The 72,089-nt window shown below is 36.2% G+C and overlaps 3 protein-coding genes, 2 long non-coding RNA genes and 1 pseudogene across 5 annotated transcripts; 1 reads left to right on the forward strand and 5 right to left on the reverse strand.

Annotated features, from left to right (window-relative positions):
* Positions 1-10,178: 10,178 nt before the first annotated feature.
* LOC143231580 (uncharacterized) lies at positions 10,179-16,353 on the forward strand. The gene is made up of 2 exons (XR_013016994.1): positions 10,179-10,491; positions 14,914-16,353. It is a non-coding gene; the product is annotated as an uncharacterized LOC143231580 (long non-coding RNA).
* An 82-nt stretch (positions 16,354-16,435) lies between these two features.
* On the reverse strand, positions 16,436-21,301 carry LOC143231579 (uncharacterized). The gene is made up of 4 exons (XM_076466096.1): positions 20,629-21,301; positions 19,816-19,882; positions 18,968-19,130; positions 16,436-18,133 (listed from the first exon to the last, which is right to left on the reverse strand). Exons 1-4 carry the CDS (start codon positions 20,977-20,979, stop codon positions 17,998-18,000), a joined length of 717 nt encoding a protein of 238 aa, XP_076322211.1. The 5' UTR covers positions 20,980-21,301; the 3' UTR covers positions 16,436-17,997.
* Positions 21,302-29,740: 8,439 nt separating this feature from the next.
* LOC143231582 (uncharacterized) lies at positions 29,741-34,067 on the reverse strand. The gene is made up of 2 exons (XM_076466097.1): positions 33,885-34,067; positions 29,741-31,496 (listed from the first exon to the last, which is right to left on the reverse strand). Exons 1-2 carry the CDS (start codon positions 34,053-34,055, stop codon positions 31,341-31,343), a joined length of 327 nt encoding a protein of 108 aa, XP_076322212.1. The 5' UTR covers positions 34,056-34,067; the 3' UTR covers positions 29,741-31,340.
* A 1,198-nt stretch (positions 34,068-35,265) lies between these two features.
* On the reverse strand, positions 35,266-38,781 carry LOC143231583 (uncharacterized). Its single transcript, XR_013016995.1, has 2 exons — positions 38,491-38,781; positions 35,266-37,149 (listed from the first exon to the last, which is right to left on the reverse strand). It is a non-coding gene; the product is annotated as an uncharacterized LOC143231583 (long non-coding RNA).
* A 1,124-nt stretch (positions 38,782-39,905) lies between these two features.
* LOC143231603 (uncharacterized) lies at positions 39,906-44,242 on the reverse strand. Its single transcript, XM_076466128.1, has 5 exons — positions 42,811-44,242; positions 42,229-42,349; positions 41,285-41,502; positions 41,069-41,116; positions 39,906-40,123 (listed from the first exon to the last, which is right to left on the reverse strand). The coding sequence occupies exons 1-5, from the start codon at positions 43,040-43,042 to the stop codon at positions 39,972-39,974; spliced, it is 771 nt and encodes a 256-aa protein (XP_076322243.1). The 5' UTR covers positions 43,043-44,242; the 3' UTR covers positions 39,906-39,971.
* Positions 44,216-45,760, reverse strand: LOC143232541 (uncharacterized; annotated as a pseudogene).
* Positions 45,761-72,089: the final 26,329 nt, after the last annotated feature.

Here is a 72,089-nt window from a genome sequence, read left to right on the forward strand (position 1 = left end):
CTAAGTATGCTTCTTTATGGACTTCTCTAAAATGATCCAAAATGGGCACATTCAACTGAATTGTATTTCAATGTGTTGGAAGCATTAAAGTTATAATTGTGGGTATTTTCTTCTTGGTTATTGTTCGTACCACTGCCCAGAAACATAAACTATACATCTTTTAGTTATTTGGTTTTTTGCCCTATATAAGGCTCAAGCCAAACAAATGAAAAAGATGTCAATGTATATTGGATATTTTTACACGTGGTGTTAAAAGTATAAAAGGCGTAGTGTAATTATTTGTCATAGGACATAAAAGTTTACTGTGCTATTTCTCAAGTTTTCTTTCGTTTACCTGTTATATAAATATTATTATTCAGTTTATGGTTATTATCCCATTATAAAGGTGTGTGCGTTTTCTTATAGCAAAGCCACATCAGGTTATCTACAGAGTCCATCGACTGGAATTGAACCGCTGAATTTAGAGTTGCAAATTCGTAGACTTACCGCTGTATCACCGAGGGACGTTCATTATAAAGATTTTGCATTGTTGAGTTAATGTACATGAATTTAGGAGCAAATTACATCTAAACAGACTAAACATTGAAAGATATTAATGAGAATTACGATTACGAATATATGTTTACAAGTACAGATATCCAACTGATGAAACAGTGATTTGTCACTTTATAACTAGAAACGTACTCTATGCCCGTTAGATTGCTTTAAATAAAGCCACACAATATTCAGTTAAATCCAAATAAAATTCCTACTCAAGTAGCACGATATAGGTTTGATAAATTTTCTGAAAACACAAATAATAATATTATTTTAAAACTTCTAAAGGTTTGTACATATTTGCTTCCTTTTACAACTAGATTTATGTCATTGTAGGAAGCTAATTCAGTGCAACTTCTACAGAAATTATAAAATCAAAACCAGGAACAACGTTTAAAATGTAGAATAAAATCTTATTGTTGAAAGACAACATCAAAACTATACGCATTTCGATAACTCTAGACTCATCAGAAATAAACCATGCCAGAGAAGCAGGTAGTTTTACAGAGAAAAGCTTTGATTCGTTACAAACTTTAAGGGTAAAATACTTGTTATTTTTAAGAAATTAATATTTCTTCCGAAAACTGTGAATGATAACAAATTACAATACAGTGATATACTGTAACTGGTTAAATTGACAGTGTTATTTTATGGTGAGTTAATAAGATTAAAACAATACTTTCTAGTATTGAAGTTTAGACATTTGGAATAAAAATATATACATAAAATTAGGCACAATTGTAATATATTATACTGTGATTAAGACATAAACTACCGTCTTAATGAAGCTAAGTTTCCACTTGCTAAGTCTGCCATCAGAACAGATCATATGATTCTATTTTTAATAGTTTTGAATAGGCGTGAAGCTTAAATAGGAATCTTGTGCTATAATATTAGTTTGTTATATACAACATTTACTACCTTTACATTTACAGTGTATTAAACCGTTATGCCTGGCTTTTTTCTTTACAGTAAAACCACAGTAGGTTGTGTCTATCTCGAAGTATCGAACCTTGGATTTTAGTGTTGTAAATCCTTAAACGTATTTCTGATCTATCAGGTCGTATATATTAGCATAAAGTTGCCGAAATATATAGTTTCTCATATTGGCTTGGTCATGTAAAACTTTATTATTTACTTTCAAGAGTGTTCCTGATCTTGAATATAAAATCATTGTATACTTTCTTCACATTCACCAGGGTTCAAATCGACACGTTCATTAGATTTGATCGGCTCATCTGTCTTGTAGCAGAAGGAGGAAGGCGTTATCTTTCGTCCTCTGTTGAATAAAACATAAAACTCTGTGAATCATGTTGTTTTTTTCTTTCAGCAAAGCATGAATATTAAATACAGCTTTTGAATAATAGTGATAATAAATTATTTCCTTATGCATACAAACATTATACAACAGTACCAAGGCTATAATTTCCAGATACAGAACAATTCTTATATTATCTTTTCGTGGATGTAAATGAGAAAAGAATATATATATCAGAGTCACGAAATAGAACCAAGAACATTACGATTTTCACAATGAATGGGGGCCTCCCCATGTTTAACAAAAGTGAAAGAATATCTTGTCTAACTATAAAACTTTGTCATGATTAAAATAATTTTGCATTAGAGGTTTAAATCGTGGATCATATGTTTTGGATAACACTTAAAACGAGTTTATTCGCATAAAATGCTATTTATAAATAAAACAATGCACAAGCTTGCAAGAGTGAATACTTTTATGATTTCTTAGTGATTTTGCCGCTATAGATCATTACACGATGATTTAATTTCTAGTCGTTACTAGTTCTAAAACCGCTACTTATTATCACTGAACTCACTCTATATCTCCGGTGTTAATAGGGTTGATAGACACTCTGCTCAGATACAATTCTTTTTCGCCTTTGTTAGATTCACCGCGTCAAAACTCGAGATCAAATAAGGTAGGACTTTGGCTGACCCATTTAAACTTGACTTTCTTAATTGAGCCAGGGTTCTTCCTTGTAAACACAAGGTAACTGTATTGTTCTCCAGGCTCTAACTTTTCAGATTTAAATAAAATTTGTTTTAATGAACCATATGAGAACTCAGGCTAATATAGTTACCAATTTAAACACCGAATTTATTCAAATAAATTGTAGTTCTCTAGAATATATGATGCCTTCTTTGAAAATAGGTAATGATGATAAAACTAATGTATAAACTCCAACTAATAAATACCACGTAACAGAGGATTCTATTAGTAAAATGTTTTAGAATTAGATACCCCTTGTTCTTGATGTTTCATTTAGTAACAGAGTTTAAGACGAGAAATTCAATATCCAGAATGTTGAAGTATTAGAAGAATCACAAGAAACCAAAAGCAAAATAAAATTTATCTAATACTGTTTCAGCTAAGCCTTACGTTATGTTTATCTATCAGATCCAATGCTTGAATTAGACCACAAATAGACCTACGATTATTATCTCCCCAGTGGCACAGCGGAATGTCTGCGGGACTTACAATGCTAAAAATCGGGTTTCGATGCTCGTGGTGAGTAGAGTACCGATAGCCTATTGTGTAGCTTTGTGCTCAATTCAAAACAACAACTACTATTACTAAGTTTACTGATCCTATATAGATGTCTGAAACAGGCCTATCTCTGTAAAAGTGACAACAATTAACTTCTGACAATGTGACTTCATTATTACAGACACATGATTTCTAATATAGGACTAGCACAGACCAGAAGTAACAACAAAGTGCCACCATAGATGCACAGTTTGTACTTTAATGCTATATACAGAAACAATATTAAAAACATTGAGAAAACTTTATCCTTTCCAAAATATTTTATTTTATATAATTTCAAATATTCTCTAACATTTCAGTTGAATTCACGGTTAAATTATCCTTCCAACATCGAGAATTACTAGATAGTTTGAAAATCTAGTTTTACTACGTGCTTTCATTTAAGTTTTCAAGCTTCTATCAGATATTTTCATATTTTAAAATACCGTTAGTGTAGGTATTACACATACTAGTACACCTATGTTATAGATATCTCTTGTGGTGAGACGTGGTTAAATATATTGGAAAGTAGAGAGGGATACTACATTGATTTTATTATGTATAACTGTATTAATTACAAATAACGAAATAGTAGTAATTATAAAATGCACTCCATATATTTTATAGGAGTCATCGCCATATAGTGTTTAAAAAATAAACTGTAAACATTCGTTGGTTTTTTGACCAAGTGACTGACATAATTCCTGGTTAGTAGCAAATCTAAGTCATAGTGACAAGATGTTTCTGACAATCATCGCAGTTTAATCTACCTCATGGTTCAGAAAAGAATCACCAGAAAAAATCACCATTAAGCATAAAACTTCGTTTCTCTGAATCTGTTTATTCCAGACTCTAACCTGTGTAAAATGTTAAAATATTAAAGTAGAGATACGTTTCATAATACATACAACAGTTACCTACGTTTTGCTATAAATCTCTCCTTAACTATCTCTCGATCATTCTTAATTTAACCATCAGATACGTGGTGGGGTTGCCTGTTTCCAAGACTCTTAAACTCGAATAAATGTTAAAACCCAACCACAAGGTCACTTAGTAACGAGCTCCTATTAGGTTGTCTAGAAATAAATGTTGGAATTCTCACGATGACAATTAGAAGCTGAATATTGAGTAACTTATCATTGGTTGTTTGGTTGGTTTAATTCAACGTTTGTCACTTACAAAGTGTCTTAATTGTTTGCTGTGTCAACTCTATTCAGAGTAAGTTTTGTAACCCCCAAGGCAATATGGATAAGAAGAACTTTTGTCCGATTTTCTTCTGCAACTTCAAACTGAGACGAAAAGCTACCGAAACTACACGGAACATCAGCCAGGCATTCGGCCATGGATCTGTTACTGAACATACAGTTCAACGCTGGTTTCAAAGGTTTCGATATGGAGATGAATGTCTTGAAGACCACGAAGGTCGTGGAAGAAAGCCATCCTTAGATGAAAACACATTAAGGGAAGCAGTTAAGACAGACCTTCGCATAACAATATGGAAGCTTGAAGAACAGCTAGGCACAAGCATTGCCAACCACCTCATTACCCTAGATATTTTTATTTTTTGAAGCACTTTGACAAATTTTGAACAATAAATGCTTTCAAAATAAGCAGCTTCAGAAGAAGCTTTCAGGAGTTCATTGACCATAGAAACTCTTGATTTCTACAGCAGGGGCATAAACAGCATTGTTAAACATTGGCAAAAGTGTGTTCAAGAAAATGATGTTTACTTTGATTAAAGCATGTTTTACATCACTGGTTTATACTTTTCCGAACTTCGCAGTTCAAAAAAGACATTTATTTCTGGACAACCTCATAGAATACTGTCAGTAGCTTACCTATCAGCACAACACAACTCCACTTCACTCCATGATCAGTAACTATCATGGAAATATAACTATAATCATGGAAAGCGTAATCATTGTCTTACAGATCACCGCCCTCACTATTTAGTACCTTATGTGCTGGGGAGCTAGCACGTGTTTATAATAAATCCTTTGAGTTATGTAAAATGCCACTTTACTCAAATGTTTGTTATACTGTTGGTTACAATAGTTGCATTCAGAACTTTAAATAATTGTGTGTTTTTCGTCGAGTCCACAAAAGCAAATGGTTTTATTTTTACATATAAGTATTTAGAGAGGCTTATTCCATAAGAAGATTGAACTTTACAACTGTGCAGTAGAAGGATGCAATTATATTTTCTCTTGACAAAAACTTTACTGAAACATAATCATCCATTGAATTTTCTAGGATATAATATTAAATCAATTCCTCGAGTAAACAATAATAGAAATATTATATGTAAAAACGTCTGGTTTGGGTTGAGAAAAATTTTTATGTAGAGGAGCGAACAACGTTTCGACCTTCGTCGGTCATCATCAGGTTCACAAAGAAAGAAAGAGGTAACTGACTGATAACTGAATACATGTTTCAAGGGAGTTGTGTAACTGAGTGTAAGAATATAGGGGGCGTGCTTAGATGTTTGATATATTTATCAGCAAAGGTGTTCCTTTGTATTGGTTTATTTTGGGCTTGAGTTGTTGTGTGAATAAGGCTTTTTTAGTTTTACATTTGTTTATTTGTTTCTTTATTTAGTATTTAGGTGTTTTCCATGGATATGTTGTGTCTATCAATTATCAATAGAAAAAATGACATCTATTTCGTTCAACAATATAGAAAGGAACAACTAACCAACAACTTCATAAAAATAAACCTATCAAAAAATTTTAATCAATGCACAAACATTATACAAAATTTACAGATAAAAACTACTTAAAGCCATGTTGAACATGAAATACAAAGGACTACATGACTTCCAAAAGCAAAAAAATGAACCTAGACCATCAACTGGTATGCTGAATTAAACCAGGAGATTTACGGGGTTACACAACGAAACATCAACCAAATCAACACCAGAGATGACAGGTACAAAAAGATCTGCCACACCAAAAAACTAGAAAACTAAGATGGAAACAACATTAGAAAATGGAATAGCCAAAATAAACCAGAGATTTACGAACTTATGCAACGAAACATAAACCAAATCAACACTAGGAATGACAGGGACAAAAATATCTGCCACAAAAAACTAAGATGAAAACAACAGAAAAGGCACCAACACGACAAACCGTTGACTAACCTCATAATTAACAGATTCGACCGACAATTACACACAGACGAGATACAACTACTTAATAAAGGACTCCACTTCGCGATAGCTCCTAGGTACATTCCAACCTTAGGAATTAAAACATGTTTCTAGCCAGAAGCAAGGAAACAACGAAAAAGAACCAACAGAAAGAAGACAACTTCGACAACTTTATTGAGATCCAACAGCCAAACTTTGCAGAACAAGTTAAACATTTATATTTTCCAGAAACACCTAAAAGCAACATCTTAAACTTTTTTCCAAAGAATTTTCTCACAAAACCGTCAACATAATTTCACAAAACAGAAAGCTAAAAAAACAATCTTTCAAAAAGGGACATTAATTCCACTAAAAACCTAAAACAAGACATAAAACATATTTAAACCAATACACACAAATCTAACAAAAACACACGAAAAGCAACTAAACAAAATACTACTAAAAATGAAAAAAAAAACTAACACAATTTCAAAAACATTTTATTCCTACCTATGCAAGACCGACTCAACACAGCACAAATATACGGCATCCCCAAACCTCATAAACCAGATTGTCCACTACGACCAATAATGTCCACAAATGAATCGTTTAATTAGTCTTGGTAAATACATAGCATGGGCATTCTCCAAATATGTAACATCAACCAGCTCGTTCAATGACTCTTTCAATTTCAAGTCTAATCTTAATCAACTTAATCATAAAGCCTTAAATGACCAGTTTCGATGTCATATCCCTCCTTACAGAAGTCTCAATCGCTGAAGCCAGCAAAATAGTCTTAGAACTATATCTGAGACCCTAACCCATCTATAGACATTCCCAGCAACCAATTAGCAACCCTCATAGAATTCACCACGATGAAGACAAACTTCATGTTCAACAACCACAACTATATACAAACAAATGGCCTAAACATGGGAAACCCAATATCACCAGTTCTAGCCAACATTTTTATAACATAAGTAGAAACACAAGCAATTAACAGAACATTACATCCACCACTATGCTGGTACAGATATGTTAGCGACACGATTGCGGGATTCATATCTACAGAACACACACTTAATTTTTCAATCACCTTTATATATCCCAACATTAACTTCACATGTGAACAGGAAGAAATCAATCAAATATCATTTCTTAACTTCAAAAGTGGAAGAACCGATACACAATTTAACACAGAAATCCACCGAAAAAAATCACCCATACTGGACTATACATTCCTTGGGATTCAGTACATGAAACTAAACAAAAACTCAACATACTAAGAAACCAAATAAACACAGCCATAAAACTATGCTCACCAGATAAAATTAACGATGAATTAGACAAAATAAAACAATATTTCATTAATATCAATAAGGTTCCTCCACAAACCGTAGGAAACATTATACGCACACACGTAGACAAAAAGCAAAATTAACTAACAGAAGTAAATATATCCCACGAGTTAAGAAATCACGAAACCATAAACTGCTGCATACCATATATTCCTGACATCAGGAGAAAAATAACCAACATTCAGCAAAAACTAGTGATAAAATATGGTATTCCAGTTAATACCAAATTTATTCGAAAACCAGGCACAAAACTGTGGTTTACACCACGTAAAAACTACACTGACAAACACCACACCAACATTATTTATAAAATACAATGTGATAACTGTCACGACTTCTATACTGGAGAAAGAAGTAGAAAAATGGAAACTAGATTCAAAGAACATAAAGTCACCTTCACACGTTTTCGAACACTGCAAATCAAATAAACACAACACAACCATAGAAAACACCCAAATACTAAATAAAGAAACAAACATAAACAAACCCAAAATTAAAGATATATATCAAACATTTAAGCTCGCCCTCTAAATTCTTACACTCAGTTACACAACCGCCTTCAAACATGTGGTCAGCTATCGGTCAGTTACCTCTTTCTTTCTTTGTGAACCTGACGAAGAAGGTCGAAACGTTGTTCGCTGCTCTACATAAAAAATTTCTTAACCCAAACTTAAATGAATAGTGATCAACCTACAAACGTGCATACTCACGGCTCAAATGACATTGTAGATTTGGTCCTAGCGACCCCACATATCTCGCACCACATCTCAAACATTAAAGTTAATGAACATATTGGTAATAATCTCCTCCCAGTTCACTTATTTAACAAAAACTACCAATATTCATCACAAACCTTAGATCTACTACTTTTCCAACATAAACTCAGAGACATTTAACAGTTTGTTAAAATCTCTCTCTTTAGACTTTCCTTTCCATATTAACAACACTGAATGCTGGAATGAGCTAACTATATTTCTAACTGAAGCCATAAAAAATGCTGTTGTTTCCACCAGGAAACAATTTACAGATATAAAACATTGAAAACTAACACATGAATTACATAAGCACATCTCAGAAAGACATTATTTCTAATCATCCGTTATAAACAATTTAAAACTTTAATGAATCAAGAAAATAATACCAACTACAATAGTAATTCCAAAGTCCTCTAAATATTTGCAGGATCCGTCGAACTATAGTCCCATTAACCTTTTAAAGAACTTAGATAAACTACTAGAAAAACATTCGCATTAATAGACTCATTTATTTTGTTGAAACAAACAATATTTTATTGAATATCCAAAATGCTTGCAGAACGAATACAGATAACTGACCACCTTGCGAGACTCGCTGAATCAACTTTCAAAACCTTTAACCGTAATCATCTATTAGTTGGTGTTCTCTTGGACTTTAAACGTGCCTTTTATTCCATATCGTACAATGCTCTTTTATATAAATAATCCGTATTTATAATACCAGAATTCCTCATCCGCTGGATAGCTAAATTCTGAACTAACAGAATAACAAAAGTCAGAACAAACGATATGTCCAATAGTTCCATATACAAGGTAGTGTCCCTCAGGAATTGGTCATTAATCCTTTCCTACACACTTTATTTGTTAATGGCATACCCATTCCCAATCTGAATGGCACACGCAAGTCTAAGTATGCAGATGATGTTGCCGTTTGAAGCACTTCAACTAACACTTCCGCTGACGCACGTAGATTTCAGACTTCTTTTAGTGCAATCATAGATTGGTGTAATAAATAGCGCGTTCCGCTTAACCCTAAAAAAAACAACCTAAAGATACTATTCTATAGATGTTTTAAACGTGAAAAAACTATATGACACTGAAATCACTCTTTCTGAGAACATCAAATTTTCGGAATCAACTTAAACTCAAATCTAACATGTCCAACACACATCAAAACAATTATTCCAGTGAACTCAACAGTTATATTATCTCAGAAAAATCGGGGAAATTCGCAAATGATATAAAACTGATACTTTTATATTTGTGTATAAGATATACATAAGCCTTGTTGCCGAATATGGTAGTATGGTCCCATGTAACATATCTAACTTTGTTTTAAAAATCTACAGATTTTAGAATACACATATGTAAGAAAATACTTACCTCATACCCATGTACACCCCTTTAACTATCTTAATTAACCCTTTCGCATCGGGTCATCGTGTTTATTGACTTGCATTTAAAATTTTATTAAAATATTATTTTACAAATTTGTCGATAAGTTTGGAATCAAATTGTAGATTATAACTCAAATTTTAATATATTAATTCATTTCTTAACTTAAAAGTAAATATTAAGAGAACACAAATACAGATTTTAGCGAGTGCAGTACTGTTTAAATTTGATGTTTGTTATGTCAAAATTCTAGGTCTATAGTTTCGTACAAGTTAGGAACTAAAATAACTAGTATTTTCTAGGTAGTGTATAAAATTACAGTCTCGTTAACTTTTTATTTTGTTGGGATGGGGCTAATGTACTGCACCATACATTCAACAATTAATTTTTGAAACGGTCCCTTATATGTACACTTACATCGAAAGGTGACGTGAGCGTAACCGTTCAACAGCTTGAATGTCCAACGAGTGGTTTTTCTCCGTCATTTTAGGTTGGCGAGTGTGAGGGTGATAAGATGTTCTCTCTTCACGCAAAAAAGGAAAAAGTTTGAATAGATAGGCTTTCCCAACCAGTACAGTTGAAGAATATATATGTTATTACAAGTGCGATAGACCACACAGACCAATACAACAGCGGAGACCACCTGAAGAAATCAACGACAACAGAGCGGGAAACCGCGGCCCAGATCTCACTTGGAAACCAGAATCGGACAAGGACAAGCCATGGCAGACGAAATACATAGTGATACTGATCAGGAAATGCAGAAGTCAAGTAAGTCAAGTCTTGTTGGTGGCAAATCAAAAAATAATTTAACTAACTCTCCATTGTTAGCGTTATGTACTATAGCAAAAAAGGAACTCAGTACAGCTGAAAAAACAAAAATAATGTAAGAAAAAGAAGAAAAGTAAAAAAAAAATTATTAAATTAACTAATTGAATGGAAAATACCGAGAATGAAAAAGTAGTTGTTGCTACTAAAACCGAGGTAGAGGTAGCTTCCCCCCTGCAACTAACGTTAATAATAAAATATCTAACAAAGCTAAAGAAACAGAAGTTGAAACAAACGCCGTGGATGTTGATAATTCTACTGAAAACAGTCAAAATAATATTCACAAAAATACCACAGACAGTGAACCAGACACAGAAGACCAAGAAGATTTTATCACAGTCACATCTAAAAGAAAAAAAAAACATTACAGAAACAACAGAAAATAAGTAACAATATGGCACAGAAAACAAAACCACCACAATTCGCAATTATTATAGAAGGTATTCCAGGCCAGTACAACCAACCCCTACTTGCGACAGAGGTTAAACGCTGCAAGCCGCACGTAACCATAATTAATATCAAGCGTCTGCTTAGAGGCGGTGTCCTAGTTCAAAGACAAGACGCTGCTGACTGACCTTAACAGATTAGTGAAGGAGTGGCCAGCAGATGCCTTCAAACCGGGAAAAATTAAAATACACCTTCCAGGAAGTAAGCCGCAGCCTAAAGCCATTGTTGTAAGAGAGGTTCACCAGACCATAAACCTAGAATTAATCACACAAGCTTTAAATGAACAAGGCATTCCACATAATAATATAGAACGTATAATCTCAAAGAAAACACAGGCACCCACGAATCTTATACGTATTGACATAGACGACAGTTACAACATACTAAAATTAATAAATAAACGGAATAACGCTTTGGTATCAAACATACCAAGTAGAACAACTAAAAACTTCGGAAATTGTAGTAACACAATGTTACAATTGCCAAAGATATGGACATGTTTCTGCAGCCTGCTTAGCAACACCGAGGTGCTGCGGCTGTGGCGGGGAACACCATATCAACCAGGGTAAAAAAGATAAGGAAACATCCAAATGTTGTTACTGTGGTCAAACCCACACAGCCAATTATAAAGAATGTGATAAATACAAACAAATAAAACAACGTATTTATCAGATAAGAACACCATCAGAACAGAATCAACCAAATACAAACAGCCTACCAAAAACAGACATATCAACAGAATTCAATAAAACAACAAAACCACATATGCAGAAATGTTAAAAGGAAAAGAACCCCAAGAACAAAACATTATTACTCAGGATAAGAACGCCTAAACACAAAAACCAGAAGAAAACAGCACCACCATACAAGAAACGAATATTAACACACCAGATAAAACAAGCCTTTTCACAACAATAATCAAAAACATAATTACAGAATTCGTAACAGAATACACCAAACCAAACCAGACAACTAACTGTTTAGAATTACTGATTAATATCTCCAAAAAACACATCACACCCCACATACCCTACATAATATCAACACTTACTGGTTACATGTTCACAGCACAATGTTCACAGTAGTATATATCAACATCCAAGGTGCAATAGTTTCCAAGAAACATGAGATCAAAGAACTAATACAAGAAACTAACCCCCATATTATAATAATAAGCGAAACTCTGATATACAATAACAATACCAAATTATTCAACCATAAGAAAAGACAGAATAAATAAGAATGATGAAAACAGAGGCATCATGCTGCTCTACAAAATGGAGCTTTCAGTAGTAGAAATTAAATTGAGCAGTAGCAATGAACATGTTACTGTAGATATCCTGCAAAGGAATAAAACTAAAGTAACCGTAGCAGGAATTTACTGATCACCTAATAAACAAATAGATATAGCATTACTTAGCAACATCTTTTCCGACAACCAAAACTCCATAGTTAAGGGGGACTTAAATAGTAAAAATGTTACCTCCAATGGTAGAAATCTAATAAAATTCATAGACAATAATAATATAGCTTTATTAAATGATACCACCCCTACACATACAGCGTATGCCACTAACTCCAGTGACATACCAGACATGTGTATGTGTACATATAATCTAAGCCAGAAAATAATAAAATTTCAAGTGGGAAAGGATGTTGACAGTGATCACCTCCCAATATATTGTGTCTTTGATCTCGCTCCCCATAAAAATATAACATATAGGAAAGAAAAATTTAATTACAGAAAAGCAGATTGGCAAAATTATAAACAGGAATTAGACAACCTGTTACCTAATAGTTATAAAAGTTAAAACTCATATTGAAATGGATAAGTACTGTCAAACAATTACGGATTGCCTTCAGAAAGCAGCCAAGTTAACAATACCAAAACAACACATGGAAACCCACCACAGAAATAATCAATCTAATCAAAAAACGAAGACAATTAAGAAGACATTACATGATAAGAAGAGAGAGAGAGAGAGAAACCAAAACTCAAATAAATATTAGAAATCACATCAGAACACAAATAAAACAACAAAAACAAAATAAATGGGACAATTACTGCACTAAACTAAATGATAAAACTGACCCGAAGAAATTCTGGTCACATCTTTAAAGACTCACAAATGAAAACACAAACACAAAGAAATATCCTGCACTTGAACATAATAACACTATAGCACACACAAATAAAGAAATAGCCGAAGCTTTCAAAGATCAACTTCAAAATACTTTTAAAACTCACACTGATCCAGATATGGATATATATTTCTACAATAAAGTCACTAATCACATATTAAACAATAAACATCAATTTGAACCACTTTTTCCAATAAACGTAACTGATACAAATACAAGTTTCGATACAGATTATGCAAGCACATTAATAACAAATGAAATATCCCCCTCAAGAATTACTCGAAGCAATAAAAAACACAAAAATAAAGCACCAGGTGAAGACGAAATACGAGCTATCCTTCTAAAAAAGGGTACTCCGAAATTGTTTGACCACCTAAATTCACTTTTTAACTTATCTCTATCCTCAGGATACATCCCAGTTTCTTGGAAGCTTTCAAATATATTAATGTTCCATAAGGAAGGAAAGCCAGCGAATAAACCTAATAGCAACAGACCAATCAGCCTGACCAGCTGTGTAGGCAAAATTCTTGAAAGAATAATGAGTAATAGACTCTCCACATTCTTGGACATCAAAATTACCAAAAGAACAAAAGGGATTCAGGAAATTTAGACAAACAACAGACAACCTAATCAGATTAACAGAAACCATAATAGATAGCTTCAATAAAAAAGAATGTACTGTCGCTTGCTTCCTTGATATCGAGAAAACATTCTACACTGTTTGGCACGATGGTCTAAGGTTCCGTATATATGAAATGGAACTACCGCGAGGAATTATTCGCTGGTTATCTAACTTTTTTGTAAAACAGAAAATGCAGAGTAAATGTTGAAGGAACATTTTCTGAATACTTTACTCCACAAGCTGGTGTCCCTCAGGGAGGGGTGGTTAGTCCTATACTCTTCATCATGTATGTAAACAACATGCCAGTGAAGGATCCGAATCATGGATTCTCTTCACAGTTCGCAGATGATGTGGCAGTCTGGAAAAGTGCCGCAACACCCACGATAGCAGCCACTAACATACAACCGCAACTAAATAGAGTAAGTGAATACTGTCAAAGATACAGAATAAGAATAAACACAGCAAAAACACTACTCGTAGTCTTTACGAAATTGACAATACACAAAAATAACAGCCAGAATTATATATGAATGGCACACTACTCCAGATTGCCCCATCGGCAAAATTTTTAGGTCTGACTTATGATTCAAAACTAACTTGGATCAATCATGGGAACGAAATTAAAAATAAAGTCTGGCGAAGAACTAACTATGCTAGGAGTTTAACTGGTAAAAACAGTGGAGCATCTACAGATAACATACTAAAAATCTATAAAGCATATATTAGACCTGTAATAGATTATGCAGCTCCAGCATGAATAACTGTAAGCAATAAAATAATTAAAATCAAACTACAAACAATCCAAAACACACTCCTCACAACTGCATACAGAGTTCCAAGAACTATATCACCTCAGTTCATTCACAAATACTCGAACATATAAACCATACCAGATAGACTCCTACATAATACAATTATGTACTTGAATAAGAATTGGATGAAAAACGAATTACTATGCGAACTAGACAGGTACCTCATACGTGATGAAGCTAGTCCTAAATATCTCTCCCCAGTTAACTTATATTTTAAATATATAAAAAATAAAAGAAAAAAATATATAAATTTAAATAATAAAATAAAATTAATAATAATAATAGCAAAAAAATAAAAATAATAATAATAAAAAAAATATCTTTCTACGATCATACCGTCAGCAACTGCCCGGAAGAAAGGAACGACACCACATGTAGTAACTGTGGAGGTCAACACGCGGCATGTTTTCGAGGCTGCCCCAAATTCCAGTTTGTTGCCGCTATCAAGGCGAAGTTCTCCAAGACTCCAAGTGTGCAAACCGCACCAGTACCTATCGGCTAGTTCCCAACTCTAACTCTACCTCTACCTCGACAAACCTCATTTGTTAATCAACCATCAACAAGCAAACGGCAGCAACTTCGCAGTTATGCTGACACAGTGAAACAACTACCACTATCAAGTTACAGTGAACAAGCGCCAGCTAAAGAACAACCTGCCATTTGGCACGTCATTAAGCCTTCACAAGTCATCGCGTTCATCGTTGCAGTTATGGCTGCTTCTGCTAACGAAATTGTAGACCGAGATCAGTTCCTCATAACGGTATGTAAAGCAGCTCAAGATCATTTAAAGATTTGATGTATAACACCCGATACCCTAGAACAATACATCACCAACGGAATCTATGAAGCCTCGGAATAGGTAAGCCCAAAAATTTCTTTACATTCTTACACGTTAATATTCAAGATGGACTTAACTCCAAAAAATACAAACTTTTAGATTTAGCTATTAACTTACACTGTTAGAAATTGTTCGTAATTTTACACTGCAATGTAGTGGCAGCAGAGTTGACGCTACACTGGAGTGTAATTTTTTACGGTGCATTGCAAAAACAAATCTTGTCATTTAACATGGCATTACACCGTAATTTTCATGCAAATACAGTGTAATTTTACATAGCAAGGTAGTGTAATTTTAATGCTGATAGGAGTAATTTTACATGGAAGGTAGGGTAATTTTTATGCTGATGTGGAGTAATTTTACAGTAGTATGGAGTGTATAATTTTTACGACCATGGTGGTGTTACTTTACAGAAAGAAATGCTCAATATGATAACATGCGCGGGGCCTGCATTTTTACCATAACATTAATAGAAAGAAAGAGACATATGACTTTTTCTTGAAATAAAAAAAACAGAGACTCCTGTTTATTTTCCATATTTATTGCAAACTGATGATATTTTGTTTTTCAAGAAAACATGAAATAATGGTACACAAGGAATGTCATGCCAATGTTCCTATTTATTAACTGGTTAAATTTCAATATTAGAAACCATAAAGTCTTGCAGTTGTTTAAACTTTTATTGTCCATCTTTTATTAAGCAGAAATAAAATCTCGGTAAATAACTGCCATAACAGTGTTAAAAATGTTATCAACATATTAACAAGAAATACTAAACCTAACAAAAATATAATAATAAAGACTACACATCAGCTTCTTAGCCAATACATGCCTCATTTACACAGAACAATACAGATCTAATATTACACTGCATCAGCGTAACTAAGGCAAACAAGATGACAAAGGTAATAACTATGATAAAAAATTCTTTAATGTACATAAAAAAGTTAATACATTTTACATGACACATGGTGAAAGATATAGATTGACAAAAGATATAGATTCTACTCATTCCAATCTTTCCATACATATCATATTTTGTGTTGTATGTTAAATACAAGACCCGTGGGTCTAAAGCAAACTTGTCTGAAGAAAAGAACAAGAAGTAACATGGACCAGGGTGAAATATATGCTTAAGCAAGTGCTTCATTATATATCACTTAAGGAAACATTTCAGTTTTTTGACATATTCATGCATTATTCACCTTCTATGACAGGTGGTGCCACCATATGAATAAATCTCAAATAAATTCATCCTAGGAACATATCTGAGGCAAAATGAATGAATTCTGTAAAATGGCTTCTTCAGTACAGAAGATTTTTGAGCAATACCCTTCAAATTAACATAAAGCCTACAATAATATCAGAAAGCTGCAAGTGGCACCATCTTGTGGGCAAATCTGAAGGTATAGGCCTAGGCCATCTTTTTTATGTCAACTTGGGAAAATCTGATGAATTTTTTAAAGTTTTTTTTTTTAGATCCTGAGATTAACATTGGTACTCCTCTTATTTGACAGGTGGCACCAACATTTGAACAAATTTGAGCAATGCTTATTCTAAGAGTTTATATGTGTCATATCAAAAATATCTGTTTATTGTTTTTTTACAAGAAGACCCGTTTTACGACAAAGTTTATAGCTTAAGATTTCAGCACGTTTGAGGGGATGAAAGACTGACAGATGCCAGATGCGACACTAAAATACACCACTGCAATATTTCACAAGTTCACTAACAAGTGAAAACTAACATTATCTACTGTCATGCAAATACAAAAGTAATATAGTCAACTGTATTCCTTTCCACATACCAGTAAGAATTTTGAAGTCATCATCTGTAAGCTGTATTTATGACTATTTCCATACAATGTAAACATTCCAGTAAATTTGCAAGATACATGAGATATGAAATGATATGTTTAACAACAACAAACTGTTCCGCATGATTAGCAGGATTATTTCATTTAAAACCAGTATGTGCACATTATACATACTTTTAACATGGCGTCTAATAAATATTTGAGAGAACACTTTGTAAATCCACAATTCAGATAAGCAAAACCAATCAACTACATGGTAGCAATACAAGGAATGCTTAGCAGTGTGCTCATCAATGTAATGTTCAGGGGGAGTTCTCCCTTATCTAATGGATCCAATAATAACCTTCTTTTAATTCCCATTACATTACATTTTGGCTCCTTCACTACATATTTTGCATTCAGTTTTTATATTTTACTTAACACTGGAAAATTTCTTGTTGAATTTGACTAAGACTTCCTTGTTCTCCCCCCCTTTCTCTTTTTAACATGTCCTATACAACATGAACAACTATCCATAACAACTTTTTATTTACCCCATCTTTATTTGCTTTTTTATTCTCGACTTCAGTTTGGATATTTCAAGGTCATCTATTAGGATGACAAAAGGTTTTACAAGTAAAACCAGTCGTAAAATAAAGAAAACTGCTAACAGCCCCATCTAGTGAACAAATCTAAAACTAGAAAGTTAGACAACCATTTTGCTGTGCCACTTGACACATTCAAATGAATGGTTTTTGGAGAAAAAGATTTGTTCTAAAAAAACATTAGTCAGTCAGTCAATGTTCCAGTCATTATCAAAATCCCTTAGATTGTCTATCAACTTTCTAACTTTGGTACTAAAGGCAGGCCTCCTCTTGTCGGTCTTCCTCACTTTGGAGCCCCTCTGAGGATTTATGCCAAGAAAGATCCTGTTAAAATTGATAAGCATGGTTAAATGAGTCATAATATCCTGGAATTCTGTTTTTTTTATATATTTTTTCATAACATTTTGACAATTCAAATTATCTGCATTATAACAAAATACAATAAGGCCACAAGGAACAAATCTTTTGTTACTCATCCTTTTATTCCTTCTAGAGTGGGTTACAGATGCACTTTTTTTTTTATTCCGACCAGTCCACTGTTCAATTTGCAACAAAATCGCTCAATTTTTCATACATGTCAATTCTCTTATAGAAAAAATTGTCATATTCTGCTGCAAATACCATGTACTTCTATTTCTGCCTACTGGTGACATAACTTTTTAAACTGAATATTCAACCAAATACTTCTAGCAAATATACATTTCATGCTGTTAACATATAATATCTTAAAAAATTTTATTCAGTAAAGCCATAAAAATGTTTATAGGGCAGCCAAGACTGGATGCACGTAGCGATGATTCACAAATCTGTATTTCTTGTGGCCTAAGCTTAAGTTTTGTATGGTGAAACAGGTCTGGGATATGTGAGAGAGGACCTGTGTAGTAAGACTAACTAACTACTTCAGCTGGCCTTGCATGTCGGCCAGTCTAAATACATGCAAATTGATTAGTACAAGTTTAAAACTTTTGAAAGACCAACTTTGAGTAGGGAACATTTAACCTTGGTCCTAAGAATGGCTCTATCAAACTGATGGGTAGCAACCAAAGTACCGTATTCTTTTGCATAGGAAAGAACTATTCATATTTATCATCTTCATTTACAGGTCAAAAGAAATTATGTAAGTAAATACAGGTAAATTAACAAAGTGCTATTCCAAACCTTTGAATAAATTCAAGAGTGTTGGCAATGGACTCTGGGTAGGTGATGTTCAAGTTATAATAAGCTGCTATGGTCAAACCAACTGCCATCCGTAGGGTGACATTTTCTGCCAGGATACATCCTTCTACAACTGCATAGCAGTTATTTTCAAATGGATGGTTTCCTACAAAAATATAAAACAACAAGAGTACATTTTGATGTTCTTGTGAGGCATATTGTCTTGTTAATACTGTTATCAAGTTTTCAGCCCTGATAATTCAGGTCAGACCAAAACCACATATGGAACCCTGCAGCCTGTAGTGTGTAGTTTTCTTTTATATATCTCTCCTGATGTTACAAATAAAACAAAGTACGTAGCAAACTGCCTAACAAGGAAATAATTACAGCTGTCCTCTTCTATCAGAGGCAGCTATCATATTTTCAGTGACGTCTGTGTGTCTCCCTGTGTCTGTGAGTTGCCCACATTTTTTGCCATGCAGGACTGTGTAATTTTGACCTTGAATGGTCAAAAATTGAGGTCTAGCAATTCACAGGTCTAAACCCTAAATTTACAGAAACATCAAGGAATTCTGAATATTGTATTATATAATCTGCAGTGGTGCCATATATTTTAAACATATCTCAAACTTTAGGCCTTAATTATCATTTTCTTGTTATTTTTAATATATTTAAAGAAAAACATGACTAATTGTTCTTAATGAAGGTTTTAGAGTTTCAAAAAACACAATGAAGTCCATTAAATGGAAAAATAGGCATACAATGTGATGCACATACCCCCACCCAAAAAAAAAAAAATCAAAGTACAAAAACAGTATGCATGAGTAAGAATATATTAATAAGTATCTTACCTCTGATGACTACATGGGGGTGAGGTAGGTCATCATGTTGTTCTAAATCAACAGATGTGATGATATCCTGTTGAAAAAATTATATAATCCTATTACATGTATTTATAAATTAGTGTCTAATACTGGAAGCATACAGCAGGTCAAGTGACAGCAAAAGTTGATTTGTAATCAGGATTATAATATAAACTTATCTGCAGCGCAGCCCTAATTTGACGGTCACATAAGTGCTTAATTCATTTGTATAAATTCTGCGAACTTCAGTGATCCATAATACAACATTCAAAATGGCTCATTTTGCTGGGGAAAATCTTCAAGGACTGGCAACATTGGTAAGGTTGAATATTTTTCTTTAGTGAATATTTTCCTGTTTACAGTATAATCCTGTTTCAAATCTTAGATAAGCGTTTTATGTCAATTATGTTAATGCTGGATACTGTCAGTCTACTAAATGTTTGTGAAAAGAACCTTGGTACTAAGTTAAATTAGGCAGTAGTATTAAAATGTACAGTACTACAGAGAACAGTATTTCCTTAAATAGTAGCCCTATCACAGGTCTCTGTTTTTTCAAGCTTATATTTGACATAAATTTGCTAATCCTATTTTCTTATAATTAAACTAGTCAATATTTACAGAAATTAGCAAACATTTAAGAAAAATTTACTAAAATCTCTAAAACAGGAAGAGCATCTGGTCACTAGAGCTTGATGTATACAAAGGTATTTTAACTGAAATGTGATATCATTTTGCAAAATTTGCCAAAAATAAATTGTTCCTATTTTTCACTCATTATAAAAGCTGTAGTGAAAGCCTTACCTCTGCAGTTTTAAAGAGGTCTTCTTTATCTTCTTCAAAGATCAGAGGAAGCAGCAAGAGGGTGCCATACACCTTGGGACTAACATTTCCAACCACTTCGGCTAGCATTGTGAACTGGGCTGCTGATGTTGCCACAGTTACATTTGTTTGTGATTGACAGTACCTCAGCATCTTGTCTGCCCTACTGCTCATCTCATGGTCAAGTCTTTCAAATAAACTGAAGTCCATAAGGTATTCAAAATGGCTTAGAAAGTATGCTGGCTGTAAAAGGAAAGGCCAATTTACTTTCACTGCTGACAAGTGAGCACTTTTGTTAACAAGGTAGCGCTGTGACGGGTAGGTGCTGGTCATACTTTGAATCACCCTTGGCGTGTCGATACTACCACGGTGGTATTCTTCTACAAGCCAGCACCTCTGTTGTTCCTGGCTTTCCTCAGTCTCCCCGTCGGGCAGATCAGGCTGCCACCTGATACAGCCATAGCTATCCTGCTGCAGCACTGAGGCAGACTTTCTCTTAGCACTACCAGTTGTACCTCCATTTTCGTTTTCTTCCAGCAGCTTCCTGCGGAAAGAGTTGCCTCTGCTACAACGATTCAGGTTGTCAAATCTCTCAGAGAGGCGATTTGCGAGAGTAGCATACCCTTTCTCCACCTGGCCATATCGTGCTATAGAATCCATGAAGGTTCTAGGATGTGTATCCACAATCTTCTTGGCAATAGCATTTAAGTTAGCTTTCCCAGGTTTGGGATTTACCTTAGCTATTTCTTGGCACAACACTCTTACTGCAGCAAGGAGATCAGTCTTGGCTGGGGTTGTCCCTTTGGCACAAGCGTCTTGGACTGCATCAGGCAGCTTTTGCCAAGGGATTTGAATCTCTCTGCCCAGCTTTGCCTCCGTCTATATCCAGAACCTGAGGTGGTTGGTGTGATATTGTCCCTTGACAGTGACAATGGTGGGGGTGTGACACATTGTTCGGCTGGTGAAGCTGCTGCAGCAAGGTTTCTACTTTTGGAGTCCCAACAACTGATGGGATACTTTCGGTGCCTTAAGAAAGTAGATTACAATAGAAAATTACAATAATATCTAAAGAGAATTAAAGTATTTGAAAAAGCACTTGTACATTACCAATCAAACCAAGTTTCACCTGCATTTTTGACAATTAAATGCAAAGTTTTGTTTAGCTGTATTTTTGACAATTAAATACAAAGTATAGTTATAATATTAAAGTAGTATTGACAGTTTCTTGCAAATTCATGCAAGTTAAGTCCCCAACTTGTGCCTCTCATTTTGATGGGTGAGGAAAAACTCTACACCCCTCTCTGACATGCAGAAAGGAAGACATATTAGATAAAGGGGTGGGTACAGGATTGGTCTTAAATCCCTTCCCCAAGTAAAAGGATTTTTTTACAGCTGGAAGGTAAAAGGGTTGCCTGAATTACTTGAGGGTGGGGGAGATGTATATAATATTGTTATTTCAGTAAAAAAATCCTACTTTAGGGCTAAATTTATGCCCCTTCCCCTTCCAAACATGTATACTTTTACATAAAATTTTCCCTGCCCCCCCAAAAATACTCCTCCATACATATTTAATCACATAAAAAGTTTATTTCCCCACTTTAGTGAAAAAGGGCCCCAAGTTTGGAAACACAGAATAAACATTAAAATATTGCCTGCCAAAAAGGATAGTTAACTAAAGTTATATGCATTTGTTCATTAAACTTAAAGAATACCATTTGCTGTGAAGTGGGCTTTCAGTTTGAGGGCCAGTTTTCTGCAGGCAAGCAGGTTTAGTGTCCCTTCAAGATCTTTCTCAGGATCAAGAAACTCCAAGTCTTCCAGATTTTCCATCCCAAATTCTTACAGCTTCTCCTCTAGTGCTACCATCTTGTCTGCTGGAAGATGAAGAGCTGCTACAAGAAAGTTCTTCACTTCTTCTGACACAGAGGGCATCCTAAAGTCAAAGGACAACTAAATTAACATCTGATTAGACACAGTGCATATAAATAATGACACCTGTACTATTTTTTTGTCCAAAACAAAAGCTTAGAAATGGCAAATAAGTCCCCAGGCTAGAGCAGAAGCGGATCCATGGGGGAGGGGCAGAGGGGCTAGGATCCCCTTTCTTGGCTGCAGCAATTTTTTTCGGTTTCAAACCAATTTTGCCACCTGGACTCCTTTCTTGTTGGCACCTGAGGACCTTTCAATTTAGGATGTCTTATTGGTCATCATAGATTGGATCCCCCTTTACAAAAAATCTTGGATCTGTTTCTTAAGATGGATGGACAGACAGAAGCTCACTATCTCCAACTTTCAGGCAGGGGACTGAAAAACACACCAGTGCTAATGTACTACAAAAACAGGGTTTTAATGAAGGCTTACTAATAATTTTTTAGAAATCTTGTTTGCAATTGAATATAATGTAGAGGTTGTATTTAATTTTAATGAAATTGGAGGGTGGGGGTCAGCTTATACATGGAATACCAGTACAAGTTACAAAGCATAGGGGGGGGGGATAGGGGGGTGGATTCGTAACAACTGCCAAAAATATGTCAAATCTGCAGTATGTGCTTGTCCGCACTAAAAAATAAATGTGCCTGGCTTCATGAGCAATGCTGCTCATGTGCCATTTACATCACACACTGTCAAAAGTGACTGGATTCATGAATGCAAACTGCAACTAAACTCAACTGAAAGGTGCATCCAGCTCAAAGTTGCATTTGCCTATCTTCACTCAACAGAAAATGTGCCTGGCTTCACATGCAGATGCTGCTTATGTGCCACTAGCTTCACTTACTGTCTAGTGTGACTGGCTTAATGCAATATGCTTGTGTACAATATTACAAATGCTGAAATTTGGGCCTGTCCTTTAAAAATTCTGTAAGAGCAGACTAAGGGAGGTAGGCCAGGTGATTCAATGCACAAAGGAATTGTTAACAGTATATATTACCAGGACCAGGGATTCAAAAGACCAAAGAAGGGCACTGAATTAGAACTTGCGTGCTTGTGGCCAGTACTTATTGTATACACCGTATGCTTCACTTGTCATGACTGTGTATTATAGAAAAAATAAAAAAATAATTCTCCCCAAACCACTTGTTAGAAACCAGTAAGTTCATGTTGATTGTATTAGATGTAGGATGCTTTGGTACAACTGGGATAGCTCATGGGGTACCCAAAAACTTGGTGTTGGGGGGGTAAAGGGAGGGGTCCTAGCTTCTCAACCAAAATATCATGGGTAGCAGGAAGGTTAATACTTTTTTATCTGATCATGTTATTATAGACCTAACACTGTACAGAACACAAAATAATTGTTTCCATCCCCTGCTAACTGGGTAGGCCTTGAACAGGCAAAATTCTTTGCCTGTTAAACAAAATTTCCACTTTATATTATAAACAGTCTTGTTCTTATTGGGTTCCATGAACAATTTATCTATTAAAAAGAACAATTTATCTATTAAAAAGAACAATTTATCTATTAAAAAGTGGTTTGGTGCCTCAGGAAATATCACTTCCAACCAAATTTGCCTGAAATTCTGATTGTCTACATCAGTATTTTACACCATGCTGCACCACCTTAAAATGAACAAAAAGTACCCAGATGGCACCTTAAGGATGAAGTGGGCTAGGCTGAGAACAGGGGTTATTCTAGGTTTTATAACTTGGGGCCCTTTCTTACTGATGTGGGAATTATTTAACGTGGTTTAATAGGAATGGGGGAATTTATGTTGTTGCAGAGGGGAATTTTGTACAAATAACAAAAAAATTGCCAGGGGGAAGAAAATCGGCCCTATAAAGGGTCTAGAATAATCTCTGGGAGAACAAGGGAGACCAATATGAATATAGGCCTCATTGGAAGAATTCATGTCTTTGACATCCAAAAGAACACGCATACCTGGATGACCTCAGTTATCCACCACAGCGTGTTTCAGAACAGCAAATACACTGGCACCAAATCTGTATAGCTCCAGGGCGGTAATCCAGTAGTTGGCTAAAAGGAACACATGTTGTTTTGAATTTTCAGATTCAAAAATTTCAAGCAATCCAGATTCAGTTCTTTGTGTATCCTTATTCTGAACAACAAAATAAATATCAGTATCCTTACTGAGAAGAACCATGGTGATTTCACCACAAACAAGGTGATTATCAGCATCTCTGGACAAAAACACTACTTGTCCTTTATGGTAGTGGACACCATGCACCACCATACTCTGGCAAACTACAGTACTTGAACTATTTCTCAAGTGAGGGAATTTGTCAACAGCCTTCTGGATGTACTCTCCATACAAATCTGCATGGAATGCTAATGCTGACTTGTATGACACCGTGGTCGAAACAATGATCCAGAACTATACAATGCTTGCAACAACTGATGTTTTTCTGCTAAGGACTTTGTTACATGTATATAATTTTGAGCTGAACGTGCACTCCTCTTGAAATAAGAGTGTTTACTCTCAAATCGTAATGTCCACAATCGAATCAGGGGTCCACATTTCAATGTAAGCTCAGGATAGTGAGTCAGAAAATGGTGTTTTGCTCTTAAGTTAATGTTTGGAAAAGTTTCATTCTTTTTTACAATATATTCTTCTATCAAGTCCAACATTATGGCAACCTGATCCTCAGATATCACTGGGGCACATATAAGTTCAACAATCTGTCTTAGTAATAACAGCAACTGCCACACTTCATTATTATGGTCATCAATTTTTCCATGTATTAGCAGTGGCAAAAATCGGAGCAAAACCCAGACCTGAACTGCATGCCCACTAACTGTCTTAGAGCTCAAAGTAAATGGGGGTTTGTCATTTGCATCAGATCCTTTGAATTTATAAGTCTGAATCTTTTTGTTCAGGTAATCGTAATCAAACCACTCTACTCGTACCAAGTAATTAAGAATCAAGTTGTGATCTTCCTTGACAATCCCTTCAAACAGGTCATGCCCAAGGCAAGGTGGGAGACCAGGGTTTGTAACATGAAAATGTTGCAATTTGTTCAATACTGAATCAAATTTAACCCCACTGTGATGCACCAGACCATTTGTACATACTTCTTGTACTGAGCTATTGTAATTTTCTTGAGTCCTTAAATCAAAGTCCCAAGGAAAAATATTTCCACCTTCAAGGTCATCTTTGGATATCAAACAGTATCTACAATTGTGAGAAACAGAACTGAAGTTTTCAACAAAACCACTTATCATATGACTACCTAAATTGTCCCCCTAGAACAAAGGCAACAGACCCTTTGCGGTTCCCAAATCTGCCTAAGTCTACACCATTTGCTTCCAGATCAAGCAAATCTGTCATGATAGGAGTCAGAATCTTTTCCTGACCATGTGTCTTAAAGTCCTCTTCCCTACAGAGCAACAATAGCTGCTGTACATCTATTAAAGTCCTGACAGCAGGATGCAGATTACCAATGGTATAGTAAATGGCCAAAATTTTGTGTTTTTTCTTTGCTGACCCAAGTGGATTCACTATTTCAAATGAATCTTGATACAAGAGTAGCTTTAAAGCATCAGGATTTTTTGAAAGAAAACATTTTGATTGCACACTTTACCATCTGTAAAGTCTGTTAGCACTCCTGAATCTCCATTATTTTCAGATTTTTCAAAGTAGTGACTGATTTTTTATCTCGATATAGGGCCTGAAGTGAATCTTTTAAAGGCACATAGTAGCACAATGCCTTTGTATCATCTTTTTTTGTGTTTAGGCTCTGGATGTGGAAGTGGTTCAACATAATCAAATTTTTCCTTGTAATACTTTTTTCTGTAATATTTTGACCTTAAAGTGTCATGTACTGCTTTGAGGTTGTCATGTTCGTACCAGTGTATAATTTCCTGAATACAATCAGCAGAAAGAGTTGCTTTTTCTAGCTTTGCCTTCAATTGATGTTTTTTGGAATTTCGCTTGCTCATTATGGAGGGAGCTGAATTCATCCACAATAACCTGAATAGTGCTCACTGGTACGTGGTGTTTTGTCTGTATTGATAAGAGAAATGTAGCTAATGTTGTTGTCAAGGCACTTTCTATTTCTCGGTCTGATAAGAAATTATTTTCATCCTCATCACTATGGCAAATTTCAGTACATGGTTCTTCATAATTGCCTGCATTATTGTTTTCATTAGTCTGGTTCTCTAAATTTCTATCATGACCATCATGATCACCAATGGAGAGGATGGCTACATGCAGGTGATGAACTGAGGTGTCCTTGTGATATCTGCTCAAGTGAGAACTGAAACTTGACACAACCTCAAATCGCTTATCACATTGTTGGAAGGGACATGCAATTTTAATACCATCCTTTATATGTCCCTTCAAATGAGCAATAAAAGGTTTCAAACCCAAATATTTTGCTAAGCAATGCCTTATCTCACATTGCAGCTGTATACTATCAGAGTCAACATACTGTTTTGAATATTCTCCCTTATGCTGTCTTGAAATGTGTGATTTAAGAGAAGGAAATGTTGGCAAGTTTTCACCACAGTCAGTCACTGGACAAGGTATAGTAGGATTTGGTAAAGCTGCATGGAATGAGTTATAATGACTGCCATACGTTCGCAGAGAAGATGTTCTAAAGTGACAAATAGTACAGCGATACATTTTGAGTTTCAGTTAAACTGTAACAAACAAGACCAGAATAGTGAAAAAAAATTGATATAGGAAATGAACTAAGCAGCAGGGCATGGTGAGATCTCCAAGATTAAGTGGATAAGTGATGGGGTGGGGGTGGGGGTATGGCACAGGAATTAAAAATCTTGGCTTTAACCAACACGCCAGGCCTTGTCTGTTGAAAGAACTTGAAACAACTGATCAACTCCTGCTCACTTTCACTTACTTTTGGAGAAGCAATTCAAAATTCTTGCATAACTGTTAATTACAGAAGGAATCACCTGCTAAAATGCACCAAACTGGGATTAATCATGTAAACCACTCAGGACCAAAAATGTGCCATGTTATATGATTCGCTCAAAAGTTGGCCCAAAATTTTAACATAATCTCTTTATAATTTTGGAATACTCTAAACATCAGTAAAATTCTTGCCCTATAACTTCATGCCCAGCAGCCAGACTGATCATGCCATGTACTTGCTGTAAAACCCTAATATTAGCGAGCGTTTTACTTAGGCAAATTTGGTGACTGGAATATTGTTGCTAAATTAACTGGATGGTAATTTATCTAGCTAAACATAGTGAAGAGTGCAATTTCATAAAAATGCTATGGCAGTTTTTAAAGAAAAACGTGAAGTTCAGCCTACCTACGATCTTTAGGCCTAGCTTCCATGCATGACTGAATCTTAGAATATGCTCTCACAAGATAACCAGACGACCAGATCTGAAGAATCTACACTACTAGGACTTAGCCTATACCTATTATAGTATAAGGTTCATCAGATCATCAATCAGGAACCGTTTATCATCAAACGGTACCCAGGTACCGCACATTCCCAAATACCTGATACGGAATTGACCAGGCCTGATGTTAGATCGCTAGAAAGCTACAATTTTAGGCAACGCAATAGGCCTAGAATATAGTTTGTCATGAAGTAGACATTGGGCTTCACGTTAGTAGATTTATCTATGTACCAGTAATATCAATGGTTATGAACCAAATAAAATACAAACCTGCCTCCTGGAAATGCACAACACAAAGTTAATTTAAATTAAACTGAATCTGGATTGCGTAGGTCTAAACAAGGGGTAAATAAACTGATGAGGTGTAGAACGCAAGTTGACTGCTAGACTCTATTCGGAACAAACTGCATCCACGATCCACTGGCACTCAATCGTTCCAATGGTATCTGGGTATATTTCCCTGGAGGGTCAGGTTCACTTTGACCTCTTCCTCCTTCCTGAACTTATTTTCCCTAACTGTTTGTATGTTAGGTCCTTTTCAGGGCAATGTCCATTTATAGTCTATTATTCACAGTAGTCAAGCTTGCTGGTGGCAATTTATTTATTTTATCTGATTATTATTTTAAAATACATAAATATGTAAACTATAAATATAAGATTTAAAGTTTATATACATACATATTTTACTTTACTTTATTTTTCTTTGTTTAAAATATATGTTAATTGGGGAGAGGTATTTAGAATTTTCTTCATCATGAATGAGGTACCTATCTAGTGTGCATAATAAATCATTTTTCATCCAATTTTTGTTAAAATATCTAATTGTAATATTTAAGAGTCTATCTGATATGGTTGGTATGTTCGAGTAATTGTGAATGAATTTAGATGATGTTGATCTCGGTACTCTGTATGCTGTTGTGAGAAGTGTGTTTTGTATTGTTTGTAGTTTGGTTTTGATTGTTTTATTACTTACAGTTACCCATGCTGGAGCTGCATAGTCTATTACTGGTCTTATATATGTTTTGTATATTTTCAAAATGTTATCTGTAGATGCTCCACTGTGTTTACCAGTTAGACTCCTAACATAGTTGGTTCTTCGCCAAATTTTATTTTTAATTTCGTTGACATGATTGATCCAAGTTAATTTTGAATCATAAGTCAGACCCAAAAATTTTGCTGATTGGGCAACCTGGAGTAGAGTGCCATTCATATATATTTCTAAAGAGTACCAGCTGAGTTTTTGCTGTGTTTATTTTAATTCTATATTTTTCACAGTATTCACTAATTCTATTTAATTGTGGTTGTATGTTTGTAGCTGCTATCGTGGGTGTTGCAGCACTTTTCCAGATTGCCACATCATCTGCGAACTGTGATGAGAATCCATGATTTGGATCCTTCAATGGCATATTGTTTACATACATGATGAAGAGTATAGGGCTAACCACCCCTCCCTGTGGGACACCAGCTAGTGGAGTAAAGTATTCGGAAAAAGTTCCTTCTACATTTACTCTACATTTTCTGTTTTCCAGAAAGTTAGATAACCAGCGAATAATTCCTCGCGGTAGTTCCATTTCATTCATTCGGAACCTTAGACCATCGTGCCAAACGGTGTCGAATGCTTTCGATATCGAGGAAGCAAGCGACTGTACATTCTTTTTTGTTGAAACTATCTATTATGGTTTCGGTTAATCTTATTAAATGATCTGTCGTTTGTCTAAATTTTCTGAATCCCTTTTGTTCTTTTGGTAATTTTGATGTTATCTCCAAGAATGTGGAGAGTCTATTACTGATTATTCTTTCAAGAATTTTGCCTACACAGCTGGTCAGGCTGATTGGTCTGTAGCTATTAGGTTTATTCGCTGGCTTTCCTTCCTTATGGAACATTAATATATTTGAAAGCTTCCAAGAAACTGGGATGTATCCTGAGGATAGAGATAAGTTAAAAAGTGAATTTAGGTGGTCAAACAATTTCGGTGTGCCCTTTTTTAGAAGGATAGCTCGTATTTCGTCTTCACCTGGTGCTTTATTTTTTGTGTTTTTTATTGCTTCGAGTAATTTTTGAGGGGATATTTCATTTGTTATTAATGTGCTTGCATAATCAGTGTTAGAACTTGTATTTGTATCAGTTATGTTTACTGGAAATATTGGTTCATATTGATGTTTATTGTTTGCTATGTGATTAGTGACTTTATTGTAGAAGTTTGTATTCATATCTGGATCTGTGTGAGTTTTAAATGTATTTTGGAGTTGATCGTTGAAAGCTTCGGCTATTTCTTTATTTGTATGTGCAATTGTGTTATTATGTTCAAGTGGAGGATATTTCTTTGTGTTTGTGTTTTCATTTGTGAATCTTTTAAGATGTGACCAGAATTTTTTCGGGTCAGTTATGTCGTTTAGTTTATTACAGTAATTGTCCCATTTATTTTGTTTTTGGGTTTTTATTTGAGTTCTGATGTGATTTCTAATGTTGTTTATTTGTGTTTTAGTTTCTCTGTTTCTTGTAATCATGTACTGTCTTCTCAGTTGTCTGCGCTTTTATATTAGGTTGATTATTTCTGTGGTGGGTTTCCATGTATTGATTGTTGTTTTATGGTGTTGTTTTGGTGTTGTTAACTTGGCTGCTTTCTGAAGGCAATCCGTGATTGTTTGATAATAGTTGTTCATTTTGACATGCGTTTTAACTTCTTTAATAATTTTATTAGGTAACAGATTATCTAATTCTTGTTTATAGCATTGCCAATTTGCTTTACTGTAATTAAATTTTTCTTTCCTATATGTTATATTTTTATAGGGAGTGAGATCGAAGACGCAAAAAATTGGGAGATGATCACTATCTACATCTTTTCCCACTTGAAATTTTACTAATTTCTGGCTTAAATTATATGTACACATACACAGATCTAGTATGTCACTAGAGTTAGTGGAATAGCATGTATGTGTTGGGGTGGTATCATTCAATAAAGCAATGTTATTATCATCAATAAATTGTATTAATTTTCTACCATTTGAATTAGAACTTCGGCATCCAAAGGAAACATTTTTACTGTTTAAGTCTCCCATGACTATAGTGTTTTGATTGTGGGAAAAGATGTTATTTAGTAAAGTTGTATCTAATTGTTTATTGAGTGAGCAGTAAATTCCTGCTACGGTTATTTTAGTTTTATTCGATTGGAGGATATCTACAGTAGGCCGGTCAACGAATGTCAGAACGGCACTCGAATATTCGTGGGCGAAAATTCGTGAATATCCGAATATTCGTGCATATACTTGTTAGATCGTTTTAGAATTATTAATTAATAATTAACTTACCTTAAATTGCAATATTTATGCCAGTAAAGAGTAGAAATAACTTGTTTTTCATCATTTACTGAAGTTTACATTCTTTTCTTGAACTTCCTGTCACAGTGCACCATGGGTAATGTATTACTGTAAACCATATTGTTGCTGCTCTGTTCAATGTGAGCCCTCTGTACAAAAGCTGACTTCTGGCACCTGTGACCTGTTTTTTCTTATTTTGATGCTGTAAAATTGTTGTCCATTATTATTTTATTTATGTAATTATATTACTATACTGTGTTGAATAAAATACTTGTCAAAATAATTATTGTTGTTTGTTTTCTTTTATTCTACACACTGGGGAAACAACATTATTAATAAACATGAACTTTATTAATGAACATAAAAAAACATCAGAAAACAATTAACACTAAACAAGTTAAAATAGACATAAAATACTGAGTTTATGCTGCAGCCACATAGACCTGTTCCACATCCTGGTCAATTATTAATGCTCTGTCCATTGTTACTTGGAAAATATTAAAAGTTAAACACTAACAATAAAAACATTTGTAAAAAACCTCATAAAACAACTTTCACTGAAAATACTGAGTGTATGCACATTCCTGTTCATGGTGTTTCCTCCTTTACATTTGAGGATGGAAGCCCAGGAAGTTGGGGATAAACTGGATTAGAGACCTGTGAGCTAGTACTGGCAGCACTCGAAGGGGTACAGGTAACTGTAACTGCAGGAGAGCATCAGATGCAGGGAGAAAATCAGAAGGGACTGTCATGTTGGCTTTGACTGCTGACTTCAAGTTCTTGTTCAGGAACACCAATTGACCCACATGTTCAGGGTTAAGGGAAGCCCTTAGCTTGCTGACGGTCAAACCTGCTGTGCTGAATGTACATTCGCTTGGTACTGATGTACCAGGTATAGACAGGTATTTCCTAGCAACTGAAGCAATTGATGGAAACCTTGACCTGTACACAGACCACCACTGAAGAGGGTTTGGTGGCCTTAGAGGCTCTCTGACAAAATCAGCCAACTCTTCCTCAACTGAAGAAACATCACTGCCTTCTGTCAAGTCTACTGTATCACCCATTACATAACTCAAAACTTTTGACATAATGGGTTTTTTTACAGGTGGTTCTGTTACCTCATCTGCCTCAGGTTCCTTCTTGACTTCTGCAGTGTTGCTTGATCTCCTGATTTCTTCTGCTATGTTGGCATGAAGTTCCTTTCTCTGACTTTCGGTCAAAAATTTTAGACTTTTATATCTAGGATCAAGTGCTGAAGCTTTCAGCAGGGAACTATTCAGACCTTCATTAATGATTCCTCCATCTTCTGACAAGAATTTAAATCTTTTCACCAATCCCATACTGATTGTTTTTTTCAACTGCTTAGCTAGTGCTTTGTCTTCCTCTGTGGTCTTAAGGTCCTCCATCATATCTGTCAGCAGAGGGTAAATTGAGGACCCTGTGGGAAGATCTTCCTTCCCAAGAATTTCAGTGGCTTCTGCAAAAGGATGAAGTATTGGGATTATTGTATGCATCGTGTCCCAAAAGACATCATCAATGTCAAATCTTTCTCCACTTTTTTACAATGGTAGCGTCTACCAACACTGCATATATGGGCACTCTGAGCTCTACCAGTCGCTGCACCATCTCCAGCGCAGAGTTCCATCTTGTATAATCCTGTATAAGGTTCTTTGCAATGATGGGACCCTTCTTTACTTGTTCCTTCTGGGCTTCAGTAGCCATCTGAACTTGCTTTTGTTTTAGGGCACTTGTGGCCAGAACAGAATGGTTGAAGAATGTAACCAACCTTCTCCCTGCCCCAAGGGCTTTTGCAATGGGTGCAAGCTTAAGCCCATCTTGCAGAGCTAACTGAAGGCTGTGGGCAAAACAGCCAGAGTGAGAAATGCCTAACTTTTCTGCTGCCACAAGCATATTTGCAGCATTATCAGTAGTTAAGTGGACAATATTGTTGGTGTTTAGAAATTCAGAACACAGATTGTGAATTTCAGAAGCAATATTTTGACCTGTGTGTCTATCAGAAAAGAGTCTGGTGCCCAGAACATTTGAGTGCATTTTCCATTGCAAGTCAATGTGTTGTTCTGTGATAGTAATGTAACCTTGCATTGCATTACTAGTCCACAAATCAGTGGTCAGTGAAACATGCTGGTCTCTTAGTTCTCCAATCATCTCTGTCTTGGCATCATTGTACAGTTTTGTAAGGTAGTTACCAACAGTATTTCTACAAGGAACTTTGTATGATGGGTTTAACTGGTTTGCAAAATATCTAAATCCTACACCCTCAACAAAACTGAGTGGTCTAAGATCTACAGCACACATAAGAGCCAGGCTCCTGTTTATTCTCTCAGTGCTGTGTACATTCATTTTGGTAGCACAGGGATTCAGCTGCAGGAGTGTTGTTTGTCTCAGTGTAGGTGCAGCAGTAACATTTTTGAGTCCTGCAAATGCAGGTGAATAATTAATTATATATTTGCTAGCTATACATAAAATAAATATAAAACATATATTTAAAAAAAATGGAATAATATAATTTTAAACACAGAATATTCCTGCAGGTTCAGAAATGTCAAACAGCCATGTGCTCACTGCTCACCTGTTTGTTGGAAGTTAGGGAAATTCCACTATGCCTGTTACTCATATGATTTCTTAGGTTTGTTGTACCTCCACAAAATGACAGGTTTGCTTTGCAGAGCTGACACTCTGCCTTCTTTCCATCTAGTTTAAAATACTTCCAAACAGCAGACTTTCTGCCTTGATCCTCCATATTTAAAGTCTTTTGGCGGCCAAAGTAGCAACTTTAAGAAGGTTTACTGTAATCTTGTACCCACAATGCAATGTTCACAAAAGTTGGATTTACTTTTCCTCTTTAGCAGACAACTACCAAAAAAAGTTAAATAAAGTGTTATTTATTCAGATTTGACTTCATTTTCTTACAATGGTAAGTTAATATTTATTAATATTAATTAGGCGAATTTCCGAATATTATTGCATTCGAATATTCGCGGAAAAAGATCCATATACGAAGCTTCGATTACTCTTGCCAGCTGTAATCTACAGTAACATGTTCATTGCTACTGTTTAATTCGATTTCTTCTACAGATAAGTCTACTTTATGAAGCAGCATAATGCCTTTTTTCATCATTTTTATTTTTTCTGTCTTTTCTAATAGTTGAGTAATATGGTATTTTAAATCTATTATTATTATATGTTAGAGTTTCACTTATTATTATAATCTGGGGGTTTAATTCTTCTATTAGATCTTCGATCTCATGTTTCTTGGAAGCTATTGCACCTTGGATGTTGATATACATTACTGTGAACATTGTGCTGTGAGCATGTAACCTGTTAGTGTAGTTATAATGTAGGGTATGTGAGGTGTGACGTGTTTTATGGTAATAGTGATCAGTAGTTCTAGAAAGTTAGTTGTCTGGTTTGGTTTAGTATATTCTGTTATAAAATCAGTTATTACATTTTTGAAAACTGTTGAAAACAGGCTTGCTTTGTCTGTTGTGTTAATATTCGTTTCTTGTATGGTGATGTTGTTTTCTTTTGGTTTTTGTGTTAAATGTGTTCTTATTCTGTGTATTAGTCTTCTGTACTTGTTGTTTATGTGGTTCTTTTCCTTTTAACATTTCTGTATATGTGGTTTTTGTTGTTTTATTGTGTTCTGTTGATGTGCTTGTTTCAGGTAAGCTGCTTGTTTTCGATTGATTCTGTTCTGTTGGTGTGTTTGTTTTCGGTTGATTCTGTTCTGTTGGTGTTCTGATCTGAAAAATTCGTTGCTTTATTTGTTTATATTTTTCGCAGCCTTTGTAATTTGCTGTGTGGGTTTGACAGTTACAACATTTAGGCGTTTCTTTTCTTTTTTTACATTGATTGATATGGTGTTCCCCTCCACATTCGCAGCACCTCGGTGATGCTAAGCAGGCTGCTGAAACATGTCCATATCTTTGGCAGTTGTAACACTGTGTTACAACAATTGCCGGGGTTTTCAATTGTTCAACTTGGTATTTTTGATACCAGAGCAATATTCCATTGTTTATTAGATTTTGAATGTTGTAGCTGTCATCAATGTCTATTCTAATGAGGTTAGTAGGTGTTTGTGTTTTTTTAGAAATAATTCTTTCTGTCTTGGTGTGTGGTATGTTTTGTTCGTCAAGTGCCTGTTTAACTAGGTCCAGGTCAATTGTCTGATGAACCCCTCTTACCACTATTGCTTTTGGTTGCGGCTTACTTCCCGGAAGGTGGATTTTGATATTTCCAGATTTAAAGGCATCTGTTGGCCATTCTTTAAGTAGTCGGTTAAGATCGACTACATCTTGCCCTTGCACCAGTACTCCACCTCTAGGCAAACGCTTAATGTTAACTATGTTAACATTTGGTTTGCATCTCTTTACTTCTGTGGCAAGCAGGGGTTGGTTACCCAGCCAGCAAAAAGCGTTGATTTGACGTTGAAACAACGTTGGCAAATAACGTTGCAAAGACGTAGATCATCAACGTTGAATAAACATTGATGTGCACATTGAGTCCACGTTGAAAAAACGTTGTGAAGCAACGTTGTTCCCAACATTTGAGGTACAGTAGGCATGACGTTGAAAAAACGTTGACCAACGTGGAAGCAACGTTGCTCAGAACATTTTGGGTACAATAGGCATGACGTTGAAAAAAACGTTGATCAACGTGGAAGAAAGGTTGATTGCAATGGTGTAGTTAGGTAGGTATGACGTTGAGAATACGTTGGCTAAACGTTGATATTTGGTCATTTACAAGACCTTATACAACTTTGCTTGCTTGTTTGTGAATATTTTATTGGATAATGAACACCAATGGGTATTGGACGCAAGCTGAGAAGCTTATTAATGTCTGCTCCCATACTAATACAAGAATCAACAAACATTACTAAGCTAAAACATGCACTGGTTGCAACAGATTAAATAAGTTATAGATAGTGGTTAAGAGTATCAAGAATCAGTCAGATACATAGTATTACAACTTTTCTAATTCCAGTAACATCAGGGTTCTAAAAGCTTGATGTGTGAAGGGAGATTTGTAACTTTTTTTTTGTGGAAAGACTTGGCCAAACAAGCTCACTGAGCAAATTTCACTGAGTTGGGGAGGAAAGGTCAGCTCACTTAGTCTTTATCTTGAAGGATAACAATGACACAACGTTTAAGCAGTAGTGAAATTTATTACTGATAAACATCACTTTAATTTGTATATTGTATGAAATATGACAGAACAATGTCCGTAAACATTCTCATGGCCACTGGTAACAAATTCCACTTATTTTGCATCTTTTGCGTGACCAGTCAGCCATACTGAATCTGATCAGAATTGTTTTACATGCATTGATACTCCATTTTGCCCTCACAGTGTACCAAGTTGCAATAAATTCCTATCACAGATCTCTGAGAAAACTTTGTCCACAATTATGGTTGTCTGCCTCCTATAAGCTAAAGCATGGGATGACTTTGATGTGTGTAGATGGCAATTTCTCATAAGTCTACAAGGTGAATTATAAGAAATGCAGCAGGGTGCAAGGACCATTATTGCCATTGATGCATGTCACTTTATTTTGTGATTTGCATGAAATATGACAAAACAGTGTCCATGAACATCTTCTTGGTCACTGGTAGCAAATCCAGACGATTTTGTGCAAATCCAGTTGGTCATCTTGGATCTGACAGAATAACTGTTTCATGTGTATTGACACCCTATATTGTCCTCACACTGTACCAAGTTTTCTTTCTTTCACTTTTCCTGCTTCCTAGAGGCAGCATATTTGAACCAGCTCTGTGCAGTCTTCTTGATGACATCATCTGATGCCATCTCAGCCACAGGATTATCCCTGACAGCTCCTGCAAAGAAAAGTCCCATTATTTACACTTATTTATCTAAATATTGACTTTGAAACTATTATTTTAATTAAAGTAGGTCGAATAAAGCAGATTCTCACCCATTATTTTTGGATTACTGTTTTGTCAGTTGAAGCATACGGATAAAAAATGCACTGCAGGCCAGTGCAACGCCCCCTCAGCCCTCGTGCCCCAGTAAAGGAAAGCCTCAAAATCTCAAAGCACCTCAAGGTTACTCATCATAAAGCTAATCCAAGATCTTGATAAAGTACACAACTGTTACAAATTCTACACCTCCAACTCTTATCCTCCACAACTGATCCATGTCCCAAGCCTACCACTGAAAACAATTAAGAATGGTAACTGATGAACTGATATAAAGATCAGTCCCATTTCTAACCTTCCATAACTTATCCATGTCACCAATGAAAATAATTCTAATTGCTTTGTGACCTTGAAAAGTAGATCAGGGTGGATCATCATCAACCTTGCTTAGATCTTGAAGAGACATACAAATGAAAAATATCCCTTCCCTGCATAAAGCTGTAACAATATATCCCATATCACATATGCCACAAGCTTACCTTTAAACATTTCAGTTAAATTAATCTGACCTTGAAAAGTAGGTCAGTATCACTCATCATTAAAGTTGGCCAAGATCTTGATGAGATAGTTGATTGTTTTTAATTTCCATTCCTAAGATCTGGATGAGAGGCATTATTAATGTTAATTTGACTGTCCTAGCTCGAAATTTTTTGCAACTTATCCTTGTCACAAGCCAAAATTTAACAAGTTCAGGAACATCACCCTGTACAAGGCTTGAAAATAATTAATCACAATTGATTAGCTGTACATGTATTTACCACATGGTTTGATCAGCATGCACACTGAAAAAAAATAAGATTACAGCAAGTGCATTTTGCATCACAAACTTCGATGCAATACTGCTTTTTCCAGCCTTGCTGTAACCTCGAAAAGTAAGTAAAGGACATGCAGGATCACACTCATTTGAGAATTTGGCCAGATACATAATTGATATAAATTTGACTTTCCTATCTCTAAACCTTTGCAACTTATTCATGTCACAACCCCAGCTTTGAAAAATCCAGAAAAAAAAAACATTCTGTGACATTGGAATTTAGTCAAGGTCACTCAGCATCACACTCACCCAATGCCCAATGTTATTTGATATCATTAAAAAATTTTTAACCTACTGTCTATGCAAGGAGACGATAGCTGAAGATTTCAAATTTCCATATAAGTGTCTGACAGAGGAACTTAATTTGCTCTGAATATCTAGCAAATGAAGGAAGACTGACAAATATGTCAGTTAATGACACTTACTGTTAATGACTTGTAACAAATTTGTTGTAGATATGGCCTTCTTTGGTATGGTAACTAAGGTCCCATCATCTTGTCTTTTTTTCCTTTCATGTCCCATCCAGTTGAACTGGCTGGCAAGGCTGTTGGTCATTAGACCTGTTAGTACATTTCTTGTGACAGCATCCACACTGTCACCACCCCTCATACTTAGCTTCCTCACCTACAAAATTTCATGATATTTCCAGAATGAAAATTGCATCTATCATGTGTTAACTGATGCACATAATTTATATTGAAAATACATTTCCATAAACTGATTATTGCATATGCTTTAATATTCATCATTCTTTTTCATTGAATTCAAATGTAAGATCTCTGGAACACATTTATGGATAAAGTACCTGTAAAAACAGAATGAATGTTCATGCATAGAAACCATGATAGTTTAAACTCAGAAACATTCAGCATCCGTTGAGGAGGTCATCATACAATTCATTTGCCTTTGACATACATACACTACTGTAAATCCCTTTATTCTCCCTAAAATCTAGTTAATTCAGATTTACTTACGACAGCATCTGCATTATGCTGAACCATAACTTTGTCATTCAGGGTGTTGAACCCATCCATTGTACTAAGCGGCAGAGCTGGGAGACCCTGTGGCCACACAGACAGATTTATGGATGAGTTGGTGCTGGCAGGCCGACCTCTCAGCAAAGTCTGCAGAAGGCCTGTATTCATGTCCACTTTTTTGTTGTAGCTCTGCTAGCACCTGAAGAATTTTTCTTTCTGTCTGTGTGATTCCTACAGCACCTTTTTATTTAAAAATGGAAAATTCCATTTATTAATAATGTGTTTATATTGGCTGCAACTGTAAAAACAATAAAAGTATGACTTCTATCATGATAAATTTACAAATTACTTGCTTGATTCTGGTGATTGCTATATTGCTACAAACTAAATGAAGCTTAGTTTAAATTTCTGACATGAAAAATAAACACTTATTTACAAGTTAGGCCAGACCAAGAAAAAAATGGTCCAAGTCACCAACTCCAGTGCCCGGAGTCTGTAAATCTAGGTTTTCTGGGGGCCTAGCCCAACCCAAAGCGATGGAAACTCAGCATTGTACAGGCATTCACATTTTTTAATGTACACTGCCTATCATTTCTGGGATACATAATAATCATTTAACAAATCCACACAAACATTCATATTTACCATTGGTGGGAGTTGAAGCTACCTGAGGAGTGCTGGTCACCTTTCTTCTAGGACCTGCAGATACACATATACAGTATATAGAAGAGCAGGTTAATTAATCTGGGCCAAAATTGTAGATAGGTTATGGTATGCAACAGATTGTCCAGAGGGGGGAAACATACTGCTAAATGATTCATCTTGCTGCCTTTTCTACTTTACTACATTCCTTGGAATGAGTTTAATAAAATGTATCTCAAAGTACCAGAGAGATGTAACACCAAAACTATGTGTTTAGATGCAGCATATCAATATATCTGTAATATAACAGCACTAACACTAACAATAATAATACAAAATAATGTATGTGTATACATATCAGAATATGGTGTACTGTGAATGGCAGGGTGTATTTCTCTTTGTGGTGAGGAGCTCCTACTTGTATCACTGTCATGCATCTCTACAAGTTAAATTATTGCCACTCTTTAATATCTTACATATAAGGTTAATCACGTACATCTTATTTCCAGTTACATCTGCAGAACCCACAACATCTCAGAACCTTTCAGATATACTTTGAAATGTTGGCAGCAAAACAAAACAAAAAAACCCACAGAAGGTAGGTGAATTTAAGAATATATATTTTCCCTGCCCTTCATTGTGGTCAAATAAAAAGCACATAAATACCAGTATTAAAACAGGTTAATTACAGTGGCAGATTGGGGGTGGTGGTGGGTTGTGGTGCATTCTTGTGCCACCTTGCCCCTTCCCCCCATGAAAATTGATGGCCTAAAGACTGGGTGCCTGTATGCTTAAAGTACTATTTTTATGTTTTCCAGTTTCTAACTTCACCTAACAAAGTAGTGCTTATGAGTGGAAAAATACTGGTTTGTGGTTCGGAGAAGGCTGGCACCCTCCTTAAGCAAACCCTGTATCCACCCCTGTTGCACAGAACTACGTTTGTAAATTTTGAAACTGCCTTTGTTGAAATTAAAATACCTTTCTCAAAAATATTTAATAAGATGTTATATAAAATATGGCAAATTTTGCTCTTGGTTTATACACAAGTAATTGTACCTGAAGATGAACCTGAGCCAGAGGGCCCAGCTAATGGCGGCTGGTTCTCATCAACAAGAGAGCTTCCATTGAGATCTACAACACGTGCATTTACATTGCATGAAGAACATGTCATATTTTGTCACCTTTTAAGCCTGGCTGTGGCCCTGTCATGATACAGTACTAGGCAGGGTTTTCATGTTTAACAGATATACAATGAGGCAAATAAAACATTTCAGAAGGTTAAAAAATTTTTTCATATCCATAATGCCCTGTATCTACTGAATGCCATGAACAGGAGTGTATACTATTACTATGTCTACCAGTGATTGAAGTAAAAATGCATTACCATGGTTTGTCAGGGGTGTTAGTGTCCTCTGGATTCTGTTGACTTCACCTACAAAATGGAAAAGGACATAATTCTATGGCAAGATGACAGTTATGGTATCAACATTATGGAGTGTATGGCAAAGCTTAAACCAGAAGATGCACTTGTAGTTTAATAAAAATGTTGAATGAAACTGCAACCTTTATCATTAGAGTAACATTTTACTGTGTAGTTTACCTGACACACATCTTCTTTTTGGGGTCACTATCACATGCCCTCCAGCATTGCTTATTGGCTCTGGTGGCTTAGGTATGGTCAGCTGAGCCAAATCCACATGATCATCTGACCATATTGCAGACTTGTGTTTTTGTGATTTGGAATTCTGAACTTGCTGATTCTTCTCCCCATCAGCCTCAGACTCATTATCAGACTCAGAAACTAATCTCTGTGTGGGCCTATACAAAAAGAAGCATATTTTTTACAAAAATGTATCTAGAAGGCTAATATTGCTTTGCTAAAGTGACCCAAAAAGTTATTCAATTTGAAAATAGCTTGGCACTTTGAAAATAAGTTTGTCATTTAAAATACAGTGCTATTTTTCTTTTTTTTTTGTATACATCATTTTCATTCATTCTGAAGTGGCACCTTGATCAAGTAACTACATATACATGTAATTCAAGCCTAAGGCAAGTATGCACTCATTTTTCTTGTGAGAGGTCCCATAATAAGAATCTTTTACTCTAAAAATATATAGACCTACTCAGCTGACATGGTCTTACAGTTCACCAACCACCCATCATAATATAAAATCAGATTCAAATATTATGAATAAATTTAGTTCTATTAAAAATGTACAATTTTATATTGACTTTAAGCTGAGACTGTTCCTGCAAGGTCACCATATCTGTCTATTTATATCAGGCTCTAGCAAAGTGAAAAAAAACATGGCTTGATTTAATTCTCATTCCATCCCTTTAATTTCACTTTACAATTTACTTATACATGTGTGATTCGAGTGCTGAACCCTAACCAATGTGAGCTTCACATTTTACAGGTACCGCTATCATATAGTTTTGAGATAAAGTAATTGGAGTATATTATTCTTAGCCAGTATGTGTTAACTTGAAAATGTGATAGTTTGAGACAAATTGTTTAAAACTGCAGTCACTAGCAAAGCATACTTTCTCTTTCTGGTGCAAATTCTTGGTCCATTTTCAGAATTTTTAGCTTCTGGATCATCTGTTTCAAGAGAAGAGTTGTCCTCTGCAGAACTTAATTTCCCTCTCACCTTAACATAGTCATCTGTAAAGACAAAAGAGTCTCAAGTAACAGGTATATCACTTTTCTGTCACTCAAATATTCAAATCTGAAAAATTCAGGAGACAGAGGTAGACTTCCACTGAGCAGGGCCTGAGAAACCTTTGTACATGCATGCCTGTGTCAGTGTGCTAACAGACGTCGGAGGAACAGATGTCATTCTTCCAGTTTGCCAACATCTCACAGGTTCACTAAACATTACATGTACTTGCTCAACATGCAGTTCACATCCACTACTTAAAATGCATATGTAATTATGATAAGGACAGGTTTTAAAAAATTGTTTTGATTTTTTTATGTTGACATATATGGAATGTACCTCCTGATGTTTTTGCTAGACAGATACTTTATAACAGAACACGTCCTCTACTAAGATCTATATGGACACAAAGTGGAAACATAAATAAATTTCCATGCACCATGTATTATTGTAGTTTTCAACTTACCATCTGAATAGATGACTCTAACATCATACTCATCCCAATGATCCTCTGGAGGCATTCTGTCCAGAACAGCTTTATTCAGGCTTTGACCTTTTTTGTTCGGCCACTTAATGGTGCATTCATCCAATAGCCAGTCTGATGGTGCCACCGCAACTTCATTGTCCTTTGTGAACACTACTATCACATATTCTCTAATTTCCACCTCCATTTGGTTGGATCTGTCAACATTAGCCATGTAACTATGCTGCCTTTAAGAAACCTGATTTTCTAATTTTTACAATTTTCCATTTAAAATACTAAACATACTACAGTAATATTCATAAAATATATCAATGTCAAAATTTGCTTGCAGATGTGACATTTGTGTAAATGTATATGCTCTACCTACATAAAATTATCTGTTCACTCAGTCTTTGCTAAAGAAGAAATTACCTTATCCTTTTTCACTTTATAATTGTAAAATGGACTCAGACAAATACCAAAAAATCTCCTGAACATCCAAATTAGTCAAACTGCATATTCTCAAGGCCCCTGTTATAAGCTGCTGTCAGGGTTTGCTTTTAATGCCAGTAAACAGGTTCACTGCCTGTTACAGAGTGATACAGTTCAATTTACCAGCACTGAAATTTGTTAAATATACAGACACAGACCTATTTTAACCTAGCTACTGAAGTTTTCAACTTGCCTCCTTATGTAAAAGCTAATGAAAACCCTGTGCTGTATAGATGTAATGTGACATGAATGTTACAGCTCCATCATAACAGTTCCCCCTTTCTACAGGTTAGTCAGTTGAACATTATGGTATTTCTCATACATAAGTATGAAGCTGATAAAGCACCTTGGTCCCTGTTCCCTTGCAGAATTATTATAATTGACTTACCCCGACACACATATACACCCATACACAAATAAAAAATTCCCCCTTCACCAAATACCAAAAACCAAATAAAAAAAATATTTTTTCTTTAGTAGGAAAGGGCCTGAAGTGTACAGAATAACCCCTGATATGACACATCACTGCATTTGATTTACTCATTTGTATGATTGAGTGGAACTGCTATATAGCCTGACTTGCTAGGCCAGAGAGCACATTTTCCATTTAATCTGGAAATTGAAACCACAACTAATTCAGGTTTCAGGTTGGAAACATGATGAATTCCTAAGTCTGAAGACTTCAGAGGGTGTTTGAAAAAGTCATTTACCTCTGCAAACTGTTTAACAACTAGGAAAATATCCTCAGATTGGCCATGTTTGGCAAGCAAATTCTGCACAATACATATTTCCCCATTAAGTAGCACACAATTGTTTGCCTGATCCAAAGTGATACAAAATCTTGGTAAAAAGAGTTGGCCATACTGGTTGTAAACTTCAAATAATTCTGGAACAGGACCATTGCTGTGCTCCATCTTCAAAAGAGGATAATTTTGGTCACATGCAGATCCTCTAAATAAGCTCTGTGACTCTGAAATTCAAGAGCTACTTGTTGGATAGGATGCTGTGGTTTTCTAACCATTTTTTTCACTTTGCCAAGAAAATTTTCAAATGGAAAAGCTGATATATTATCTAGGGGTCCAAACCTATTCACTTCATCGGCAAGATGGACAAGTCCATGGACATTGTAGACAACTTCTTGGTGGCCATAAATTTGTGTATACTCTCTCACAAAAAATACCAAAAGTTCTCTAACATAATCCACATAATGAGTACACAAACGTGGACTGGTCAAAATGTTCATACTTACAGAGAGAAGAACAAAATTCTTGTAGAATGTATCAGACAATATATCCTTCAATACAAAAGAACCAGTGTACAACAAGAATTGCCTAAACTCTGTAGCTTTCCATCGGTCTATCTCACTTAATGCACGGGGTTTGCGCGCAAATTCTCTTGGAGAATAAGGTGCCAAAGCTAACAACCTACCAGATATCTCCAACACTGATCTACTTGGCAACCTGCAAGTCAGTGACCCTTTTATCCAATACAAAAGAAGACATCGCATCACACCTAAACAAACCAAGTGCATATAATCTAGAGGCACCTGAGTTACCATACCAATATCCAACTCCAACAAGGGAGCTGGAATGTCTGTATGATGATTTTCATCCAGCATGTCTCTAAAGCTTGCATCAGTCCTTAAGGTTGCGTCAGTCTCTTGGAAAGTGACCTTGTTGTACCATGTCCCTTCCTGTGTACATTTGTCACAGTCAAAATATCCATTGTAGGGTTTACAACATTTGATCATTGCCCTTGCTGGAGCATCACAAATTATTGCTGATATCCGTATTTGGAAATGTCTGTCACCAAAATTCAATCCAACTCTTTCTAAATATTTCATTTCTTCCACAAAATCTTTCATATATTCACCCAAATTTTGGGGTTTGGAATTACCAGCAAATAAGCCTATTAAAAATGGTTGTTTCAAGCCCTTATGGTCCAGCATTCCTAAAATAGGCCAAAACTGCAGTTTAGAAGTTTTAAATAATGGCAGCCCATCAATATTAATTTGGAGCAACAAATTTACACCTGGAATAGATTCAGGATACAGCATTTGGTTAATTCCTTTAGATATTCCAAAATGGTGATACAACCCTCCTGCAATAGGCTTAACTGTAATGCTAGTGCTTGTTTTAAGCAAAGTTCTAGGATCTTTTGGCAAACTTGGATTTTTTTTTTGCAAAGAATGTGGAGAAGGTCTCCAAGTGCCCTGTGTGTAATTTTGTGTTTTGCAGCCCAAGACCCTATTTCATCAGCCAAGTCAGGTTCTCCATCAGAACCTTCATCATCATTGTGATCATCATCAGAAAACCTATTCACTGGCTCTTGAGCCATAATATGACCTAAACAAAAGTAGTTGTAATCTTCTCAACAACTTCTTGCAAATTCTCATTAGGCTTCTCTGGAATACCTCCAATCAAAACATTATAGTTATAAGAATATTGTTCCGCGCCACACATCTTCCTCCGAAAACTTGCCATCTCCTTCCACAATTCTTCATTTTCATGCTTTAATGTTTTCCTGTTTACACTCCTTAACTTCAGCTCTCAAAGTTGTGATATCCTCACTCATAGTTTCTACCTTCTCTGAATAAAATTGAAAGGAAGTCACTAATTCTTCGACCTTTACTTTAATTAAGTGAAAGTCATCAAGTCTTGACAAAATTTCAGTAACTTTTGTCTTAAGCCACTTCATATCTGCCTCCCCCATATTTAAATCAAGCTCACTATTCTCAATAAGATTCACTGTCTCCCCCTCTAACGAAATGGACACAGTCCTTCTTAATGGAGATTCACTATTTAGGCTTAACTTTCTTTTTCTCATACAAAAATCACATTCATAACTTTTCCCAATTTCATTAAAATATTCCAAATCCTATTCAGTTAAGTTCTTACATCTTAAATGATACCATTTTTGACACTCACCAGAGTGCTAATCTTTTTGCACCAATTTTGACTTTTTTAATTAATTTATCTTTTACTCAAGGGAAGTTTCCTAATGCTTTAAAGTTATCATTGGTCATTCCTATTTATAAATCTGGTAATATTTTTGATTTTACTAATTATAGACCTATTTCCTTATTAATACATTTCTCTAAACTATTTGAAAAATCTATGAAGATTAGAATTTTATCATTTCTTGATAGACATTCAGTTTTGTCTCCTTCTCAATTTGGCTTTCGGCCTGGGCTTGGAACGGAGGTTGCTGTTGCTAAACTTGTGGGAAGTATTACAGAAGCTTTGGATTCTGATCTTCATCCAATTGCTGTTTTTCTTGACTTAGCCAAAGCTTTTGATTCTGTTAATCATAAAATACAAACCGATTGCTTTCTATCCATAAAAATTATAGTGATTGGCTTACAATTAATGTTGGAGTACCACAAGGTTCTGTTCTGGGCCCTTTATTATTTCTCATTTATATAAATGATATTCTTTCCAACAGTTTTTTGGAGATATCCAAGCCTATGCCGATGATATTGGTGTTGTTTATAGTAAGCCAAATCTAATTAATGAAGCCATTATTTCTAGTGATCTTAATAAAATTAAAAATTGGCTTTTCTGTAATGGCTTATCCTTAAATATATCTAAATCTTTTCTTCTTCAGTTTAACCTTTATGGTGTCATTCCAGCTTTTCCTTCTATTTTTTATCATTCCAGTGATTGTTATACTTACCCTAATTGTAAGTGTCCTAAATTGACTCAAGTTTCCTCTGTTAAATATTTAGGAATTATTTTAGATCGAAAATTAAATTGGCAATTTCATATTAATTCTTTAGTTAATAAATTAAAATATAGTTCTATGCTAATTTTTGAACTTAGTCATTGTGCTCCTTATCATATTTTGTTAAGTGTATATTATGCTCTCTTTCAATCTTTCTTACAATATTGTATTTCAATTTGGGGTGGCACATATAAGACTTTTTTAATTCCTATTCACAAGTTGCAAAAAAGTGTTTTCTCTCTTATTTTTACCTATAGGCTTGATACCGATTTCAGTAAATTTAACTCCCCTCTTTCATATGATAAACTTTATTTATATTTTTTAGCTTTATCTACAATGCATGTTTCTTTTAATAGGCCTTTTAAAGTCACTTCATATTTTACACGACTTCAATCTTTTTTTCCAATTAATGTACCCATACCACGTAAAACAGTTACACTTCATCAATATCTTTATTTGGCACCTCGTATTCATAATTTTATTCCTTATAGTATAAGATCTTCTATTAATCGTGTTAATCAAAAGAAATACTTAAAACAATGGATCTTAAATACTGATGATAATATTCTGGGAACTTTATTTTGATTTTACTTTATTATGTGTTTAACCATCACAGGACGAGTTAACTCTTTGTTGATGGTTTTATATTGTTATTTGATTTTTTGTGTCTAATTTATTGCTTAATAAATTTATTATTATTATTATCTGTTTCAGCTTGAGACATGGTATTACATGAAATGTCACCTTCACTTTCCACTTCCACAGTTGTGCTCCCTGCATTTTTTGAAGGTGAAGAATCACCATCTTCACTGCACCCCTTCCAAAAAGTAATGTTCCCGCTATTGTTAACATAAGCATGGGCTTCCTCATACACTGAATATTCATTTTCTTTCACATGCATTTCCTTTTCAGTGCCATTTTCACAAATTTCTAGAATATATTCCTCAGCTTTTTGCTTAGCTTTCCTTTTTAGGCTCCACTGTGATGTTCCCATACCTCTCTCAGAAGCTGGTCTTTTTCCAGACATGGTTTCTGTATTTCATGACAGTCCTATGACTAATAAGGAATTTAAAATGGACTGAAATATTTCAATTGATCTTCACTAAATGGTTCTAATTCAAAGGTTAAATACTTTTTCTTTGTGCAGCAGGAAAAAATTGCAAATTTCAAGATGTGCAAGGATGCAGCCAAATTTTAAGGAACTCCAGAAATAGGAGGTATGGGAACCCTGACCCTGAATTTGTAGTGCAACCTCTACGCTCGGATGCGATGAGCAAAAAAAAAAAGTCCCCAATCCCACAAGGTCTCATGCTTGACGTTAAATCGTGTTCATAAATATATGTAAATGGGAAGTGATATATAGAAGAGGGTCTTTTGTTTTGTCTCACACACCTGTGAATAATACCGAAAGAGCATTAACAATTTACACATGCTGGCAACGCATGTTTACCATCCAGGTAGACAAGGAAAATCATATAAATCCGCGCCGAAGGAAAAAATTGCGTCCTAGCAAGCTAAAGGAGCAAGATAACACAAAATTTATATATTGACCATGGAATGTTGGGGGCGCTAGGCCCCCCCATATTTTTTGTTGGGGGCGCCAGGACCACTCTGGCCCCCCCTGCTCCGCCGCCTATGAAAACTTTAAATTGGTAGATCTACCCTCGCGATTATGCATGCATGACAAATTGTCTATCATATGGGAAGGGGATATCAATCCTGCAACCAACTTCAATTTATCGACAAATAAAGACTATAATAATTATTATTGGCTAGGGTAGTCCCTATATAGAATTAAGCCTATCCTGTGCCTTTTAGCATCATTGTTATAGGCGGCGGAGTTTGGTTGGGGGGACTCTCCCCCTGACGCAGGTTGGACAAGCAAAAATAAAAGGTATTTTAGGCTGCCCTATTTTATATCGTTCGTTCATTATTGAATGGAAATACTTGCCTGTATAATAGATTTTGGTGAAATTCTGTACAGAAATACTTTTCTTTCAAAAATACCATGCACTGCAGTAAAGATTCCAAATCTTCGATCTTCAATGTGTGTTGGCATCGTGTTTGATGTTAAGTTTCTAGAAACTTTTAATTTAAATAGTTGTCATTGTAAAAAATCATTAATTTTATCTGATCAAAATATTCCGGCCAACATTCCACAATTTTCTGCGATCAGTTTAATAATGAAAATTTATGTCTGACAGCAGTCTTGGGAGATTTCCAAAACCGAGTATGATGTTTGCTATTTTAACCACCCATTCTGTTAGTCACTTTGAAAATAGATAACCCTCTGCACCCGTCTGGTGATGGTCAGATGAAAAAACCGTCAGGGGAGGGGAGAGATCAATTACCAACATAGAAGTTTGGGAGAAATGGCAAAACAAGGTCATTTTCCAAAATTTTTCCTTCGCATCTTTACCGTTTCGTCATAATAGATTGCTCCAGCCACAGATTCATCCCTGTCTCTGCAGTCATCTGCCATAAGATATAGTTCCTATGTTCCTATTTGCCCGTACGATGAAGTACAATCAGCATTATTGTCTGTACTGATAGTGTACAACAATGGCTTTTTAAGGAAGAGAGCATTGAAAGCATTTTGACTTTCCTTACAGTATCATTTTTCAAAGTCAGGGGCGTATATTACCATTAGGCATTTGCCTTAACATCAAAGGCTGTCCAGAATTATCTTATAATTTCAGTCCTATAAATTTCATTCTCCTAAGCTTCAATATGTTTAAATTTAGCCCATTTATAATGTAATTTTGGAAAATTTTCAATATCCCACCCCCCGGGTCTTTCGCGCCCTCGCAACTTTTGTCTATATACATGGTTTACTGGTAATATACGTCCCTGAAAGTGTTCATATTGATGCGTTGTATCTCTACTTGACTATATTTAAAGGATGTGATCAATATATATGTATGTACTACTAGTTTCTGAATTCAACTTCATACTTAGTTTATGTGAAAAAGTGATCTTTCAGCAGGGGCGGATCTAGGATTTTGGAAAGGGGGGGTTCAGACTATGGGACCTGGAGAAACCCTATGAACAAGGCCCCGAGGGGGGGTTTAGCACTAGAAATATACTGCAAAAAAGGGTAATTTTTCTCGTCAAGGGGGGCTTAAACCCCCTAAACCCCCCCCCTGGATTCGCCACTGTTCAGTGAAAGAAGAACTTTTAATGATGACATTTTTGGTTTTGCAGCAGTGGTGATTATTTTTTTTCGCAAATCGGCATTACATGTAAAAGAAAGTCGTCAGAAAGTTTTAAACATAAATAGATAAAAATTAAACGCTTAAGGCCTGTCACTCGAAAATTACATGGTAATTTAAGTAATTCACGGTTGAATTCCAAGTTTTCATATAGGCCTACAGTTTATGAACTTGTCTGCACGTAAAATTTTGTTGTCACCTGGGTGGGTGGGGCTCTCCCTACACCGTATATACTTTCATAACTCTCTAGCTACGCCCCTGACGTCTGTCACTCAACGATATTTGAACGTTTAGCAAAACTACATGTTCTCAACATTGAATAAATGTCGTGTTTTTCACGTGGATAATTTGTCTTTGATGCAACGATGAATCAACGTCTGTCGCTCCACGTAACTGCAATGGTTGGCCATACCACAAGTCCTCAACGTTGATTATATGTCGTATATTCAACGCCATTGGCTACGTCAATATTCAGACGTTGTTCCGACGTTTAGTCAACGTCACACTCTCAACGCAGTTAGCATGGTTGGCCATACAACCAATTCTCAACGTTGGTTAGACGTTGAGTATCCAACCTCAACCATTCTTCAACCTTTCCAACCTCATTTCAACGTTTATTCAACGTCACCTTGCGTGCTGGGGTGCTTGTTTCAGGTAAGCTGCTTGTTTTCGATTGATTCTGTTCTGTTGGTGTTCTGATCTGAAAAATGCGTTGCTTTATTTGTTTATATTTTTCGCAGCCTTTGTAACTTGCTGTGTGGGTTTGACCACAGTTACATTTAGGCGTTTCTTTTCCTTTTTTACATTGATTGATATGGTGTTCCCCGCCACATCCGCAACACCTCGGTGATGCTAAGCAGGCTGCTGAAACATGTCCATATCTTTGGCAGTTGTAACACTGTTACAACAATTGCCGGAGTTTTCAATTGTTCAACTTGGTATTTTTGATACCAGAGCAATATTCCATTGTTTATTAGATTTTGAATGTTGTAGCTGTCATCAATGTCTATTCTAATGAGGTTAGTAGGTGTTTGTGTTTTTTTAGAAATAATTCTTTCTGTCTTGGTGTGTGGTATGTTTTGTTCGTCAAGTGCCTGTTTAACTAGGTCCAGGTCAATCGTCTGATGAACCCCTCTTACCACTATTGCTTTTGGTTGCGGCTTACTTCCCGGAAGGTGGATTTTGATATTTCCAGATTTAAAGGCATCTGTTGGCCATTCTTTAAGTAGTCGGTTAAGATCGACTACATCTTGCCCTTGCACCAGTACTCCACCTCTAGGCAAACGCTTAATGTTAACTATGTTAACATTTGGTTTGCATCTCTTTACTTCTGTGGCAAGCAGGGGTTGGTTATATTGACCCGGAATGCCTTCTATTATAATTGCGTATTGTGGTGGTCTTGTTTTTGTCACTGTATTATTGTTGGTTGTTAGTTGTTTTTTTTTTATATTTCTTTTTGATATGACAGTGATAAAGTCTTGGTCTTCCAATTCTTTATCACTGTTATTTATTTCTTCATTATTATGTATATCAACATCCATGGTGTTACTTTTTTTTACCTTAACATTATTGGGACTTAACCCTACTTTAATTGCAGGAGTAGCTACCTCTACCTCAGTATTAGTAGCCGTCTCTGCTTCTTCTTCACATTCTGAGTTTTCCGAAGAATTAATTTCTTTAATTAATTTACGCTTAGCTTTACTTTTTTTTTAATGACATTTTTTGTTTTTTTAACGGTACTTAATTCTTTTTTTGCTAAAGTACAAAGAGTTAGCAATGGGGAATTATTAATATCGTTGCCACCAGTTACGCTTGACTTACCTGCATTAGTCTTTTGTTGAGCCGTAACGGCTTTTCCCGCCATTTCTTTTGCCGGTCTTATTGGACCGGTAGTTGTTATCTTTGCGGTTTCCCGCTCTTCTGTTCCCGATTTCAGCAGTCCTCTGTGATTTCTTCAAGTAATGTGCTGTCCTGATAAGATATATAATAAATTTAAATGCTTCTTCTTATATTTTCAATTCAAATTATTTTAAGCCTAAATCGCTTTGAACAAGAGCCAGACAAAGAACGTCCTATTATCTCATCGTTCCAAGGCATCGTTCCCCACTGGCACTGCTGATTCCTTTGTGTGAATTCAAAATTCTCGCTTCCGGTGCCGCGAGCTACCTAGTTCATGACCCCGCATCCAGCACTGCGTCAGCAGAGTCCGGCTATAGCTGATAAACACGCGCGTACGCGCATCTAGCCCCGCGTTAGCTACTTTGCAATGCCATGTTATTTGCGCCATGGGCTTGAAAGGCGGTGCCTGAGCGGGCCGCAGTGTTGATTACGTTGGTTAGCAGCGTGATTTCACGATGCTTACCAGCGTAGATCAGAAAACATGCGTATGTTCCGTAAAATAACGAGGCATTTCTTTGTTATAAAACGGTTATTTTTTACAGTGTAGTGCAGTGGTTCTTAACCTTTTATCGTTTTACCCCCTGAGACTCTCCAGCGTATTACCGTGACCCCTATAATAATTTTGGTGAGCAGTTACAAGCACTTGTCACAAAAACTACAAGCTGCTCCGTGATTTGTTTGCTTTTCCTGAAACTATTTTTCAATATCAACTTCTCAAACATCCGACTCGCTGCATCATAAGAAGAAATTAAACGCAATCTATAACAGCATTAAAATCCTAACGCGAGTGGGGCAAAGGGGGACATAAATATACCTGAACACCCCAATCGAGAAGTTCATCTTCCTTTAAAAACTAAATACCTGCCCCGAAATTTTTGTTTTCGTGTTTTTCCCCAATAGTTATCAAACCATCTGTGACCCCCGAGAAACTTCAACGACCCCCAGGTTAAGAACCACTGCTCCAGTGCTTGTTGTATGCCTTCTATGGTTATTGTTATTCGCAGCGACGGAAGTCGAAGAGTAATTCCACGTGCGTGTGTAGTATTGTACGGAAAAACTAAACTATCGCAGAAGGCTAAATCGATGCAAGAGAAGACCAACGGTAAGGCAAGTAATTTTTTCTGTTGGAAGGAAGGTTACTCAGATAGAACTTAATTCAGTGGGACTTAGAAATTAGTCTTTAGTGCCATTGTGACACGACCTAAAAATTAATAGAAGGAATTCTGTGTATACCGATATTCTTGAAGGAGCCCTGCTGCATGCGGTTATCAACGGGGTAGAGGAAAAGTTAGGCCCCGAAGCGGTTGAGTGCCTGCAGCCGTTAGGAGGGAAAAAGATATGTTGTACTTTCTCGTTGTACATTACAGTTAAAGTTTTAATATCGGGTTTTTTACCTTTTTATAAGTAAAGAATACAAGTATGTTCCAGCTGGTTCTAATGTGACTGTCGTAAGAATTAGGAACCTACCACATAAAGTTTCTAATGAATATCTAGCCAGCTCCCTAATATCTATGGAAAAGTACTAAAGGTTATAAGAGAAACCCACGTGAACACGAAAGTATTCAACGGTGCTAGAAGGGTACGGATCGACATGTCGATCCCGATATCCCAACATCGGGCAGTTCAGGGTAATAGCAAATTACCCAGAAATGAAAAGGCTGTGTGCTAAATGCAAAGAAAGCCACTTAGCGGCCGATTGTACAGCCATTGTATGCCTTAAGTGCGACGGAGTTGGTCACTCACCCAGTGAATGTAAAAAAGGGCGTAAAAAAATGTGAAGATCACCTCCACAAATTGTGTAAAAATAAATCTTTCGCTGCAGTTCTTAAATCGGGTGAGGAGAAAGATCAAGGAGAGAAAGTAGTTCAAGAAGTAGTGAAAGATACGGCAGATAAAGTACAAGGAAATGAAGCGAATAACATGGAGGTAGAAGAAGAGACAGAAAATGTAGTAGAGAAAGCAGATGAAAACGAAGAAGACAAACAAGAAACAACCAAAATGGAAGAGAAACAAGATACAACTGAAGTGGTAACGAAATCGGAAAAAACGGACCTGAAACAGAAACAAGTAATTACGAATGGGGGAAAAGAAAGTGAAAGAGAAAACAACTTCAGAAGTGTATCCAGGAAAATAATGGCTGATTCTAAAGAAGAAGAAAAAGAAACACAACAGTCGAAAAAGACAACAGACAAATACAAGCAATGTAGACCGGGTATAGAGCTTCTTGCCAAAGACCTTCTACTGTCCGAGTCATATTCGGACAGCGAGGTAGGTATGGATGAAAAAAAAAACAGAACGAAAAGGTCACGGTCAGCAACATCGATCGAAAAGAGTATCAAGAAGTACATGAGAAATGTAAGTAGATACTTTCTTATGTAGTCGTAGGAGCCTTATTGTTGAATTTTAAATTATAAATAAACGTTCAATGCAACTAAAAATAACTTTAAACACTTAAGGTTTTCTAAAAACCTTAAAACAACAGATAGTAATAGATATGATGAAGAGAAATAGAGCTGATATTTTTGTGGTACAAGAATTTCATCTCAATAACATAGATCAGATCAGACAATTCAATAAGAAACATAATGTCTTATCGTACATTGGGAAAACCTAATGAATCAGGCATTATATTAAGTATAAATTACACAGATAAAGTTAAAGCAGTAAGACATGAATATTATGGTAGGATAATATATTTAGATATAGAACACAATAGACAGAAAATAAGATTAATTAACGTATACGCCCCAGCAGATCATACTATTAGAGCAGTTTTTTTTTTTAATAAGAACCTGAAGCAATACCTATATATATATATATACACACCACAATAGAAATTATTCTAGTAGGGGATTTTAACTGTGTGTTGGATCCTCTGATAGATAAAATAGGTGGTGATAGGAAAAATAGACCCCAATGCTATATCGTTGAAAGACATTATCGATAATTTTCAACTGAAAGACACCTGGAAAAAGATAACCAAGGTTTAACCTTCTGGAGTCGTAATGGAGTGGGCCAAATCAGGGTAGGGATTTTGGTTAAATTATCATTTCGTTCTTTGAACGAAAAATAACCAGGGGCGGTCAAAAACTGTTGTTTCTCTTCACCCCACACAAGGCAAGAATAAATAAACAAACTGATTACGGGAGAGGAAGATTAGGCTAGAGTGGCATGTTAGTTGTGTAACTAACGCGACGGTCACAAATAAACTAAACTGGAAGTTAATAGTTTACTGAATGTTAATGGGGAGCGTCAGGAGAAACTGAGAAGATTTGCCGGCCAGTGGAGACAGCGAAGAATGACGAGGAAGGTTCAGCATCACATCCACCAAAGTTCGAAGAATTACATCAGAAAGAAGTGGTCGACGGTTTCTCAGAGTGAGCGAGCCGAGAGATGCAAGCAGTGCGTCAGCTAAGTTAAGTCATATCTTCTGATTTTTTTTTTCTCCTAAACATCTTAAACTTTTAAACTTTTGGATAGACTAAAATGTGTGCTCTGACAGGCCTCTTTTCAAGGCTGGGATCTATAGATCCAAGGTAACAGGAATTTTGTTGTGGGGGGGAAACGGGAGTACCCCGAGAAAACCCATTTTCATTAATGAGGCGCCAAAAGAAACCAACCTCACCAGTGCCCGATGCTGGAAATGAAAAAGGGAACATGAATGATTAGACATTTAAGTTTACATTCAGGGCATGTATGTAATTATAAGGCGAGAGGTATCGCTGCCAAGAGCGTAGGGTGGCTGCTAATCGTGGAATTTGATTTGTTAATGATGTCCGGTTATTTGCTTTTTTATATTAGTTGGCTGCAAGATAAATGAGTCTCTTCTTGAGAGGCGGGATGGAGCTCGCTCTATTGACGTATGCTAACGGGGTGTATCTGGACAGGCGGAGCGCAAGACGAATGGCAAGATTCTGGGCCTGTTGTAATTTTTTAAGATGGGAAGAGGGAGCGTTTACCGTGATCATGCTACCATATTCGATTATCGGTCGAATGTAGGTTCTGTAAATAGCGAGAATCGTGTTGGATCTACATCCACAGACTATACTACCAATACGTTTAAGGTAGTAGATACGTTTATAGACTTTAGAAAGAATAGATTGAAAATGATTTGTTCATGTAAGCTTTCTATTAAATATAATGCCCAAGAATTTTACAGTAGACGAAAATTTAATTTCGGTGTTTATCATTTTCAGTTTAACTTTGGAAAGAGATTTATTTTTCCTCGTAATTTTTTCGTTTAAATATTATAGCCTGTGTTTTAGAGGCATTAAGTTCTACCCGCCAGGTATTACACCAGGCGGTAATCCTATTTAATGTGGCTTGGACTTTCGTGGCAGCGAGGAGGGGATCTCGTGACATGCTCCATACCGCGATATCGTCGGCATATTGCGACGCATAAGTATATTTGAGCGGCGGGAAGGGGATATCATTGACATAGAGAATATACAACAGAGGGCTGAGTACAGACCCTTGGGGAACCCCCTGCTGAGAGGTGAACAGTATGAGATATAGCGTTCCTGATTCTAACTTTAACTGTTCTATTATTGAGGAAACTGGATATCCATCTAGTTAGGGTGGGCGGAAAGTTAAATTGGAAGAGTTTAAATTTAAGCCCCTGGTGCCAGACAGAATCAAAGGCTTGTTTCACGTCTAAAAATAAGCCAACTGTGGTGTGATTTCTGTTAAAACCTTGAGTAACTGATTCGGTTAACCGAACTAAATGATCAGATGTCTGTCTATTTTTCCGGGAAGCATTTTGTATTTCAGAGAGTAGCTCTTCATCTTCCAAATACCATGTTATACGATTAGCTAATATTTTTTCCAACAATTTGCCAATGTTGATAATTAGGCTAATGGATCGGTAATCTTTGGGATTGCTGGATGCCGGGTTTGTTTTAGGTATTACTTTAATTATGGCGGATTTGCACGGAGGTGGATAGTAGCCTGAATAAAAGGAAAGGTTCAATAAAGCTGTTAGGTGTCTTAAGAATAAAGGTGATGCTTTTTTGAGAATATTTCGTATACCATCCTCACCTGGGGCACTATTTTTTAAAGTTTTAATAATCAGTTTTATCTCAGCCGGTGTAATTGGTTTGGCTAGTTTTTGACGGGCAGTGCTGTAGACAAAGTTACTGTGGGGTAAACAGCACGGGAAATGCGAACTGAACGCTTCCATATTATTTTGAATGAAATTTTGGACAGTGCACAGATGAGTATGATTAAAGTACGGCGAGTTGGGAGTGGCGAAAACCTGCTTATAGTACTCAGCTAGTAAGTTGGCTTTCTCGAGGTCATTAGTTGCAACAATGTTATTATGTTTTAAATTGGGAATCCTGTTGGTTGAGTTGTCGTTGCAAATACTTTTAAACTTTTTTCAGAATATGGCCGGGTCTTTATAAGAATTATCTAGAGATTCACAAAACTCGGTCCAGTTTTGATCTCTTTGTTCGTTAATGCGACGTCTGATAAGGTTGGTCACACGGTTTATTTGAGTTTTAATCCTGGGGTTTCGGGAAGTTGTAAATTGACGTCTGTCTGCGCCTTTTGGTGATAAGTAAATGTATTTCTCTAGTTAGTTTCCATGAATTTGGATGATTATCGATACGACGTTTGGGAATTATTTTATGCATAGCATCAGTTGTTGCGTTAGTGATGTGAAGTAAATATTCGTTGATAGATTCAGGGTCGTTAGCCTGAGTCATGACTGGAGGTAAATTTCGGTCAAGAAATTCCCAGAAAGAGTGCCAATTAGTGGCAGAGAAATCAAACAGATATGGTTGAGTATTTGGGGTTCGAGAATCGGCGATATTTAAAGTTACAGATATGGGGTAATGATCGCTTCCGATATCATGGTGAACTGTGAAATCCTGAATGTAGGGGGATATTCTAGTCGTGTATAGGGCAAGGTCAAGTATGTCCTGGGTCCCATCGTGATGAGTATGAGTTGGGATATTGTTGTTGCCTAATATGAGATCATGCTGAGAAATAAAATTATTAAGAATTGCACCATTTCGGTTAATTGACCTACAATTGAAATTGCGGTGTTTGGAATTGAGGTCGCCAATAATAATTGAGTACGGGAAGTTATTAACAACTTGGAGGAGTAAATTCGTGTCGGGGGTGGTGGAAGGGGAAATATAGATTCCTAGGATTGCTATTTTGATTAGGGTAGATAGATTCATGGAGGCAAGAACGAACTCGTTAGTTGCCAATGCAGAAGTCGGGAAATGATACATTTAGTTGGGTTAAGTGGAGTACAGCGATACCTCTACGACCTGGGCTTTTAGGTTTATTAATACATTGATATCCTGGTAGACTGAAATTACTATTATTATTAAGAAGTGTCTCACTAATGATTATTAAATGTATACATTCTTTTTTACATAATTGGAGTAATTCATATTTCTTGTGATTTAAGTATGCCTGAATGTTAACAGCTAAAATTTTTAAGAACTTACCTCATTAGAGTCAAGAAAGAGCTTTTCAAACAGGATATTTTCGAATTCTTGATGGCTAAAAGGTTGAAACTCAAAATACTGGGGTATAGAGTTCGCCATTCCTCTAATCATCTCCTGCTTGGAGTCGTATTGGCCTCCCCAGACTTTGATAATGGTCTCAGCAACAAACGTTACCAGACGTGAGATCAGCAGTCTATGTTTTTGCGTAGACTGAGCTGTTTCACGACGGCGGACTGTAGCTTCGGCGTAGGTCCGCTTGAGAGATGTAGGAGCTGATGGAGCGGCTGGCTGGGACTGCTGGACTTTCTCCTGGGTTGTAGGCTTGACGGTCTTACTGGATGGAGTGATCAAATCGTCTTTTAGGGTCATCGACTTAATCATATTGAGATTAGCCGACATATTGGATTTGAGAAATTTTTCCCGTTTAAGGGCTAGGACTTGAGAATATTTAGGGCAACCACGGTAGGAAGCCGCGTGAGGGCCTCCGCAATTGACGCAACATGTGTCTTCCCTGTTTTTGGGGCACTCTTTGACTGCATGCATGCCGCTGCATCTCACACACCTGGGTGAAGCTTTACAGGCAGCTCTCGCATGCCCAAATTTTTGGCAGTTGAAGCACTGAAGTACTGTGACTGCCGCGGGTTGTTTTGACTCTTCGACTCGGAGTTTGAGAAACCACAAGGTCACGCCGTTTTTTATTAATTTATCAGCCAGAGCGACATCTTGTAGTGAAAAACGAACTAGCGGCGTAGGGAGGCCAGTCTTTGCTGATTTTATTCTCTCAATCTTGGTGGCAGTAATGCCCTGGCTAGATAATTCATCTTGGATTTCTTGAAGGCTGATATCGCTATCAAGCCCACGAATCACCACTTGCTTGGAAGGCGGTCGATCTCCAGGTACGTGGATGTTGAGCTTTACTCCGTGAAAAGCTTCTTGAGGCCAAGGTTTTAACAGCTTAATATAATCCTTCGGCTCTTTACATTTCATGACTAGTCCGCCGCGCGGAAGGCGGCGAACTTCAATAAACGACACCGAGGGAAAAAGGGCCTGGAATGGGTGGGAAGTAGATTGGACTGATTTTATATGTCCGAAGCATTACTCCTAAAGACAAACAGAATAACGGTTCGACCAATAGGGGCCCCAAACAACTAGGTCAGCGACTATAGTTGCGTAACGTTAGAATTTAATATAGGAGAAACTCGGCAAAGAGGCAAGGGATGTTGGAAGCTTAACATATCTCTGTTAGAGAAATATAACATCATAGAGGAAGTTACCACTTTGCTAACAGAGTTTTGTGGCACTACAGAATACGATGCTGACTCGTGGGAAGATTTAAAAACCACAACAGCAACTAGGTTCCAACAAGACTATAGCAAAAGACAATAGGAAAAATATACATAAAATTGAAAGACAGCTGACCAGTCTGTCAAGATTTTCAAACGGTGACCAAAATTTTATAGAATCCATAGAAATCCTAAGACAATGAATTAGGCGACCCATATAGTGAAAGAATCGAATGACTCAAAATAATAACAGGTATAAAGGAATTAGATAGCGAAGAAACTTTTAATAGTGAACTTTATAGACAGTTTAAAAACAAACTCAGAAAATCTAATATAACGGTACTAAAAATTCAGAAGGACAGACTACCACCGACCAAAAAGAAATAGAAGAGATAACAGTAAAATATTACAAAGAGCTGTATAAATCTAAAGAAACTGATGAAAGTAAGTGGGCAGAGGTTACAAAATTCCTCCCCTCCCTTTCATTAGAAGCAAATAATCTTGGCGAGCCGTTTCAATTAACAGAGATTAATACTGTGATGAAACGGTTCAGCAGGAAAAAAGCTCCAGGACTGGACGGACTCCCAGTTGAGTTTTATGAACGATTCTGGGGAATAATAGGAAAACCGTTTACAGATGTAATAAACAATAGCCTAGAAAGAAGTTACCTTCATCCTTTACGGAAGGTGTAATCAGGTTGCAGTGTAAGAAGGACTCTTCGGTTCTTATAAAAGATTACATACCTCTTACACTGAGCAGTGTAGATTATAAACTATTTACTAAATGTATAAATAACAGAATTACAAGTGTTCTGAATCATCTAATAAAATCAGCTCAAACTTCTGCAGTACCCGGAAGAGATGTACTTTTTGATGTCAATATGATCCGGGATATAATATCCAATAGCAAAGGCACCCCTACTTGTATGATCTCACTAGATCAGGATAAAGCCTTTTGATAAAATAGACTATAAATTTTTGTTCCATGTCTTAAAGAAATATAACTTTTTCCAGAAATTAACTGGATTGAATTGATATACAAAAAGGTGACTGCTAAAATAAATATAAACGGACACTTGACAGACAGGAGTAAGACAAGGATGTTCCCTTTCTCCAACTTTATATGTACTAATGATTGAAACCTTTCTCAGTAGCGTTAACGCAGACCCGGAAATAACAGGAGTACACATCCTCAGAATCAGAAATGACTCCCCATCTAATATCAGCTGGACAAAAAGCATCATCAAAAGTTTAGGAATATGGCTGGGTCCATAAGATTCAATAGCCCACAACTGGAAACTCAAAGTTACAAAAATAGAGAAAAAACTGAAAAGAGAATGAGCTATCCCATCAGGCCATAAAACAAGTCGTATATCCAAGCATCATATATCTAGGCAGAACACTTCCGCCCCCAGAGACGGAAATCGAGAAAACAAATAGAATATACAGTTTTATATGGAACTTAAAAAGTGAACGCTTGTCACGAGAAATAATCAATCTCCCGACCAACGAAGGAGGCCCAGGTTGGACAATTAACTACCCGACAGCAGTTACTATCCAGAACACGTGTAAAATTATGGGGTTTGAACACAATTGTGCTCCTTTCTATTACTACACAGTTGGTTTCAACGCCAAATTTCGCATAAATAAGACCAAACTTCAAGCACTATATACGAGCAGAAACTCCACCAGTCTATCTAAAAAAGATAACAGAAACAAAAAAGGTGACAAAGAAAAACTCAGCAATAGAACTACATAAAATGTCAACGGAAAATCTAACAGATAATATCTAAGCCAAATTAGTAAACCAATATCACATATAAACTGAAAGACGGCAGGGTCTACAACAAGTGACAAGAAAATCGAAAGCAAGAGAAGAGATCTAAATTATATAATTATAGCACATGATATAGTTTGTACAAAAGAAAGATTAAACGAACAGAAAGTTACGAAGACAAATCTCCGTACTGCCAGCCCATAGAAACAAGTCATGATTTTTATGACTGTGCATACGTTGAAGTATATTGCCGGAAGATATCTGATATTTTCCATACGGACTTGATAAGTTAGGCTGCAGTCCTCTTTAATACCTCACTACCAGTGAAAACCAATCAGAATTTTTTCTTATTTTTGTTGAGTGAATTTAAATACCAGATATGGTCCGCAAGGTGCAAAGCCGTGTACGAAAATGTTTCGGTGGTGATGAAAAGAATTATAGCAAACACGAGGATTAGGCTAAACGTCGATAAACATCGATTAACGTAAGTAGAATTCAACAAGAAATAGGCCCCAGAAGAGTCGAAAATCATGGAAACGAAAAGCGGATTCATAGACCTGAGATTTTAAAATTCACTATGTAAAGGCAAGCATCACACGCTGACTTCAAGTGGACGACGTAAGAGGGAACCGCGGCGACCAGCCAACGCTGGAGGTTCAAACCTGGTTAGCGAGTGTGTTTGTCTGCTTCACGTGTAGGTGCTTGTACAAGTGGCTCAAGGACCGTAAAAATAGTGACTTTGACTACACGTGAAGTTGTGTATCGTGTTCCCCAATTGTGTTCAACAAGTAATCAACATACGACAGAGTATCAAGAAGCTACTACGACAAAGGAATCCTACAGTAACTGAGACAAAGGAAACTAAGGTAAGTATTTATATAACTCACTTTGTGTTGACTGGGGTTGCAGGATAGGCTGGAGATATGTCCTATCCTCATCCCACAGTAAAAGTTTAGTCAGAATAGTTAATGTGTTCTCCAAGCTGAAGGAATAAAGGCGTGGTACAGGAGATGGAGTTAAGAAGCCTACCCCTAGGGTACCTGGGTGTCCTGGCGGGTGGCAGACTGTCCTCGGCGGCGGACGGCCCGGGGAACCTTGCGTGGTTAACTGTCGAGTGGGTGGTTCGTCATACTGGCGGGTGTTGGGTACAATGACGTGAACCCGGAATTCTTAGGTCAGTGAAGGAAACCGAATTTTTGAGAAAGGAAAGACCTATAGGGTCAAGTACTGACTTAGAGTATGGCGACCACACAAACTTGATGACCCGGAGTAACAATCCGAAGTCGCTCAACATTGGTAAGACTTCAAGTTCCGAGCAGAAATCGAATGTAGACTACAGCCGAGTTCCGACGGCAAGGCCAACACGTATGGTTAAAAAAATGATGTCATTGGTAAATGTAGTACACAAAATAACACGTAATAGGGTTCTGGGTGACAAAGATCTATCTTATTCACCCAGGCCTCTATAGTGCTTAGAGCAAACATCTGTGGGAAGATGACGTGGAAAAAGTTGGAAATGATAGGTAAGTTTTAGGTAGGTAGGATTACGTAAGCGTGTTGTCCACAGAAACATCGCAATTTGGGGTTGGTTGCATGTGCCAGGAATACCTTCGATTATAATCGAGTATTGGGGTTGTTTAGATTTTGATGTTATGTTTTTAGACTGTAGTTTATCATTCTGTGTTGAATTTCGTCTTTTCGTTTTGATACCACTTGTGAAAAAGTTTCTTGGTGTTCAGTGTCTTGTTCATCATTTTGTTCTTGGTTTGTGGCTACATAATCAGTTATCAACATCGAAGATGTTATTTGAACTTGTTAGTTTATCCTTGGAATTTATAGCGGTAGAACAAAATGTCTGTACCACGGTACGAAAAGTTTCACCTCCTTCATCTTCAGGGTTTTCACTAGAGTTAATTTATTTATTTTTCTTCTTCCTTTGCATTTTTTAAAATACTATGTTTTTCATTATCAAATGTTGTTGATTGTTTTTGACCACATTGCATAAGGCCATTTATATAGAATGGTTTATTTGGTTTGAAACCAAACCTAATTTCTGGCCACCTAATGAAATAGACTTTGCTTGTTTTTTGGCTTCTGGTAGAGCATGCATCTTGGTTTCTGGACGTCATGTTGCTATTCTCCTTTGTGGTTGTCGGCCTCACTCTTTGTTTGCCGACCGGTGCTTTCGTCGACCAGGTGAAGTCTCAAGCTTCCTCACGTTTTAGTTTGTTTGCTACTTCTATGGGTACTTGTTAGTGTTCTTTATAATATAAAAAATTTATTTTCATCATTTTATTATTATTTTTCTTTCATTTATTTATAAAATGTATATTGATCGGGAAGAGATGTTTAGCACTAACTTTATCATGTACGAGGTACCTTTCTAGTTCACATAGTAATTCGTTTTTCATCCAATCTTTATCGAAGTACGTTATAGAAGTCTGGCATACCATGGTCGTCGATGTCTGCCGCAGATTTGACACATGAAGAAGGAGTCTATCTGGAATGGTTGGTATGTTTGAATATTTGTGTAGGAATTGAGATGATGTAGTTCTTGGAACTTTGTATGCTGTTGTGAAGAGTGTGTTTTTGGATTGTTTGTAGTTTGGTTTTAATTATTTTGTCATTTATAGTTATCCATGCTTGAACTCCATAGTTTATTACTAGACTAATATATGTGTTGTAAATTTTTAGTATGTTGTTTGTAGGTGCTCCACTGTTTTTGCCAGTTAGACTCCTAGCATAGTTAGGTTTCGCCATACTTTGTTTTTAATTTCGTTTACATGGTTAATCCATGAAGTAGTGTTCCATTCATATGTATTTCAGGCTGTAGTTTTTGTACATTATCAATTTTTGTAAAGTCAAGTTGTGTTTTTGCTGTGTTTATTTTTATTCTGTATTTCTGAGAGTATTCGCATATTCTATTTAGTTACGGTTGTATGTTTTGTGGCTGCTATTGTTGGTGTTGTGGCACTTTTCCAGACTGCCACATCAGCGAACTGTGACGAGTATCCATGATTAAGATCCTTCAATGGTATATTGTTTACATGCATAATGAAGAGTATAGGGCTAACCACCCCTCCCAGAAGGACTCCAGCTTCTGGAGTAAAGTACTCAGAAAAGGTACCCTCTACATTTACTCTACACTCTTTTTTCCAAAAAGTTAGATAACCAGCAAATAATTCCACACGGTAGTTCCATTTCATACATACGGAACCGAAGACCATCGTGCCATACAGTGTCGAATGCTTTCTCGATATCGAAGAAGCAAGCGACAGTGCATTCTTTTTTTTTATTGAAGCTTTTTATTATAGTTTCGGTTAATCTAATTAAATGATCTATCGTTTGTCTAAGTTTCCTGAATCCGTTTTGTTCTTATGATAATTTTGATGTTATGTCCAAGAATGTGGAGAGTCTATTACTAATTATTCTTTCGAGAATTTTGTCTATACAGCTGGTCAGGCTGATTGGTCGGTAGCTATTAGGTTTATTTGCTGGCTTTCCTTCCTAATGGAACATTAATATATTTGCAAGCTTCCAAGAAACTGGGATGTATCCTGAGGATAGATATAAGTTAAAAAAGTGAATTTAGGTGGTCAAACAATTTTGGAGCGCCCTTTTTTAGAAGGATGGCTTGTATTTCATCTTCACCTGAAAATTTGTTTTTTGTTTTTTTTTATTGCTCTTGTGGGGATATTTCTTTCGTAAGTATCGTGTCTTCGTAGTTTTCATGTTTTGTGATGTGTCTTGTTTGTCTCAGATGTGCTCATTGGGAAAATTGGTTCAAATTGTTTAATGTTTAGTATATGGTAGGTGACTTTATTGTAGAAATATGTATTGATATCTGAATCAGAATGAGTTTTAAATCTATTTTTAAGTTGAGCTTTGAAAGCTTTAGCTTTTTCTTTATTTGTGTGTGCTATTGTATTATTGTGTTGAAGTGTAGGATATTTCTTTACCTGCATCCAAAGTTGACATTTTTACTATTTAGGTCTCCAATAACTATAGAGTTATAGTTGTGAGAAAAGACGTTGCTGAGTAATGCTGTGTCTAATTGTTTATTCAGTAAGCAGTATATTCCTGCTACAATTACTTTTGTATTGTTTCTTTGCAGAATATCTACAGTAATATGTTCGTTGTTACTGCTCAATCTAATTTCTATAGCTGATAATTCCGTTTTATATAGTAACATAATGCCTCTATTTTTAATTCTATCTTTCCTTATTGATGCATAATTTGGTATTTTAAATCTATTGTTGTTGTATATTAAAGTTTCGCTTACTACTGTAATATGGGGGTTAGTTTCTTGTACAAGGTCTTCGATCTCGTGTTTCTTGGAAGCTATTGCATCTTGGATGTTGATATATACAACTGTGAACATTATGTTGTTATCATGTATCCGGCAAGTGTTGTTATGTGTGGTATATGAGGTGTAATGTGTTTTTTCAGTATGTTAATTAACATATCGATACAGTTAGTTGTTTAGTTTGGTTTTGTGTATTCTGTTGTAAATGTTTTCGATTATGGCTTATTTTATCAAGTGTGTTAGGCTTTGTTTCTGGGAGTGTAATGGTATTTTCCTGTCGCTTTTGTTTTTGTGTTAAGGTGTTATTTTCTTGTGTAATATTTTGTTCTTGCTGTTTTTGAGGTTTGTTTCCTTTTGACATTTGTGCATATGTGGTTTTAGTTTTGTTAAATTGTTTGTTTTTGTTGCGAATTTGTACTTGTTTGTTCCTGTTCTGACGTTTCTGTTCTTATCTGATATATACTTTGTTTTATTTGTTTATATTTGTCCCATCCTTTGTAATTGGCTGTGTGGGTTTGACCACAGTTACAACATTTGGGTGTTCCGTTTTCCTTTTTACATTGGGAAATATCGTGTTCTCTGCCACAGCCGCAGCACCTCGGTGTTGCTTGGCATGCCGCAGAAACGTGTGCATATCTTTGGCAATTGTAGCATTGAGTTACTACAATTGCCGGAATTTTTAGTTGTTCTACCTGGTATTTTTATACCAAAGCATTATCCCGTTATCGATAAGATTTAATATGTTGTAACTATCATCAATGTCGATTCGTATTAGGTTTGTGAGTGCTTGTGTTTTCTGTTTTGTTTTAATTATGCATTGTATATTCGTATGTGGTATGTTTTGTTTGTCTAATGCTTTGGTAATTATGTCAAGGATAATAGTTTGCCTCCCTCTTACGACCATGGCTTTAGGCTGTGGCTTACCTCCTGGCAGGTGGATTTTATTTTTCCCAGGTTTAAATGCATCTACTGGTCATTCTTTCTCACAAATTTTAGCCCACTGGCCCAAAGATGCCTTTGGAGTTAAAGCCACGATTAACACACCAAAACACAACACTCACAGCTAACTATTGTTATCAGAAGTGTCGATTTTGACATCGAAGATAACGAGATCACCGAGGAACTGAAAACACAAGGTTACGACATTTCTAAATCAGAACGAATAATCTCTTTTTAAAACAAAACAAAAACGCCGCTAATCAAAGTAACCGTAAACACTACAGACGACCAGGACAGATTACTAAAGACTGTTGCTTTCTATTATTCAAAAAACACACGACCGAACTGGAGAAAACGCACCCAAAGCCAATTTTGCAATGCTACAAATGTCAAAGGTTCGGACGCACAAAAATCAACTGCATGGCCAAAGACAGATGCGTGAGATGTAGTGGGCCTCACGAGGTTGCTCATTGCCCCAATGAGCGAAACCAAGTGAAATGCGCAAACTGTCAAGGTCCTCACGCAGCTAGTTACAAAGGTTGTCCTAAATACACACAGATACGCAACAGAATCATTTTCAAAAACACGAACAGTAACAAACAACCTCTCAACACTCACATCACTAAACAACCATTACTCGAAACTCCAATAGACTCGCAGATCACAAACACAACCACTCAGCCACAATCAACACGTACATACGCAGACGTTACATATACGAAAACAACACATACATTTAACCCCACGAAATTCACTACAAATTTTATTAGCAATGCTAATAGAATTGAGTGAATTCCCTACCTTCGAATCAAGACACGAGTCACTCAAGGCTCTTTGCAGCCATACAAGACACTACTTTCACCTTCCCCATCTCAAACCACATCATCTTTCACTTAAAATTCATGCAAGGGAAATAAAACAACACAATGATACAACACATTAAAATTTTACACATCAACTACCAAGGAAACCTTAAAGATAAAAGAATAGAAATCTACAACATAAACAAACATATAAATGCCAACATTATCATCGTCTCAGAAACACTTTGCACAGAGAAATAGAACACCACAATCCCCGGATTCATCACGCACAGCATACCTCACTCAGAAAACAATATAGGCATAATAGCTTACTTTAATACAGAAATTTCACATCTAATCTCAATAGAAGATTCTTTTAGATCAAGCATAAATGAAACCATTACTTGTAATATACACTTTAACAACCGGCTAACAATTCCAATTCTAGCCATATATTGTTCACCCACTAAAGATATCGACATTAACTTCCTATAGAAATGCGTTAACCGTAAACCTAAACCAATCATCATTGGGGATTTTAATTCTCCACACACAGGACTAAGAGGAAATAGAAACACACGCAGAGGGTTTTGTATAAAAAAATTCTTTCTATTAACAAAATGCACCTAATAAACGACCACACACCTACACACTTTTAAGCCGCCAACGGCTCGTATGACGTACTTGATTACATCATAGCCCCCAAAGACACAGTAAATAGAATATCCAACTTCAGAGTACATGACGAAATCACGAGTGACCACTTCCCCATTTCCTGTATGATTCACGCGCCATCCTGCCACGCGGGGTGACTCCCTTAGCATACAACTCACTTTCAACGCTTCACTAGATTCACATCTACCCAACCCAAATGAACATGCTAATAACAAAACAGGATTAGACAACTATGTTACAGAGGTCATACATAAAGCCATAAAAAACACAATCCCTCAAACATGGAGAAAGCACTCACATAATCAATGGACTTTAACACCGGAAATTCATGCACTTATAATCAAACGCAGACAATTAAGACGAACACACTATATTACACATGATCTATCTATCAAAACAGATTAACAGAACAAATGCAAAAATTAAACAAGAAATCAAAATAGCAAAAGAAACTAATTCAGACAAAAACCTAAATCACATGCTTTAACATATCACACACAACAATATAATCGCAAGGACGGACCAATTTGCAAATTGGTAATCTCTGATTACGTGAACCTGAAAGCTGTTAACATGCAGTCAGAGTAATCTTGTTGCCACGATACTTCAAGGTTTCCATGTAGGTTTGTATAAGTGAGGTGTTGTGAACAGTTTTCAAAATGTTAATAGAATGAAGACAAATGTGTCACAAATTAACTACCACTTGAATTTATTCCTGCACACTGCACAGTATAAAAGATGGCCATTATACTTGACAAGGTTACTAATAACTTTCATTTCATGAATTACGTTTTCAAATATTAATAAAAATAGTAATTACCTTTGATAAGTTTATATCTACTGAAAAACTGTTCATGTTGTTTGATAAAAATAATTAAAATGTCTTTGCGAACTCTTGAAAATTACAAATAAATACAATGTAGCACATAATTATTCATACTTTTCATTGAAGTAAGATTCGTCCTCTAGTCTACATGTTCCCAAACGTAGACCTCCTTTGTGATGATCTGTTTACGAATTCTTTCATAAGCTCTTCTATATTTATCTTGTTCACCTCATTTGTGAGTGTGGCAAACTGTCACATGGTTGAGGAGACACCGAGACAGAGTCGACCTAAACTACGTCTTCAACCGTCTTAATGCAGAAAAGCTGCGTTTACATTCGCAGCTGGATACTGGACATGCAAGCAAAATTTTTATGAGAGGAAACACTTCACTAAACATCTGCTGGCTTGTTTCATGAATTTTACAGTAAGCATCCAACATCCTTTTCACCTTTCAGAGATACTGCTTTTATTGTTCCTTTTAACATAGGCAACTGAATCTCGAGCCGTTGTGCAGATATTTCTGGATAGAAGTTTATAACCAGATGTGATCATGTTCTCAAGTGCCAGATATTGCCTCAAGTCATTGTTGTCTGCATTGAATCTAGTGGTCAGATGTTCTATGACTGTGTCCACAAATTCAAAATATTGGCTTCTGTAGTAATCTCTAGCTGTTGCAGAATGGTGCGTTGAGCCATCGCATCAACTGTGATCCTTCTGGGGTCTGCAGAATGCGTGGTAGCTCAATAAGCACCAGATCTAGGGAAGTTACCTTTTCTCAGCTTCATCAAATATTTTGTTGTAATATTCCTCTGTTCGCAATACCCGCAATTGCTCAACTGTCATTGCAGATGCTTCAATCATGGCAGATACTGTCGCTGATTTTGCTTAGAATTCACGGTTTAGTTCCTCTAATACAGCTGATGGATGCTGAGCCATCAAGAATTCTAAAACTGTAGTTCCTTTGTCAAATCTGTCAAACAGACCTCGTGCTTTCACTGCTACATCTGATTTTTCATTTGCTAATTCAGACAAAGCATCAACATTGTCACTGTAGTGATCAGTAGCACATGTAATTGCAGATAGGCGGCACAACCAGCATGTTGGACACAGTGGGCGGATGTATTTAACTGGAACATTGTGGCTGTCTGACGATAAAATATTTTCAAAGATTGTTTTGTATGTGCCTGACCTCTGAAGCAAGATACCAAGTTCATGTACCCACTGGATAGAATTTCGAACACATTCACAAGCTTCAACAGCACGTTGCATTATTAAATTAACCTTGTGTTCTCCACAGTGTAAAAACAAAACTGACGATTGCTTTTTTCTTATTTTAACCTGGCATCCACTATATGCACCACTCATGTTAGCGGCACCATCATAATTTTGTGCTCTTAATCCTGACAGTGGTAAATTGAGTCTAGTCAGTACATCAAGTATAGTCGAGGATATTGTTTCACCAGTTGTATTGGAAACACTGTACAAACCAAGAAATGTCTCATGGACGTCAAGGTTCTCATTTACGTATTGTATATATATATTGCTTCCTGTTCGGTATCTGTAACATCTTGAGTGTCATCAACCATTAATGCAAAGAATTTACTTTGCTGCACTTCGTGTGCTATGTTCCTCAATATTTGATGGCTGAACATCTTTATTTCATTCTGAGCCTGGGGTGATGTGAATGTGGTTTTCTTTGACAAGTAGGCTGTCAACTCAGGATCTTCCTCTTCCAGGAACTTCATTAACTGCAGGACGTTTCACTCCGTATCAGTATGTCCACGTATTGCTAATCCTTGAAGCAGTAAGAAACGTAAACTTCTGAATATTTTGGGTAGACTTCTTTCGTGTTCTACCCGCTGCTTCTTTTTTTCCATCATGTACCTGGATAGTCACTGGAGTTACATCAAGTGAACCTTTTGGAGATATAGCAAATCTGTGCTGAGAGGAGGAGTCGTGTTCATTGAATTTCTGTTTTGCCTGTTTCCAGTTGCAGAAACCGGTAGATATGAAGGTATACTCCACTGGCCTCTCCAATTTCCCTGTGAAAAGGTCTCTATTTTCCGCCTTGGCACAATGAAAGCATATGACTTTGTAAGTCTGTTCGTCGAAGTGCAGCCATGGGAACTCAAACCACTTGCCCTGGAAGTTGATATTGTGAAATTTTGCTTTTTGTCGTGGTATTAGTTGTGCATCTGGATAATGTGGCTTTCCACACTGTATCTGTGGAGTGTCAGATTTTTAATTACTGTACAAACTTGTTTCACAACTACCAGGTGGTTCATGATGTGCAATAGTTGCAAAAGTATTTTCAGACTCGTCCTCTGATGAACACGGTATTTCCTCTGTATAGCAAGTTTCTATTCCTTTGTTTGAAGTTGTTGGATTATCTGTATCTACATTGTCACTTGTAGTACTAGTAACTGGCTTGCAGAACTGTTTAATATCGGAAAGTTTCAGACACTTGCTTGTCATAATTGGAATCTGTTTCCCAGATGACTCAACAAGCTAAAATACAGTCTTTATTGAAAACTTCTAACGTACGACGAACGAAGATAGAACAGAATGGAAGTAGGAACAACAACAATAAAACTGACAGTAATTGTGGTTTGAAATTCTCTATCCACAGAGGAGATAAAAATAACTAGGGGTGCTCAGAAAGATGGACTCGTGAATTTGGAGTATTGTTAAAGCTACCCGAAAAACAAATTATAAATCACCTAAAATATGAGGTACTAAACTCGAGAAGAAGGCAAACAGACACGAAGAACAAAAAACCGACCACAAGCACCCGGTTCGAGTGGATACCACAAAATTAACGGCCAATTGATGACAAAGGGTCATTCAAGGCGGCGTGGATCAATAAATCCGATGTCTGGTTTAATTT

This window comes from Tachypleus tridentatus, chromosome 11 (genome assembly GCF_004210375.1).
Source record: "Tachypleus tridentatus isolate NWPU-2018 chromosome 11, ASM421037v1, whole genome shotgun sequence".
Classification (NCBI taxonomy): domain Eukaryota; kingdom Metazoa; phylum Arthropoda; class Merostomata; order Xiphosura; family Limulidae; genus Tachypleus; species Tachypleus tridentatus.

Excerpts from the sequence above, each read along its gene's own strand:
- LOC143231579 (XM_076466096.1), bottom strand. The coding sequence starts at position 20,979 with ATGACCAGCACCTACCCGTCACAGCGCTACCTTGTTAACAAAAGTGCT. Across the intron at positions 19,883-20,628 it reads ACCTCTTTAAAACTGCAGAG|GATATCATCACATCTGTTGA; the intron begins GTAAGGCTTTCA and ends TTTTTTCAACAG. Across the intron at positions 18,134-18,967 it reads ACTCTTGAATTTATTCAAAG|GATCTTTCTTGGCATAAATC; the intron begins GTTTGGAATAGC and ends CAATTTTAACAG.
- LOC143231582 (XM_076466097.1), bottom strand. The coding sequence starts at position 34,055 with ATGGAGGATCAAGGCAGAAAGTCTGCTGTTTGGAAGTATTTTAAACTA. Across the intron at positions 31,497-33,884 it reads CCCTAACTTCCAACAAACAG|CATCAAAATAAGAAAAAACA; the intron begins GTGAGCAGTGAG and ends ACAATTTTACAG.
- LOC143231603 (XM_076466128.1), bottom strand. The coding sequence starts at position 43,042 with ATGGCTAATGTTGACAGATCCAACCAAATGGAGGTGGAAATTAGAGAA. Across the intron at positions 41,503-42,228 it reads ATTTGCACCAGAAAGAGAAA|GCCCACACAGAGATTAGTTT; the intron begins GTATGCTTTGCT and ends CTTTTTGTATAG. Across the intron at positions 40,124-41,068 it reads AACACCCCTGACAAACCATG|AGATGCATGACAGTGATACA; the intron begins GTAATGCATTTT and ends TTTAACTTGTAG.